The sequence below is a fragment of the Drosophila bipectinata genome, chromosome 3R (genome assembly GCF_030179905.1).
Source record: "Drosophila bipectinata strain 14024-0381.07 chromosome 3R, DbipHiC1v2, whole genome shotgun sequence".
In the NCBI taxonomy this organism is placed as follows: Eukaryota; Metazoa; Arthropoda; class Insecta; order Diptera; family Drosophilidae; genus Drosophila; species Drosophila bipectinata.
The window spans coordinates 11,018,050-11,080,775 of NC_091739.1; the positions used below are offsets into that span (position 1 = coordinate 11,018,050).

The 62,726-nt window shown below is 42.4% G+C and overlaps 2 protein-coding genes and 1 long non-coding RNA gene across 4 annotated transcripts; 2 read left to right on the plus strand and 1 right to left on the minus strand.

Moving 5' to 3' along the window:
• Window positions 1–6,567: 6,567 nt before the first annotated feature.
• Window positions 6,568–28,769, plus strand: Delta (neurogenic locus protein delta). 2 transcript variants are annotated; one of them, XM_017247894.3, is made up of 6 exons: window positions 6,568–7,290; window positions 12,683–12,994; window positions 16,213–16,279; window positions 19,997–20,245; window positions 23,020–23,074; window positions 24,955–28,767. In XM_017247894.3, exons 1-6 carry the CDS (start codon window positions 7,234–7,236, stop codon window positions 26,705–26,707), a joined length of 2,493 nt encoding a protein of 830 aa, XP_017103383.2. In that variant the 5' UTR covers window positions 6,568–7,233; the 3' UTR covers window positions 26,708–28,767. The 2 variants fall into 2 exon arrangements, with proteins under 2 accessions (XP_017103383.2, XP_070137142.1); XM_070281041.1 differs by lacking the exons at window positions 6,568–7,290; window positions 12,683–12,994; window positions 16,213–16,279 and having other exon boundaries at window positions 20,105–20,245; window positions 23,020–23,072; window positions 24,955–28,769.
• LOC138926544 (uncharacterized) lies at window positions 8,719–20,535 on the minus strand. The gene is made up of 2 exons (XR_011443097.1): window positions 20,336–20,535; window positions 8,719–9,185 (listed from the first exon to the last, which is right to left on the minus strand). It is a non-coding gene; the product is annotated as an uncharacterized lncRNA (long non-coding RNA).
• Window positions 28,770–33,038: 4,269 nt separating the features above from the next.
• LOC122321524 (uncharacterized) lies at window positions 33,039–34,009 on the plus strand. The gene is made up of 2 exons (XM_043211609.1): window positions 33,039–33,062; window positions 33,845–34,009. The coding sequence occupies exons 1-2, from the start codon at window positions 33,039–33,041 to the stop codon at window positions 34,007–34,009; spliced, it is 189 nt and encodes a 62-aa protein (XP_043067544.1).
• Window positions 34,010–62,726: the final 28,717 nt, after the last annotated feature.

The following is a 62,726-nucleotide window of genomic DNA, read 5'->3' on the forward strand; positions in this document are numbered from 1 at the left end:
AAAGTAAAGCTAGTGGGCTGTACATAAAAAAACACGACTTCTACATATCCTGTGAAAATGAGAATTTAAATTTAAATAAAACACATACATACTGTTCTCCTTTAAAATATATAAACCGGAAGCTTAAGATTTTATTTCAAAAATATTAAAAATACAATACTTTATCAATGTTATTACTTTTCGAAAAGTAAATCTATCTTTTAAAAACATTTGAATAAAGCAAACTAACTAAGAGGTATTAGCCACTTCCATTATAGCCATTAAAGCCCCCATATAACCCCACATGCCCTGTTCCTGATCCTAGGGCACTGCTTCCCAAGTTTTTGGCTTTTATTTATTTTTTCTGCTTTTTCGTCAGTTTTCTGCTTTTGCCAGTATCTTCTGATGTTTTTGTACGTCTTGCTTTTCGGCTTGGCAACTTTTTCATTGCCATAATTACCATGATTAGCAACGAATGCTGGGGCCAGCTACCCAGCTACCTTGGCTGGTCCCTTCCCCACCAAGTGCCCCAAGTTCCCCTGTCACCTGGATCTCCGCCCCTGAAAGGGGGTTCCGGCAGAAGGGAGACAGAAACAGCAGGCGACCAAACACGCGACAAATTTAATTTTTATGCTATTTCTTTCTCATTTTATTTAACTTACTGTTGTTGATGTGGCCGATGCTGATGTTGGTCGTCGGTGTAGTTGTTGGCTGTCGACTGTTGGTGTTGCATATATTAACCGTAAGTTGGCTGCACTTTAATTTGTATTTATGCGGGCTGATTATCTGGCTTCAGACCAAGAGCCAGCCAGCCACGTGAAGGAGAAAAAACCTGACACGATCACGTTGATTCGGATGATGATGTTGTTGACTTCTTTCCTTCTACTCTTTATTGGCTTTGACATTCGTTGTTCATTATTATTATTATTTTTATTATTACTACTAGTATGTTACTGCTGTTGATGTAGTTATACTCATGGAGCTGGCGTAACGAAACTGTACCTGCTCGAGTGCGTATTCTAAAGATACTTTTGTGCTCAAGTCGGTTCTGATTCAGAACTTTTGAATGGTTCAGTTAATACGTCAGCCCTTTTTCTATTTGAATAATGGAGGTACTAACTATGAGTAAGTGAAACTGTCATTAAGATTAAGATCTTCTACCTTGAAATCTCCCTTCAAGATTCATACAACTATCCTAAGAGGGTTTCAAGGACATTCGGTTATAGCTAGACATACTAATCGATTTCACAACTAAACCAACTCAAACTGTACCTTCGGCCCTTGGTTCAAGGATCACTTTTGCGTTATTCAAATATCTTATCGCCAGGATAAGTGCGTGCCGGTCCTGTGTCCAACACATGTTAGTCCCACCCAGGGAACTACTCACACCAAGAGGGAAAACCTTTCCAACTGTACCGAACCCATGCAGAGCATTTCCCTCTTCACGAAAAAGGACACGTAGCGGTGTAGTCTAGTCTACAAAGGGAAATCGGGACTCTTTTATTTTCCTTTCGCCAACCTGCTGAGCACTGGATAATTCCAATTTCAAAGGCCGACGAAGGATATGCCGAAAGATTTTCTTTTTATTTTTTGCGCAATCATTTCGGGTTTCAGATAATTATTTTTGCCGTTCGGATTCCTTGGGCGTTGAATTTGGTAACTCCCACCAACGCTATAGTTCCTCCCACTCTGCATGGATTTGTTGATTAATTCAGCTACCTGAGCAGGTGTATCCGAGCACCCAGGCTTTAGTCCTGCCCTGTCTAGACATTTGTTTGGTGGTCATATCAGCAAATTGCCGTTTTGCTAATGTTGTTTACACAGTCCTTCCCGGTCCTGGCCATGGCAATGAAAATTTTAGCTTGTTATGGTAACTGCTCCTTTTGTCAATTAACCGAAAAAACAACAAAGGAGCAGGTTTTTTTTAAATTACTAAGCAAATAAATGGAGAGACTGAGGAGAAGGGGAAGAAGTGAGTCTAAAACTAGCCTAAAACAAAATCCTTTTAATATAAACTAAGCACAAAATCTGTTCCTGAAAAATATCCTTGGACACTTAAAGTTCGCTGTTTCTGAATCAATCGATGGCGACAACATCCGGCCCGCTGCTCTCAAGCCAACCACTTGATGCTGGCTGGCATGTATTTGCCCTGAAAACGCATGTCCTGCTGCCTGCGATGGCGACATCCTTATTTGCATGCCCAGTGGCCCGCAGGAAATGTCCAGAAGCGGCGGCGGGGATGCACTAACCGGCATCAGAACAACAACTATGTGTACCTGCTGTGTGTAGTCGTCGTCCTTCGCGCATCAAACCGGAAGTAGTCAAGGCTCAAGGTGCAAAACAACAAACAGCCAGAGACAGAGCCAAAGCCAGAGACAGCATGTGGATGATGGAAGGATGGGCTTGTGAGGATCTTCGGCGAGAGGACTCCACTCAACGGCAGACTGATTCGATTCGCAGCCACGCGTAATTTGATTCGCGCTCATAGAAAGGACTGGGAAAGGAGTCGAGTCGGGACCCGGGTCTGAGAACGCCCGCACTCGGAAGGAAGTGACCCACGAAATTCCCACGAATTGCTCAAGTTGGAAGTTTCTCGTTTCCGGTTTCTGTTTACGCGAAACTTTTACGCATTCGCCTTGAATGCTGATGGCGATCTTGGCGATCGTCATGAATGGAAAACGAGTTGGCCGGCAGTTCCATAACAGGATGTTTTGCTGCCACTGGTCCAGCTGATGGGCAAGGACATGCGGCACAAATTCTACGAATTGGAGCGCGTGTGGGAGATGAGATCCTGACCCGATTCCAGGAACCAAAGCTGCAAAGCTTCCTACTTTTTGTTAGGTCAGGGTCAATGGGAATATAATAGGCCCTTGTTAACGGATGAAACTCAAACTTCCGAGGCATTAATAAGCAAATGAAAAGATACTAAAGATCATATTATAAATAAGATTTTATTAAAACATGATAAGATGCTCGAAGGGCACCCGGAATTAGATAAATATCACTGGTTTCTTCGCATTGTTTGTTTCCAGGACATCCCACGCTAAGCCACTTCCGTTTGCATAAGGATCCCCCGTTCTACGAGTCTCTCTCTACCCCAAAAACTGGAAGATATTCCCACACAGCAGAGATACGCGAAGAGGTAGACAATGGCGAAGATTATGCAATGCACCTGATCCACCCTCGCATTCGGCGATACCTTGATTTGATTTTGACCCTCCTGTGAAAACTAGGGTGCTGCCGCAAAGGATCCCATTTGGCAGCGTTTCCGTTCTCAGGCCGAAGCAAGATTTCTGATAAATTTCTTGAATTCAATAACAAAGAGATAGCAACTGCTGCGGTTTCTCCCGCTGCTCCAGCCAATCTGTTGCTGCTTCCAATTAAGCAAAAGTCGAGGATTTCTGCGTCTAACAACTGGCAAAGGATTAACTAGCCAGATGCTCTTGTTGTGCGAAATCCCTGCGCAAAATATTCACACGGAAGTGAGTTCGCATCTTCGAGTGGAGGCGACACCTCCACCAGATGAACCTGCAACAGTAAAAACATAAAATACAGTCTCGGCACTAAAAATTTGAGAAATCTCGTAAAAGATTGGAAAGCAGCTGCCCTTTGAGCTGCCTGGGAAGAAGTTTCCTTTCCTTTCCGCAGGATTCTCTAGGCGAGATACACTAGCATGTACCTGCTGCCGAGAGTCCTGTGTGGGAAGCGCACATGTCTTCAGATTCGTCCTTCGTTTTTATCCTCAGGAGATGCAGGAATGCTTGTTTCTGGTTTGGGGATTTTTAGTTTTCCGTTTTCCAGTTTCCCAGTTTTCCCGTTTTTGTTTTGCATGAAAATATCGACTCAAGGTTTCCGATTCGGTTCTGTTACATTTGCATCCTGTGTGGGAAAATTCGGCTGGGAAATTTCTTAAAGCTGTACCTGCACGAGAAAAACTGTTTTCCAGAAGCAAGGATATTTATTGTTTATCATTTTTAAATGATATTTATTTTATTGCACTTTCATTTAATTAAAAAGTTTTTAACTACCTACGTAGATTACTTGTCCGGCAAACAAGTTTAGCATTGGGGAGACACATGCCACACGAGCAGAAGCATTATCGGCAACAGGTTGCAATTGATCGTTGCATCATCCATCTGAACTATAAACAGTTCATGAGCGACACACGATTCACTCCACTCCGATATTAAGACCATGTCCCGCCTCCAGATCGTAACTTGCCGAATGGGTTGTCACAGGCCACGCGCCTCCAGAGGCTAGTCAGTAAAAAAATGTTATATTGGATGTTTCAGTCCCCAACAAAAAAAAAAGAAGAAAACGCAAAAAAATATGCATAAACGGCCGAGGAGGCTGCAAAGTGAAAGATGTTGCCTGTCTGGTGGAGCTGGCCAAGTACATGACCCCAATTTCTTTGTTGCGGCTGCCTTATTATTCAAACTGCACGGCGCCCTTCGACGCAAAAGGCAGGCAGGGGCATGGGGAAGGGGGCATGGACTTTTGGGGTATGGATCCCGACACAAGGATGGATGATGTATGTTGCGCTTTCAATTTGGAGCAGCAGGACATCTGTTTTTCGGCGATGGAGCACCCAGCTCCAGTCAGCTCTCGGTTACCTGCCTTGGGAGCCAGCGAACCCGAAACCGGTTTACAGGTGCTAACTTGGCTCTCAGTATGGTAGAGCCAGCATGGTATGGGGGAGCCACAGCGATCAGCGAGAGGCTGCCGTTCGTCTTTGCCCCACAGCCTGCAGGTTTTTCTCCTCGGCTGGCTCCTTTTTATTATTTCGCCGTTGCCGTTGTTTGATCATAAATTTGTGTTTAATTTAAAAACTTTTCACTCTTCTCCGGCTCTAAGCTCCCGGTGCGAGTATTTTACTGTCAAATTTATGGCGAGAAATATATTTTTTGTTTAAATATTGCATTGCAGTTGAACATCCATAAACCGTACTACTTTATTGTTAAAATTTAACAGTCATATAGGTGTCTTATTTTATTAAATATTAACTAAAAATATAATCAAATAACCATCATTATCTGCGTCTTTGTTAGCCATGTTTTACTGTATTCCCAAAGGATCGGTGGCGGACACTTGAAAGTTCAATGGGAGAAATTTTAACTCTGGATACGAATTTTCTTGTAAAATTGGGTGTTGACTTGATTGGTTTCGTTTTCTGGCGTTTTCGAACTCCTCCTGCCCTCATGAATATGTAAATGTCCCTCGGTTCGATGCAAATTAATGAAGACCGATTTTTATTGTACAAATTTCAACAACTTTATTTCGCGCCGGGAGAGTTCTGGTTCTCAGCCCTTTTGCACTTTCGGTCCATTTATCAGGGCCCTGCGATGGGACTCCCGTTGCCAAGTGATTTACAATGTTTGACCAAAGAAACGGAGTTAAATTAATCTTTTTCTTCGATAGTGATTGGCTTAAGAATTATTTAAAAAGAAGGTAGAAGGCAAAGACCACCAATGGGGTAACATTTATTGAAAAGCTAAAGGGATGTACATTCTTGAATCAAATACTATCTCCATGAATCTTTAGAATGTTAGGTTATAACTAGCTTCTGTGCCTTTTTCACAATAAAAGAATTCTACTCACTTTGAAAATGCCAGAGCATATCTCGCGCTACAAAAAAAAAAAAACAAAAACAATAAATTTAATCCTTTTCATATGCAAATTCAGGATCATAAAAAACGGTAGGAAGTCCCCACGGGCAGGAACTTTGAGGTGCTATTTTGCTACTTGCTATACGACTTCAACCCCTATTTGATTATACAATTTTTTTAAAGCGAATAGCTTACAAAAATTGTTTGAAATTCGAGACTAGAATCTGGAAACTAGGAAATTAAAAACATTTATTTGCAACCATATTTTACGTTGGCAACATGTTATTGCAACAATGTTTCTACAACATTTCCACATCTGTCCTTTTGTTGCAAACAGAAATGTACTAATTTTTGCCGCGAAACATGTCTAAAGAGCCGCAAGAGAGCGAGACGCCTTGCGAGAGAGCGAAAAACGACGAGAATCGAACGAAAACCGAGCGTTTACAAGAAGTACACTTAAAAAAACATTTTTAGAATCATAATACAGATATGATACTATGTATTATAATACATTAAAGGCAAGCCGTTTCTAACTTGGGAATATATAAAAGTATACCTCAGGAAGGAAACTTAATTAAAAAATGTGTATGCAATTAGATAAAAAATGTCTGAGGTCTAGGGAAATTTTAATTACTAAGTTATTCTACCTCAAATACTCCAATTTTCATAATAATTTCCATATTTGTTCAGGATGTACTTTATATCTTTACTATTTTCTTAGCTAAGGGATTTCTTAAGATTTCTTTCTTCTTAAGTTTCTTACGTTATGATTTTTAATATAATATACAATATTTGAAACATAAGTTAAAACATTTAATTCTTTGTGGTACACCATATAAGTATTCTATTATTAATTTTGAATATTTTTTGCCGTGCCACAAGGCTCTCTCTCCCCTCTCAGCAATCAGCTGTTGAACCACTCTCTCTGGTGCTGTGCTAGACGATATAACTCGATACTGCGATACTTCATCCGCGTCCGGAGGTGCCGCTCATTTCGAATTCCGCTTTTGATCTGCTCGGTTGTGTTTCTGGCCTTTTCGAAAAATAGCCTTTGCTGTCGTCGGAAAAGCGGCTAGCCGGGTACCGTCGTCGGAGTGCGGAAAAACACACAAGTCAATAAATACAACATATAGTGCCAGTGAACTGCCAAACACAAATCACCGATTTCCACGAATCGAATTTTTGGCAGTTTTTGAAAATAAATGGAATAGTGCTAGAACCAAGGAATACATCATCCAAGATCACAGTGTTTTGAAATCGAGAAACGCCAACCGTTAGTTCTTGTCCATTGGCTTCTTGGCGCGAGACGGGGCACAGTAACACGAAATAAAATAAAATAAAGTTTTAAGATCCGCGTACTTAAAAATAAACACCGAAATGTGGCGCGTGCACGTGTAGCTTGCAAAAAAAAAAATACAAAAAAGAAATAGAAAGAAAACACAACAAAAAGCTCAAGATGCGAAAAGCGAGTAGCCAAACCATGTGCGACAAAAAATAATCGCGGCCAGCAAGTTACCAAAAATAAAATACAATAAACAATTTGAGTAGTTGCTGCACACCCACACACACACACACACGTGGATTACTACACTTACAAGCGACACTCATCTAAATTCCCAACTTCATCCACCTCCAGAAATCAATAAACATGCATTGGATTAAATGTTTATTAACAGCATTCATTTGCTTCACAGTCATCGTGCAGGTGAGTGTCTTGAGAGCCAAAGTGCCTCCGTCCCCCCTGAAGATTGTATTTTTGGCACTTTTCTTACCATGCGCCGGTGAGCGGTGGTGAGCTTGCAGCTGTCGCTGTGTGCGAGCTGCGCATGCGTGCGTGTCCGTGTTAGTGCAAAGGAAACGGCGCTTCCTAGCGTTGCCAGACCATCAGTTTATTTTGAGAATTTGGCTAGAAATGTGGGTGGTTTTGATGGGGGTTTTGATCATTATCGAGGAAATCCATTCAAAATCGCGTCGAAAATGCGCATTTTTCCCTCCCAAATGCTAGTAATATGAGAACTTTCCGAGGGAGAAACAGCTGAGCCAACCGTCATAATTTCAAGCCAGCTAAGGGTGGAAACTGTGATCACCCTTTTCGAATACGTGTTTAGAAAAAAAACTAGTTTTTAAACAGGCATAGCGAATGGAAAACAGGTCCATCCCCGAAAAAATATTACACACATGGCGGAGTTTTTCATGAAATTGAAATTATCATTAAAACATCTTAAAGTTAATTAATTTTTTTCGCTGAGCAAGTTCTTTTTATTGTTTTTAAATTGACGTCTCCCTCTTGAGATGCACTTTTTTTTTAAAGTCTGTGGCCAAAAAAAGATAATCAAAGTCTGGCCCAACATAAAAATTTACCTCCAACGGCGTATGCCGTCTCAAGTATGCTTATGGTTGATACAACCCGATGCTAAAGCTGACGATGATGCTGGGCAACATCTGCCGTTGTCGCTGTCATCTCCCCGCAGCTCCCTGGTTTTTTTTGCATGCGCTTTTTACATGCGATTTTTTTTATATATGTATATAGTGTTTTTTTTTTGGGCTTACTTTACTCTGCGTAGGTCAACGGCGACACATGCGCAGCTTCACTTGCTCCACTGCTACTCCCTGCTTTTGTCGTTTCTTTGTGCCATGCTTTCATTGATCTTTAACGCCAGCATCCCCTGGCTACACGTGGAGAAAAATAGCTAAATTTTAAACGATAATGCCCTAAAAAATATTTAAAGAATCTAGAAATCTTTAACAAAAAATTCTTTATTTGAAGAATATTAAATATTTAACTTCCTCTAATTAGACAACCAAGATTAAAGCCTCTATATTTTCTGTGCACATTGCATGTGCTCTGTCTCTGGCCTCTGGTTTTTGTCTCCCTCGTTTCTGACTCTTGACTCGAGCACGCAATGGCCTTTTTTTTTATATGCCAGACTCTTATTTAGTCGCTAATTTTAACAACGTTCCAAAAAAGTGTATCGATGGCAACCTCCTGGGGTCTTGAAACGGCGACCAGCTGAAACTTCTCATAGAGTAACATCTGCCCTGGTTGGCTCCCTCAACTCTGACTCACAACTCTGTGGCCAGAAAATGGCCACATTTAGTTTAATTTGCCATTTAAAATAATATCACAGGTTAATTGCCGGCCATTAGCTAGGCAATATTATTCAATTTTCTCTTTATTCTTATGAATAATTTCTCACAATTTAATTTTCAATTTAACTATCCAATAACCGTAGTCTCCATGTCTGTCTTGTGTTGTCCCCTCCTGTAAGCAATTTTCATATTAACATTGGGCACCCACCCAAGGAATATGGATATGAATGAATGAACCAAACCGTACCGACTTGAGGGGAGCTCTTCGTGTTCTCTTTCCGATTCTCCTGCTCCGTATAGCATAATTAATTGCAATTTAGAATCTCCCACACAGACACTGACTACTGAAATACATCCACTAATGCGATGATTCACTTGCGCTTGTAACTGTTTCCCAAGCCCGTTGTTAACGGTTGATTATGATTATGATGATGAATTTAAATGATTAATAAACAACATCCCAGTCGCCCAGTCCCAGTAGCAGGGAAAAAAGGGCATGAAAACAAACACCTGTAGGAAAAGTCGAGGAAAATTATAATGAAAATGCGTGCCTTCATACATTTTTATGTCTCTTTGTATTTTTTTGTAGTCTTAGACCTCCGCCTGTCAGTCATTCAGTCAAGTTGACGTGGAAATGGCAAAAAATAGAGGGGAAATACCAAGATCTAACTAAAGACAGAGAAAAAATATTTAATATTCAATTATAATTATTAAAAGTAATACTAATATAGGCTATGTTTTAATCTTTAATATCTTCCAAAGAGTATCTTTTAATATTTTAGCCAAGTTCTAAACCAAATACCAAAAAAGTTGAAACTTAGTTAATGTTTTCTCGGTGTAGCGGCTTCAAGCTTGAGTGATCGCTGTAAAAATAGGAGTACCTGGCCAAGAAACAGGGAAAGAAACAGAGACAAAGAACGGCTAAAAAAAGAGCGACTCGAGCTAAAGGTAAACAATGCAACGCACTATTTTCTAACACTTTAACAAGTGTCTGTCTCCCACCTGAGAGCTCGCCATATAACATTCGCTACTAGCTGGCATTTGCTGGCTTTCAAGTTCCACCTGGAGAACCCCCTGGTACTGGTACTGGAAGGAAGGGTCTTCAAGCGTAATGGAGTTCATAGTTGAAGGCAAAGGCAAATAATAAAAAAAAACGGAAAAAGAACAAGTGTACACTATACACAACATGGCCAAGTTATGAGGCCTAGAATTGTGCAAGGTGTAACAGAATTCCAAGATAAAATAACTTAATAAATAAGAGACCGTTTTAATTAAATAATACTTCTACTACTATAAATGTCCTATTTTACGAAGTTTAGGTTTGAGTTACTATGATATCCATGACCAAATTTTAATCATATAGGGAGGGTCTTGAAAAGTGTGAGAAACTGTTTAGTTTCTGGTCAAATGCTGGTGTCAAAATTGGTGTCAAATGCTGGACAAAACTATTGTGGTTTTAACGATTGCACTTTTGTTTTGTTTCTTCCCACCATTGCTAGTGTGTGTGTGTTATGCAAATTGATTTTTGTTTTTTTTTTTTTTTTGTGTACATATTTTGACAACTGCTGCACCTTTGTTTGTGTGCGCTTTTTGTTTGTCTCTTTGTGGAATATCAAAACAGTTTTAGTTTTTTTTTTAGTTTGGCTTTCCATTAGCCACGCCCCCTCCCTCGTCCACCCCACCCAGCCATCCGTCCTTCCGCTCAATGGTTTTTCTAACGTTTTTTGCCCTGTTCTCTCTCTCTTTTCATTTCTTTTATTAATTCAGACGCAGCATCGTTTTCTTGATTGTCTATTAATTCTTTTTTTTTGCCAGCTTCGTTTTTTTTTATTTGCGCATATTTATGCTCTTCTTCAAAGCGCCGTTGAAAACAAGTTTTTGCTTAAAGAGAGCTTCTCTCTCCAGCTCTCCTCAGAGCAGCTGCACTTTTTGTAAGCCCCACACTCACACACACACACACTTGAAGAGGCCGAAGCTCGGCTCCAATTCACTTTTAAGTCACGTTTTGCTCTTTTCCAGCTGACAACCACCAACTGGCTCTCTCTCGCGTGGCCTCCTCTCTGGGCCAAACTGTTATAGCTCGGGGCTGGCTGGCTGACTCTCTCGGCGATCTTTCAATATGGCTGCATGCACTGCTCTTCTTCACCTGGCGTCCATTCGCTTACACCTTTGCTGGTGCTCTCTCGCTCTCGCAGTCGCTATGGCGGTCCTCCCTCTCGCTCCCTCCCCTTTCGGCCGTCAATGTTGACCGGCAAAATCGTATGCCGTGGGAAACAATTCGGTTTTACTTGTACATTTTTTCATCGTTTTTCTTCGCTGCCACTGCCCCTGCCTCAGCCGGCTGCGCAGTCGCTGCCTGTTGCTGCTGCTGCTTCTTTTATTTAATTTTTTGCTTTTTTTGTTGTTTTTTTCTTTGCTGCTCTTTTGCCTTCGTTTTGTTTTTGTTGTTTTCCTGTGCTGCTTATTAATACACATTTTGTTGCTTTTGTTTTGTCTGCGTTCGTTGCTTAAGTCTTTCGTTTTGGCGTCTGAGTTTGTTTGATTTGCGTTTAAAACGCTACTCTAGACGTTCTAAATTTCGTCTCAAGTGATTTATTGATTAGTTTACCAGAAAAGTATACAATTTATAGTATAGATACATTTTTATTTTTTTATGAAAAAAGTTAAAGCTTATGCCGCTCTACTTTTCTTGTCATTTAAGTGATTTAACAATTACATGGGACGTCTATCTCTCTGGACAATGTTAGCGCCAGCTTTGTTACACTTTTTTTTGTAATCTTCTCTGCTACGATTTTTTATTGTCTGCCTACCGACACGCTCTATTCTTTGAGGATTACACCTGTGATTCTCAAAAAGCCCCCGAGACACAGCATCTCTAGACCGCACTTCTGCTTAATTGAGCAATTAAACACCCATGTCCGTACAAAAGCAAAGAGGAAAACCAACAAAACTTCCCAAGCCACATGTGGAGCACTCAACAATAAATAAAGAGAGGTCCAACTGAATGACTGCTGTGCTCATGTCTTGTTAACAATTAAATTGTCGTTTTAACAAGCTTCACTTGTTGTGGCTGAAATGTTAATTGCCGAACAGTTATAGAAAACGGAGCAATAACTCCGCGTCAGTGCACCTATTTTTGGGCATTGGCCGGTTGTCTAGCCCATTTATGGATCCACCTGATGAAGTCATAATTAAATTTTAAGTACCAGCTCCAAAATGAGGTGTAATAAGAATTTCCCTTAAAAAAATAAATAAAAACCCTCCAAAATAAAAAGCTTTTAAAGATGTTTTTATGTTTCTCTTGGTTTAATAACTTGTTTGTGTTCATTAATTAGCAATTTCCTTAGATAGAAAATATTAGAAAATCAATCCAACACATGCTTGACCCATTTAGCTAATTTCCCTCACACCTTCGCATAAAAGTCGCCGTCAAATTAATTGAGAAATTTATGAGATGACGGCTATCAAACAAATTTGCAAAAGCCAAATTTAAAATCCAAATATGCAAATATCGTCGGCGCTTCAAAACGAAAGTCGAGCAGAAAGCCAAGTCCAGGTTGGGCCAGGGAAACGAAGCGGAATTTATTGCAAACCGAATCGGACCGCAACGAAGCGGAGCGGATCGTTATGGGGTGTGGGGTCGAAGAAATCCAAAACGACCGCTTGCTGAGCATTTGTCATGTGGCCGGGGCTTTTTCGTTGATTCTCTTAATATTTCATAAGCCCGTTTTCGTTTTGTCCTTTGCATTGGTCCCTGGGCTCTCGCCTCGACTGCCGGGCTGCCGCTTTTGCTGCAAATTCCTCTGCAATTTCAGTTTTTTGTTCAAATACCAATGTTGAAAGATTTATCGTCTTGTTGGGAGCTGCATTCTTTGTTTTCCGATTTCTTCACCCCCAGCTCCCGGGTGTGGTGTGCCACCATTTTATTCCTTGGCTTTGTCCCCTTTTTAATGAATTGCTTTTTAATTTGATTTGACTAATAAAAAAAATGCATTATCCCTTTGCAGGTTCACAGTTCCGGCAACTTTGAGTTGCGACTGAAGTACTTCGCCAACGAGCATGGGCGCGACCATGAGGGACGCTGCTGCAGCGGGGAGACGGACGCGGCGACGGGCAAGTGCCTCGGAAGCTGCAAGACGCGGTTTCGCGTTTGCCTGAAACACTACCAGGCCACCATCGACACCACCTCGCCGTGCACCTATGGGGACGTGGTGACGCCCATTCTGGGTGAGAACTCGGTCAACCTGACCGACGCCAAGCGTTTGGAGAACAAGGGCTTCTCCAATCCCATCCAGTTCAGCTTCCAGTTTTCCTGGCCGGTAAGTAATCATCACAGAACAGTTTTCTTTATGAGATGCCGGGTGTTTAAATTTAGACTCGCCCTACGCCGCCGCCAGTCACTCATTCAGTCAGTCATTCAATAATAATTTCCAAGTTGTCTTCTGAAAACTGCACAAATGAAAACTTATTCGTGCGGCATCTTTGCTAATTTGTTTGGGCTTTTTATAGACGGGTTGCTGCCCTGCCCTGCCCGGCCCTGCTCTGGTGGAGGAAGAACTCCCCAGGGCCGTCGCCGCCGCGTTTATTTCCGCTGAGCGTCCTTGTCGAGGGTTGTTGGCGCACACGCCGCTCAGCCGAACATCTGTCGGCTATTAAAAATGCGCTGAAAACGCGTGCGCGAACCGCACCACAGAGCACAGAGCCACCATATCGCACCACTCAGTACTGCTGCCACCACTTCCACCACCACCACCAGAGATCTGATCCGAAGCGACAATTTCCAGATCGCTGGCACACAAGGTTATGAGCAGCATATAACCACCCCTAGCTCCTGGAATTGCCGTTACTTTTTTTCCCCATTACTTTCCCTGTTTGACTTTGTTGGATATATGGTATATTGTATTTATAAATACAAACATATATGTATAAACAACCGTAGAGTTATCGATAAGTAGAGTTATTAAAGCCTCTAATAGAAAATGGGAGTTGAGAAGGAATAGTATTCTCTATTCAGAGTTACTGATAGCTAGGCTTTTGGTGATTTATTTATCAACGAAGTTACCCCCTATTTTTCCTCCCTTCAAAGCCCACGTGTGCTTAATAAATGGCTGAAATTTTGAAATACCTCCACGGAGGCTATTCTCTGTTCAGCTCGAGTGGCCAGGAAAAGTATGTATATCGTGGCATGCCGTGCATTTCTTAATTATTATTACAACAAGACGCTTTGCCGTAGAGAATGATGATGGGTCCACCCTAGAAACGAAGAAGTTACTCAAGCTTCAAAGCAATAACTGGAGTTTGTAACGTATTTTTGTGTCAGTGAGCCCGCAGCCTTAGGGGTGTTTCTTTCTTACCTTTCCTAGATATACACGCTAACCCTCTGCGTAGACACTTTACTTCCTAATTGTCGAGTGTTGCGCATGTGCAGCGTCACTATTATTATCATTACACACACACATATTCCTCAAGTGTGCAGAGTCATGGTCCGCCAAGGGGGAGGCGAGTTACGACCAGGAGGGGAACCTACCATGCCGGACCCCAGGTAGCGAAAGATGTTTGGCACGTGAAATGTGTAAGCTGCAATGTACATTTTTAGCGGTTTACTGCGGGGAGGCATAAATAAACAATTAGCCAACTGTGGGTTAGCATAATTAACTAGTGGCGGAGAGCGCTTAAAAAGCACGCGCCAAATGCACGAAAAATTATGGAAATTTTCAGACTACTCGATAAAAATAGTCTAGTGGGCCTAGGCATCTAAAAATAGGGGGAATTAGGGGATTAAGGAGTTCTAAATTGAAGCCTTCTTGTTGCGCACTTTCAACTTCAAAATATTTCTAGGTCAAACTATAAACTTAATTATAGTTGTGTCTGCAACTGCTGGCTGCATCAACTAATTTAATGTTGCACTTAATTAAAACAACGAAAGGCGGAGGGCCACGCATGCCACGCCGACGAGCGACAACACGCCAAAAGATGTTGTTGCTGATGTGGCATGGGGGTTGCCAGCCAGCCCTGCCTCTACCGCCCCCTTGGAGACTAAAAATAGTCAAGCGATGGCAGGCAGCATTCATGCTCCTCTTGTTCGTATTGAACTTTGCTACTTTTGTCCCCCCAGTCTGTCCGAGTGTCTTGTCTTCTGTCTTCTGGGTTGTGTCTTCTGAGAGTTGGTTGGTCCCCCTGTTGCTACGTGTCTGGCTACCACTGCCACTCCTACTACCGAACTTCACCCCATCCGTACTCGAATCCCTATGCAATGTACTGGATATTGACGTTGATATACAGCACCGACGCACGCGATATTCACTAAGCGGCCGCTGATGCATGTTGCCTCATTTATTTTTGGATCTGGCATACGCCGGGGCACGAGTAGTGCTCTCTAGGTACTCGCTTCTTTTTATGCACTTTACTTATCTGCAAAGGAAGCTCATTTAAGGTGAAAAATGCGAGTTTTCCTTTGAAGAAAATTGCAATGGATATCCTCAGATATATGGACTTTAAAAATATGCCATAAAAAGATTTAAATTTCATTGTTTTCTAATTAATATTATAATGCTTGAGGCATTAAAATGCCACACGTAAGCTTGGTGAAGATTTCCCACAATCGGGAATGGGAGGTAAAGTTTATGCAGACGACGATCAGTAATCACGTAGCCACTGTTGAAAAGTTTATTTCTCTGGACAATAAAACCAATAAACCATCGCAGCGCTTCATTTCATTTCATTCGTTTGTTATTACCTTTCCTGCTCATTTCCCATTGTGTTTAGCGGCTATAGCTGATCATCTATGTCTGATTTGCTTCCTGTCGTGCCCATATAAATTTTTAACGTTTATTTGCAACTGCAACTGCAACAGCAACAGCGACAAATAGTAGAAGAGATCCGCCAAAACCACACCATTTCAATGTCTGACACACCAAATGGCAATCGTTATGCAATCAATCGGCAACTCGGGCTTATCAACCAAATTAATTCTACATCTCCATGCTGCCTGCCTGTTCGCCCACGCAAAATCGAAAGTTGGTCGAATCCACAAAAATTAGTCATTTACATGCAATGCAGTGCAGCTTTAAGCTGGGATCTCTACGCAATCCGAGCACTACGCCCATGGAAACCAACCATGGCTATAGCAGACACCTCTGCAAAAGTTGCCATGGGCTGGTTTTTCATTGGATTTGGATTTTGTGTCATCTCTGCCGGTTTTTCCAGCAGCAGTAATACCAGCATTGGCTGCATTCGAAATCAAGTGTGAATTGAGGGCGCTGCCTGCCGGTTGCAGCTATGTATGTGGTATATATGGTAGTTGCCGATTTGCATTTCAAATGCATTGCATTCGACATTCGTGTGGGTGTCTTAAGTTGCCTAGCCGCCTGTCATAATCTCTTTATAATGAGTGCTCGTCGATGTGGGGGCTTGAGAGCTTCCCATTAGCTTCAAAATTAGTTGCAGACGATTCGGTTTGATAACTTATATTGCTAGTCATTTCCTCAACTTTCTTCAAGCCTATCTAATCATTTCCTTTCTTCTTTCCGATTTACAGGGCACCTTCTCGATGATCGTCGAAGCCTGGCACGACACGAATCTGACCGCCAATGCGCGATCCAAAAGTAAGTATATATTTATTCGATATATGTAGTTTTTAGCCTGTTAAATTACTTCCTTGGAGGCTCATCAAATTATGAGCTCATCATCCTGCTTCCTGTGATGATCGAAAACTGTCAAAAAATATATAACCCCTAAGACGGACGATCACCGCCAACCTGCAACTCGATACTCTGGCAGGTTCTAGCCTTCTCTCGCTCAGTGTAAGATTTCCGGGGCATTGAGTGGTTTTAAATAACAAACACACACAGCACAACACACACCGGGGATAAACCGGGGTTATATGGCCCAGACTTTGTCGCCTTTTGTTGTCTTGTCTGGCTGAAGTTCCAACGGAAGTGTGCGCTGAGGTTGAGCTTGAGCTGAGGTTGAGCCCATCCCTCATTTGCTTAAAATGCAATTAAGCTGGAAATCACGATCTAAAAATGCTAGTCCAAGGCGATTCCGATTCGATTGTCTTTCCCCAAGATCGTGCGTAATCCATCTTGGAACAATGCTACATGGATCTGTGTGTAGTAACTGATTGTCTTCCAGCGATAAGGACCACACAAGGATCTTCCTCAAGATGAGGCCTTGGCCGAATCCTTGACAAAGCCAACCGATTTTTCTTTCTTCTTTTTCACTAAATCCCACAAATACTTCGTTTTTAATAAAATCCCATTTTTTTGTTGACGATTTTCCCACAGAATTTGATAAAAAGAGTGAAGGAGAAGCTACCTGCTCGGGGGCTTAGCTACCTGCACTTTCTTCTCTTGGAGATTTATGGAGTTTTCATTGGAATTTCTATCATGTTATGCTCTTTGTTTTTTTGTCTTTAAATTTTTCCTTTTTTCCTGGTTTTCTAAATTTAGCTGCCCTATTCCTTGAAGGAATTTTAATTGTTTCGCCCTCAATGGAGAGTCTGCTGCTCCTTAACAGATTTTCACTTGGCCGGCTTCCCGCTGCGCCAGCCCGGCTACAGGCTAATTTCCGAGGCGGTCCCAGGCTAATAGATCTTTATCGGTACAAGTATCTGTTGGATGCATCCCCACTCCTCCGTCCTCCGTCCTGCAATTGCAATTTCAATTTCTGTGCACACTGAGATTTCCTAGTCTCGCCGCCTGTCAAGGATTAATTTCATTATTTAAAAGTATGCAACATAGTTTTTTCCTCCTTTTTCGAACAGACCTGCCTGCTGAATGACGGTCTCCCGCATACTTCGACTTGCACAGCGAGTTTATGCCAACGAGTTTAGCTCTTTTTTGTTATATTCATTTAACATAAATTACATAAAGGAGAGGGAGACGCACACCGCATCGCCACGCACATGGCGACCTTTAAGCCACAGCCCAGAGCCTGGCCCAGAGCCACAGCAACCGGACCTGTTGGCCACAAAAGAATCTGAATGCGAGAATGCACAAAGAAAATCATAACTAGTCATTTGAAAATAAAGATGTTTTTGGTCCAAATATCCATAAGATAGTTTATGAAAAGTCCTTTACTTTTATGGCTGGAAAGTATATTCTATATATCCTTCCTTCCTAATCTTCAAAAGCCTTCTTCTTCTCACAGTGTATCTGGTATTGCAAGGTGATTCTCGACTTGATGCGTTCCAAAATCTTTCAACTCTTGGCTCTCGAGATTTTCATTGGAGTCCGCAGTGGAGACTCTTCTGGTTCCTCACCTATCCCTACCTACCAATTAATCTCTGCCAATGCCAAAGTTGTTAGTTGCACGTTGTGTTGCCGGGTTGCCTGGTTGCTGCTGCTCTCCTGGTTCGATGTTGTTAAAATGCTTATCTTTTAATTTTAACTCATTGGATCAAGAAGCGGCAGCCCAGCAACAAGCCAACTCTTTTCTGTGGACTTGGACTTGGACTTCGCCTTCGCTTCCTTCGATCTTCTGTATTCTGTCTGCTGTCTCCTCTGTCTGCCACAAAACTTGTCGTTGTTGCTGTTTTCGTTTTTGTTGTGTCGTCGTGTGTCTTGATAAAATGGTATTTTCGAAAAAATTCCTCAACTCCAAGTCAGCGATACTTGGGGAGGCGGATGCTGCTCCCGCCGCTTCAGAAAAACAAAAAAACCAAATTCGAGGGAGGGGTTTGTAAAGGATCTTGAAGTCAAGTTTGGATTTCTTGTTGCAAATTTGTTGGCCACAAATTTCACTCATTTGTATCCTAAATAGGTTGACAAAACGGCTAAAAAGACAGAGTATGTGGCTCTCTAGTGAAATTCCATCATTGCACAAGCAATCACCTTTCGAAGCCATTCCAAACTTTTCCAAGATAATTATGAGGTGGCCAGCTTTGCGTAAATATTTTCACAAAATTTGCCTGATACATTTATTTTCCGACGCTTTTCCAAACTGGCCTGACCGGGCCAGAAACTGTGCGTCTCTGTGCCGGCTTGTCTAATAACCTGTCATGCCACAAATCCCATGGGCTTTATCGCATTAGTGTGTGCCTCTGTGGCGAATGTAAATAAAACCATGGACTTTGGCGGAGTACAATTCAATTTTTTGCGTTTGCTTTGGGGAATGTTGTTGGCTGGTGCGAGTTTTGCATTGAAGGCTTTTCCATGTTGCCGGCAGGTGAAGCACACGAGCCTGCAATGGCCAAAAATGCAATTGCCAACTAGCTGTTGGCCGGGCCAACTGGCCAAGAATTCTTGTGCATATTTTTTGGTAATTAATTAGCGAGTTTTTGGAGTTGGAGTTTTTATTTAATATTTTTATTGGCCAACCAGTTGGGCTGCTTGTCAATAAACTCGCTCCATATGTGTAATATATAGCTTGGCCAAATGCGCTCCGATATATTTGGCCAGCAAACATTTTGGCCAATTACCCAATCGCATTCGAGGAAAATGGCCTAAGGCCATTAGGAGTGAGTTCCCTCTCATCGGTGCTCTGGTTTTCACTTTCACCTGGAGGCTACTGTGTGCGCCACTGCCTAGAGCCAGACTCTATTGGCTGTTTTGTTTTGTTCTTGGCTTTTAGCCAAATATTTTAGTGGTTTGGCATTGCGGGAGATTTATGTTGGCTTTTCTCGACTCGATCCCAACTCGACTTGAGCTCAGCTTTTGCTTTGGCTTTAGCTCTTCGGCTTTAGCAATTCGAATAGTCATGCACCTGCAATTTACTTTATAGACCATGGCATAATGCGGCTGCACATGTATCTGCATCTGCATCGGTATCCGTATCCGTATCTGTATCTGTGGCCGTGCAAATGTGCCTGTAGATACCCGACGCACACAAACGAGTTGCAGTTGCCAGCCATCCCAAAGTTGAGACCGGTCGTGGCGAACAGCTGAAAAATACTTTGCCGAGCTTGGCTGGCGGTCTGCCTGTTGCCTGTTTTGCAGTTTTCTGTTTTATTATATTTTTTTTTTGTGTTTTAGCCATGCCCCGTGTCTGCCAGTCTGCCAGCTTGCCTCTCTCATCGCCAAATACCAAGTAGTACTCCGTACCCTAACCAAACTGCATACCTCAGCTTTGAGCACTTGACTCTGTGACAAGCAATTGCATTTCGGGGGTACGACGGGCTGCTATTCAAGTTTCTTCGTTTGATTTTCGGTTTTTGGGTTTTCAGTTCTATTGCTCATTTGCTGCATTCCGATGGGGCATGGGTTTCTGCCTTGAGCGCCAGCGCCATCTCATCGGATCATCTTTAACCCAATTAATCTTCATTAGTCTATCGTCGAGCCCAACTTGTTCTCACACACTTATCGTGGTCTTGATCTTTACAGGCAAACTCATCCACCGGCTGTTGGTGCAGCAGGTACTGGAGGTGTCCTCCGACTGGAAGTCCAACAAATCGGAATCGCAGTTCACCTCAATGGAGTACGATTTCCGTGTCACCTGCGACTCAAACTACTACGGATCCGGCTGTGCCAAGTTCTGCCGGCCCCGCGACGACTCATTCGGTCACTCCACCTGCTCGGAGACGGGCGAAATTATCTGTCTGACCGGATGGCAGGGCGATTACTGTCACATACGTAAGTATATAGCTTAAGATATTAGTAATCTAATAGAATGTTCCTCTGATGGAATGATGAAATATTTAGGAAACGAAAGTAGTATCTCACGGATCAATAGCCTCGATCAGCACTCAACGCATTCTTTAGGCCGAAAACCACTTGTCCCGGTGTTTGTTGTTGCTTCTGCCGATCTCCCTCGAGTCAAGTGGCTCCAAACCTTAGTTATTTTTTGCTGGCAGCTCTCGTTATTATTGAAAATCACTTGCTTGTCAAATCAAATGAGATGATTGTACACAATACCCCGAAAACAGTCAGTCAGTCAGCCAGTCAGTCAGAGAAACGAATTAAAGTATAATTATTGTCGAATGCGTACGGCGATGAGTTGACACAAAATCGAGATACAAAATTTGAATACAGAAAATGGCTCTGAAGTGGAAAAAATCAAAGTCAAATAAATAAATTAAAAATCAATGAAGTTCGGGAAGCGATTTCTGAAGCACAAAAAAATATAAACAAAATGCACAAGATATCGGGGAAAAGTCATTTGTCATTCAAAAAGAACAAAACGTCTAACGAACTCTACTAGGGCCCGAAGCGAACCCGAAATTCGGGCAGCCCTTTGTAGTTGGCTGCCATTGGTAGCGCTACCTTTACCAACATTTTCAACTGTGAATCAGAGCAGACACAAAACTGATGATGCAGAGTCCGGACTGCGGAGATTGGGCGGAGAACACAAAAATCTTCCCACGCCAAGTGCAAGGGCCCTGGGTTTTCGGACCAAAAAGGTGTGGTGGCGTGGCTCTTCTGCCCGTGTACCTGTAAATGTATCTGTGTATCTGTACCATACGCAGACACAGATACACAGCAGCTTGGTTCGGTTCGGATCGTCTGCATGCCGAACATATCTGAGGACCAGGAGACGAAGAAGACTCCGAACCCGAATCCGAACCCAAGAACAAACTTCCTTTAGGGCTGTGGCAACGTCTGATTACACCTTAAATGTCGTAGTCTGCTGAAGACTGGCCTCGGCTTCCTCCTCAACTCCTGTCTTCCCTTTTCCATGGTTGGGTCTTGTGTTTTTTTTTTTTTTTTTGGTTTTTGCTGCCTTTTTTCGGGGCAAATAATTTTTGTGTCCTGCTGCCGGTTTAGCAAGTTGCCAGCGGAAGAGGCAGCTGCTGTTGCTGCTTCCACTGCCTCCTATATTTTATTTTCAACTTAAATGCGCAAAAATGAGCTTAAATTAAGGCACACACACATGTGCGAAAATTATTTTCCAGCAGCAGGAGCAGGAGCAGGAACAAATAAAAAGCCCAAACGTGCAGGCTGCAGAGAGGAGGCCTGTTCAAGTGGAAGTGGTCAAGTAAATTGGCCCAAAAGGTCTCGAACGTTTTTTTTTCCCAATTCTTTTTTTTTGTTTTTGGCCAAGATGCGTATGAATGAAGTTCGGAGCTCGGAGTTAATTTCAAGGAAATGAGCTATTTCGGCAGCTGGACGGCCTGTGGGTGCTAAAAAGATACATCTGCGAGATACTTCATAAAAGTACATATGGGGGGGAAATGGAAGCCTTGAGAATTATAACTAAAAGTGAAAGTATCAGTATATCAACCGATTAAGTAGATTATCTCTATCAATTTGCTGCCTTCGGGCGTGTGAACCCGCCGCCAGTCTGGGAGTCCACTTCACTTTCTGGCCGGGAAAATCTATTTCCAGCGATTGGTAATAAAAATCATTGGCCATTGCCAATATTACGCTTTTTTGTTCCCCTCTCCTGTAGACAATATTAAAAGAGGGCAGCGGCAGAACAGAACACGTTTTTGTGATTTTCTAGCAATTTTCCTGCCGCCGATGCCTGCTTCTGAATGAAACTCCTCGGCTTGGTTTAAAGAGGAGCAGGCTGGTTGGCAGGCTCCTTCCATAGCCACCTCCACCACCAAGGGGTTCTGTGGATTCCTTTTGGCATTGCCTTTTTTAGTTTTGTTCACGACTTTTACCCCACTCCCTCTCTCAGCTCCCCGTCACTCTCTAGGCCCTTGTGGCAACTCCCCAACTTCCTGCCTTCTTATTTCTTCTCTCGACGGCGGCAGAAGAAACATGTTTGCCACATTCTTCAGAGATCCGAACTTGAAGCTCTCCAGCTCCAGCTTCAGCTCCATCTCCAGCTCCGGCTTCAGCTTCCAATCGAAGTTTTCGTCGAACCTTTTGAGCTTGGGAATCTGTTTTGGGCCATGGCCTCCGCCTCAGCTGCTTCAGCCGCGACTGCTGCTACTTCTTCTCCTGGCCATGGGATTATTTCATTTTGTGTGTTTCCTTTTTGGCCTTAGAAACAAGTTATTCCTGCTTGGCTCAAAAACCCTCACCACCGACCCAGCCAGCCAGCACTCGCCAGAAAGTTTGAAAGCCACTGGCCATGATTCATTTTTATAGTTTTTTGTGTTTCTTCTTCATTTATTTTTTTTTTTTAGTTAGTGCTAAAACATTTTAAACGTTTTTCTATTGTTTGCTTCGCGCCGCTTTGTTTTATTTCCCAAAGACATCTTTTAGGTTTTTCATTGCCAGACGCGTGAAAAAGAAAGTTTTTTCGGCACTTCTGCCTTCGGAATTGCCTCGATTTGATGGATCTGAATGGCTGTGAGTGGGCCGAGTCGCTCGAGAGTGGGTGTCCCTCACTAGTAGGCAGGTGGGGAGGCCATTTAAGCTTTTTGGAAAGTGTTTTTTCCCCCAAACACCACACCCGTATTGTTTACATTTCAATTAATTTATATTTAAATGTTTCTCTATTCTTCTATTTGCAGCGAAATGCGCCAAGGGCTGTGAGCATGGACACTGCGAGAAACCCAACCAATGCGTGTAAGTATCTTATTTGATTTTAAATATTTGATTGGGCCTTTTGTGACGTACCAGAGACATACCCATCTTGAGATATCCTAAAGTATGGCATTTATTCAGCCAACTGTGTTGCTAATTAGGCCTCAACTAACTTGGCTTCAATTTAATGATGATTCTTGTCCTCCTTGTGGTTGGCACGTTTTATTTGTTTGTGTTTGTTGTTGAAGAAACAGCAAAGCCAACAAACAGACACCCAAATAGCAACACAACAGCCATCATGATGGGACTGGGACACACCTTTTCAATGTAATGCTCAATGTTTGACTGCTACCGAGAGTATTCGCTGGAATACTTTGCCAAAAGGGCAAAAAACACTTTGCAGCTCTTTTATTTTATTTTTATTTTTTATTATCGTTTTTTTTTTTTTTTATATATATTTGCACGTTTTTGTTTTTGTTTGGCGACCGCAAGAAATTCTTTCGGTTCGACGGCGCGATGTCATTTGATTTGGCCGGGGTTTTGCATTACAATTTCAGCCCAGGCCAGGCCAGGCCAGGCCGGGACGGGCCAGGCGTCCAAATTGAATTACAAGTACCGAAGTTTTCCCACATTTCTGCCCATCAAGGTGTAAGCGTACACTTTTGACAACGCTGGCAAATATTTTCATTTATTTGAGGCATAATGTTTCAACAAAGTACTACCATCCAGCTGTGTACAAAAGGATTATTGCCAACTCAATGTTTTAGTAAAGTGACTGTTGGGGTCTCTGATGCTATCACCTAGCGATCTGGCAAATTGATTTTCAAACGCCGAGAGGATGTTGGTCATTATTTATGCATTATGTTGGCCAATAAACACATCTCTAGAGCCAGGCGGAAATGAAACATTTTGTGGTCCAGCATGCCGATAATTGTGCCAAATAAAAAATAGCTCCAAAATCCACACATCATTGTGTGAAGCACACACCAGTAGTGAGTGGTGATTGGTTTGTTTTGTGAATCGAATTGGAAGTTAGCTGGAAACCGCAGCTACGCCCGAGTATGCGTGCCACTCTTGGCCAAGTTGTTTGATGGTGGGAATATTTTAATAATTCTAAGCGCATACACCATACAGCTAACAGAAAGCAACAATAACACTAAACACAATACCAACAAACAAACACATGTTGCGGATAGTTGGCACATTGCTTTTTTGACATTTCTTTGTGGCATACACTGGCTGACGCATATCAATTACTACTTGTCTGTCTCACCTGCCTGCTGCCACCCCCTCTGTTCCACCTGGCCTTCCACTATTCAACAGGTTAACCGTCTGTCTGTCTGTCTGTCGGTTAGTTTGAATTATTAACTATTGAAATTTTTGTGGGTGAAGGCTTTTTTGCATTGCATCTGTTTGGGGCAAGCGTGCGTGCGTGCGTCTGTTGCGTGCCTCCGCTATGCGTTGCAGAGGAAGCAGTCCTCTTTTTCTTTTATTTTGTTTTGGTATGAAATCAATTTATGATCGTGAGAAATGCAAAAATATTTCGACTCTCCAACTGGCTTTCGAGTGTGCGGATGTGACTTCTTGCGGAGAGAGAGAGGCATTCGCTTTATTTTCATTTCAATTGCGAATGCGACTTTTTCAAGTTGACAAGCCATCTTCCTCTTTCTTTTCTGCCTCCAGTCAAGCGTGGCAGGCAAACAAGTCTGCGACGGAGGCGGGGGAAAGGTACATACAGTGCGTGGAGCAGGTGGTGGAGATTCAAAAATAAGCCACCGCTCGAGGCGCATCACTAAGCAGAGTCGAAGATCTTTTAGTATTTTGTATTATATTTTTTTGACGAAATAAGGTCACACTGTTTCTGATTCAAACCCAACAAAGACCACACTAACCACTTGCTTTATTTTCTCTTATTTTTACAGTTGCCAGCTGGGATGGAAGGGAGCTCTGTGCAACGAATGCGTCATTGAACCCAACTGCATCCATGGAACTTGCAACAAGCCCTGGACCTGCATCTGCAACGAGGGCTGGGGCGGTCTCTACTGCAACCAGGATCTCAACTACTGCACGAATCACAGGCCCTGCAAGAACGGCGGCACCTGCTTCAACACCGGCGAAGGACTCTACACTTGCAAGTGCGCCCCCGGATTCGTGGGCGATGACTGCGAACGGGAGATCTACTCGTGCGACGCCGAAGTTAATCCCTGCCAGAATGGCGGCACCTGCGTGGATGAGCCCCCGACGAAAAACGGCTACAAGTGCCACTGCCCCAACGGCTGGAGCGGCAGGATGTGCGAAGAGAAAGTACTGACCTGCGCGGACAAACCCTGCCACAAGGGAATCTGCCGCAACGTGCGACCCGGTCTGGGAGGCAAGGGTCAGGGCTACCAGTGCGAGTGTCCCATCGGCTACAGCGGACCCACCTGTGAGCTCCAGCTAGACAACTGCAGTCCGAATCCCTGCCAGAACGGAGGAACCTGCCAGGCGAATGGAAACTGCGTGTGTCCGGTCGGATTTTCGGGTCCCAAGTGCGAAACCAACATCGACGATTGCCTGGGACACGAGTGCGAAAACGGCGGCACCTGCATCGACATGGTCAACCAGTACCGCTGCCAGTGCGTACCCGGATTCCATGGCACTCACTGCAGCAGCAAAGTAGACCTCTGCCTGATCAGACCCTGTGCCAACGGAGGAACCTGCACGAACCTGAACAACGACTACCAGTGCACTTGCAGGGCAGGTTTCACCGGCAAGGACTGCTCGGTGGACATTGATGAGTGCAGCAGCTCTCCCTGCCACAACGGCGGCACCTGCATGAACCGGGTCAACTCCTTCGAGTGCGTCTGCGCCAACGGTTTCCGCGGCGAACAGTGTGACGAGGAGTCCTACGCCTCCGTCCCCTTCGGCGCCCACCAATACGGAGCTGCCACCCACCAAGCCAGAGCTGACGGCCTGACCAACGCCCAGGTGGTCCTGATAGCCGTCTTCTCGGTGGCCATGCCCCTAGTGGCCGTCATCGCCGCCTGCGTGGTGTTCTGCATGAAGCGCAAGCGCAAGCGTGCCCAGGAGAAGGACGACGCCGAAGCCAGGAAGCAGAACGAACAGAACGCAGTGGCCACCCTCCATCACAATGGCAGCGGAGTGGGTGTAGCTCTGGCCTCGTCCTCTCTGGGCGGCAAGACGGGCAGCAGCAACGGACTCACCTTCGATTCGGGCAATCCCAACATCATCAAGAACACATGGGACAAGTCGGTGAACAACATCTGCGCCTCGGCTGCTGCGGCAGCGGCGGCGGCAGCTGCGGCGGACGAATGCCTGATGTACGGTGGCTACGTGGCCAATCCGGCGGACAACAACAATGCCAACTCGGATTTTTGTGTGGCTCCCCTGCAGCGGGCTAAGTCCCAGAAGCAGCTCAACACAGATCCCACGCTGATGCACCGCGGCTCACCCGCCGGCAGCTCCTCGAAGGGCGCTCCGGGAGCGGCGGAGGGCAAGCGGATCTCCGTGCTCGGCGAGGGATCCTACTGCAGCCAGCGCTGGCCATCCCTGGCGGCGGCGGGAGTGGCGGGTGCCTGCTCCTCCCAACTGATGGCCGCCGCCTCGGCGACGGGCAGCGGAGCGGGGACGGCGCAACAACAGCGGTCCGTCGTCTGCGGAACTCCGCACATGTAACTCCCCAAAGCCGGAAGAGATCTCGAGGATCTGTTGGAGCCAACAGCACAAACACAAAGAAAAGACTGGGTTGGGTTCGAAATGTAAGAGAGACGCCAAAATATTGTTGTTGATTGAAGCAGTTTTAGTCGTCAAAAGCAAAAGATATATCTGTAACAGGCATAACTCGTGAAACTCCCTGCACACTCTACAATAACTACCAAATCTGTAACCAAAGCCGTTTCGACAATATTGAAAGTATTTTTTAAAGATTTTATTATTGCATTGGCATTTTTTAAACCAAACCTATATATGTCCCAACTGGCCAATGGTAACAGATTTCGTAACCTTGGACATAATCAAAGGACTGACGCAAGCACAAAGTAATACACCATAAAGTCTGCCGTATTGAAAAAATTGAAATTCGGGCCTCTAAAATACCCCTCTAAAAAACTACTACTTGACCAATTGCTAGATAGAATTTAGATCAAGACCAAGAACCACACTGGACGACAGAGTCAGAGGGATGACTCTGCACACGTTTTGACGTTTTGCATGTTACTGAAAAATCTGCTTCAATTTAATCTATTTTTTTCACCTAGTTCGATATGAATTGTAAATAGTAATTGTAGCCTACATTAGCCTACGTTCGACTAAATGTAATCTAATGCTAAATGATTGAAAAGAAACCTCCTCATTGACGCCGCACCACACCGGGACTGCTTTTCTATGCAAGGCAGTTGACCGGATCGGGCGATTTGTATATAGTACTTATAGGTCACATCGATATACGAAAAGGATAAGAGAAAAAACATGAAAAGCCACACAAAAAAACTACATAAATTGACTATCTCGACTATTTAGTTCTAACTATGTATTTGTAAATGTAGCGAATCGAAGAAACCCTAAACTTAACTCGACCCTAGCTTAATGTTAATTTAAAAAGACCCAAAACAAACAAACGAAGACAAGCAAAAAATTTAGTGATTCTATTTTAAGTACTTCTAGTTTACCACCCTATCCAAAATTATTTTTTTTCCTCCCGATTTTTAATCTTTTTATTTTTATTATAATTTTTTATTATTGTCAATCTTAAACCTCTATAATATTATTTTTGGCCTATTCCAATTGGAGCATTTATTAGCGATGAAGTCAATAATACTTGTAGTTAGCAGCTAAATGTAAACGAAATGTATTGAATTTATAAATTGTAAGAAAGAAAGAAAAAAAATTATGAAAATCTGAATATTCATTGAAAAAAAAAAAATTATACAAAAAATGAAATATACAAGCGACTTATACAAACAAAAACCTATGAAATTTCGTGTTCTTTCCAAGTCTCCAATAGTCTTCTAATTATTATTTTTGTTATTACGCAAAATGGTTTATACAATTTAATTTTGATCTCAAAGCCGAAGACAACCAGACAATGTGCAGCACGAAAAACGCAAAAACTCAAAAACTGTTTGCGGAATTCCAGAATGTCAAAATTAAATCCACAAAAAAACTACATTTAAATTGCAAATGGTTCCTCGTTAGTGTAAAGAAGTGAAAACTAGTTGTAAAAGTGCTAAAACCACACTGTGCAGCAAATAATCTGATAACTCGAACACAGTATATATATTTTTATACATTTGCTATCACAGTACTCTCATCCAACTTGTACATAAAGTTCTCCGATCCTGTGAACCGTTCTCATACAGGACTTAAGCTATAGCCACTCACATATATTTTTTATAAATATTTAATTTTTAAATAGTCGTTTTTAGTAATTTATATTTTTATTGCAAACGAAAACCCCGAAAAAAAATGAAACAAAAAAATTAGAAAGCACTCGCAAGGAAATTGTAAAAAGTAAAGAACCCTACAAAATATTTATATGAAAGAAAAGAAAAATGAAACACAAAAAAAAATTATAAAATAGTAGTTACATGCATACAATTGTAATTTAGTGTTGTACTTACAATTTAGTCTAAACAATTTTATGAAATTTTTTAGTAATTAAAAAATGAATTCAAAACACAAAGCAAACAAAAAAGCCACAAAAAAAACGAACAAGCAACAAATGCAAAGAAAAAACTCAAAAAAAAACAATAAAAAATTTTTATGAATGAATTATAAATGAATATGTTTTCTAATTGGTTGGGAATGATATGGGGATTATTGATAATTTCAGATAATCGTTAAAGTTGGCTATAAGAAGGACTTTCTCGATATTAGCCTACTAAATATTGGTTCAAGTAAAATGCTATATGTAGGATTTTTTTCTGTCTGCAAAATGGGATTTTAATTGCATTTTTAAGCTGAACAAAAAAGAAAAGCTAACTTCGGGCGGAGCCGAAGTTGATATACCCTTGCAATTAAAACCGGATATATATCGCAAACATCGGATGCAGTTGGCCAATCCTTATGATTAGATCATAATAAACGCAATAAAGGATATAGTCGGCCGATCCGGGCCGTTCTGACTGAAAGGAAAGAAGGATGTGTACAAAGTTTCAAGACGATAGCTTTAAAACTGAGAGACTAGTTCGCGTAGAAACAGACAGACAGACGGACCGACGGACAGACGGACATGCTCATATCAACTCAGGAGGTGATCCTGATCAAGAATATATATACTTTATAGGGTCGGAGATGTCTCCTTCACTGCGTTGCACACTTTTGGACAAAATTATAATACCCTCTGCAAGGGTATAAAAACTGCCAATGTATAGACAAACAACGAAAGCTAAGTATATATTTATGGCTGTAGTGCCAAAACAGCCACAAAAATAAAGTCTTACAGGCAGAAAAAATCTATTAAAAATATTGGTGTCAGAGTTGTCTTTGTTTTTAGACTTTATATAACTTTGGAAGTGGGTAATGTGGAAACTTTTTATAAAGTCCTAGTTTTAGGTCTTTTTTGTCTCCCTGATAACAACATAATTTGACCTTATCACGACAGATGAAATACCGGCTACTTTACTTCCATAAATCCCAATCAGAAAATGTGTTACTTTGTAACAAAAACATAACTTGCATAAAATGCAGCACAACCACTGTGCTGCATCCAAAGATTACAACAAATCAACCTCTCTCACAACACACCGCCGAATCGGTGAGGAGGGCAGCAGAGCATTAACAATAAATTCTTGCATGCCATTGTGAAATTCTCACAATAATCATAAATAATAGTTTATTTCTACTTTTTAAACGGCCGGACCGAGAGGCTGTTAATGAAGTTGCCTGCCTGCCCCAGCCCGAGTCGAGTGCGTATCTGTCTGATTTACTAACTGAGCGGCGGTACTAAAGGAGAAATAGGCGACGAGACGGCGTCCACCTCGAGATTTTGCCGCTGATGCTGCCTAATTAAGCAAGCCTTACACTGGAAGAAAATAGCATTTTTCAAATAAATGTATCTCATAGATATTTTATTTAAGATCAGCCATCTCCCTCTTGGTCCACCAAAATTTCACCTCAGTGTAAGCTTTGCATTACAAACTGACTAGTCATTAAGCCAGCGGGAGGGACAATAGAAGACAAAGGTGTGCTGCAATTGGATATGGCCAGCATATCGCTTACCACACAATTGCGGCAAAGATGCATCGGCCCGTTCTCAAGGGGTTAAACCATTAAAATGCACTAAGACAATATTTTGTTAGGTCGCCCCGCACACACTTGAGCCCCAAACGGACCATCATCAATGATCATCAACAGTGTTTGTTTATCAAGTTGGTTTACTCTAGATTTTGTCATTTCATCTTGGCCCGTGTGGAGATTTCCCCAAGTGGGGATCTCTTCTCTTTTTTAACATTTTTCTGTTTTTTTTTTTGGCACCTAATTGTGTTTACGTTTGCCCCTTGCTCCACACCAAATTAACCCATTGAGGACGCATTTCAATTATGTTTAGATAAACAACGGCAATGGGAATATACGTTGACAGTAATATTGCCCCAAGAAGTCTGTCAGAAATGGAGAATAAAAGACCAAAAAATGAAGTATCCCAGACCAGACCCATTCCGCATTTATGCCTTTGTCTGAGCGCGTTGAAAATTGTTTGGCTCAATTCTCATAACACGAGAATGAAAAAAAAAAATCTTAAAAAAAAAGATCAAAAAACCATTCAGTGTTCTTGTTCTCGTTCTTGTTGTTTTACCTTCTGTCTCTGTCACTCTTGTTTAAAAAACATTTTTTTTTACTATTTTTCTGTTCCTAAAAATTCTCCAATTTTTTTTCTGTTTTTATGTTGTTGGGGTTTTTTTTGGATCCATCGTGCATTCATTGTCTTGCACTAATCGCCACAAAAGATCTCGCTTTTCATCTCTTCTCGTGACGCTGCGTTGTTGATCTTGAAAATCTTGTGTAAAAAAAAGCCAAAACAACACCGAACAAATCTCCGCTCGAATTCGAAAACCAAAATAGTAAGCCGAGGCTGGTTAGGGTTTACGAATGAGTTAAGGTTACTTTGTCAGCTATATACAGTAATTGCTTGAAAAGTGTTTTTTATGCTGGACTATATATTTTTACAGTAAGAAAAAAAATTATACCTTAGAAATATTAGAAGAAAATACCCAGGACTTATAGCCCCTATTTTGCATACTTTCAGATATAAAATGTATCTTTTATCAATCCTTGTTAATGAGGATAAAAACTAAAATTTATAAGATATTCCTCTAAGTGTCTACTTCTCATATTTCAATATATTTCCCTGGCAGATTCCCAGCCCCTCGTATAAGTGATCCATAATTTAATGAGCTTCATTCATCCATTCATTCATGCAGCCAGACCGAGTGAGAACTAGAGAAACAAGACTCCTTTTCTCGGGACGTCCCAAAAAAAAAAATATATAAAAATAAAATTGGAAAAAAAAGATGACGAAGCCAGGGGAAAAAAGGAGAAAAAAAGGTCATCTTATCATAAATAAACTGACATAAAATCAAGAATCAAATTCAAAAGCAAAGACCAGAAATCCGTGGCAACCAAAAGTACATTGTAGGGAATTACACAATAAATGAAATGCAGACCCGAGGAGGAGGATCGTATCGGAGCTCCCAGTCGCCTCAGCTTGGGCCCGAGAGGGCCAAGTATCTGGGGGATGCGGCGGCCACAATGATTCACAGTGGTATTTTATGAGCTGAGAACATTTTGAGTTGGAGTTTGGAGTTTGAGTTGAGGCTTAGCAACTGAAGTAGCGGAGTGCATAAGCTTCAATCTGCGTTTTGGGGGCTTTATCGGCTTTGGGAGATACATATGCAAATGAAATCGATAAAATACTTGTGTAAGCGTTTACAGATGCAACCGATCGATAGAAGCTCAGCTGCAGCTAATAGAGTGTGAAGCCGCCGAGAGGGACGGGAGCAGGAGGAGCCTAATCTGGCCATAGATCAACGGTTCCCGGGTTCAGGTAGCTGCCGGGTTCGGGGATTCCGGGCCAATAAATTTCCACTAAACGGACAGCGGACAAAACGTTCGACTTAATTTTCAACTGCTTATAATTTATTTTCACCAAAAAGCCGAGACAAACCAAAGCAGTCTAAAAAGAACAAGCCGGCCAGATAAGGAGGAATCGCCAGCGATGCGCTCGCTGGCCGCTGCATAATTTGTCGACTTGTAGATACATTTGTAACTTTGTATCTGCTGCTCGAGTTCTTTTGAATTTCTGTTGGGGTAGCGCCAACTCCTCGACATCGTCGTGTGTGTCGCTGCTTTTTCTCTGCCACTCTGTCGCTTTTTTTTCTGTTTTTTGGATTTTATTTTTTATTAATGATGTGGGAACTTCTGTTCGGACGCTCGGATTTTTGGGGTCTGCATTAAATTTCATTAATTATGAAAAATCATTTCATTAATATCGGTTTCGTTCTTGTCTGTTCGTTTTCGTGTGGGGCACTCATTAATTGCCCTTTCTGCGGTAATTATCGTCTCATTGAAATCAATTAAAGGGGAAATGCTAAAAAACGAAACCATTAGGGGAAAGCCCACCAAATCTATTGACATTCTCAATTAGACCCGAAACACTCTTCTCCTCATCATAATTAGCATCTCGTTGAGACACTCCTGATGATGATAAATAACTGGAGATGCAATCTAAGGTCTTTTGAGTGCAAATAATTAGACAAGAGTTAGATTTGGTTGCCGTCTCACCGCAGTTCTCACAATTTAATTAGTATGCATTTCCATTATTTATCTGCCGGCTAAGACATTCTTGGCCCGTTCCCCAGCTCATTTGGCTCGTTGTGCGCGTTCTCAGCCATGTTTTTCTAGGGTTTACGATCGCTTTTTACAGCCCCAACAATTCAGTTGAGTTGTGTTGGTCGACGATGGTTGGAGACCTCAGACTTCAGAGTTCCACAAACTATCGTAATACATCAATATGATTATGAGCCCTGCAGCCGGGGTCGAGTTTCCTTCACATCTTATATACATTTGTGGCATGTGTTGATTTATTTGAAATTCGTTTCTGTTCTCCCTTTTGCCTTTCTGTTTGTCAAAGGCAAACAAACCGATTCGAAGCCAACAGAGCCTCCCAAAATCAAGAAAGAAACACCGTTTTGTTTGCCCGATCATTCTGCCCAAGTGCCAGAGATCGCTGCTTAATTTCTGTGTTCTTCCAAAAAGTGTTAAGTTATGGCTTGTACTGGGACTGGGTCTCTTCTCTTTAACCATAACTCATCAATATTTGATTTCTGTTGATGGCCTCCGACCGTCACTGTTCCTTTTTCTAAGAGCTCATCTTAGCCAAGTACTTGAGGGCTTCGTTTGTAGGTCAGGCAGATGCATCTGTAGATTTTTAAAGAACTTTGAAGCTACAGAAAATAGTTGCATCTTTTAATTGATCCAAAAACTAGCTAAACAAGCCCCTAGCTACCAGTCCAAGAAATCCCCATGCTCGACTTCCATTAGAAGGCACTTTCCTTCGCTCTAATTGCCTTTCCCACACCCATTTGCCATTTCCCATTACCAAGTCACCGTGCAACATTTTCACATTCACAAAGAAAACCGATCAGCACAAAAAATTTGAGCTCCAATTGACAAAATCACGATTCATCGAACAACAATCGAGCGACGACAACTTAACTTTACACACATTCGCATTTCAAAGCCAGCCAAAGCCAACTCCTCCTGCAGTTGCCCAAATCCCTACGAAACCAACAAAAAAACAAAAAATCAGGAGATTAGAAACGGGCGGGCAATTGGAAGTTGGCGGCAAATTTTGGGCCTTTGGGGCGTCTGCGCTGGCTGATGGAAGGAAGCCGGTACGGCTACCTAGGAGTTGCATTGTCAGCCAAACGATCTGCAATGGGTCTGCACTGGAAACTACTTTGTTATATCTTGTTAAGCTAGAAAGCAATCTATTCCTTGGCCTGTTTGGACTTTCTTCCAGTGCACTAACATCCTAGCTATCTCCCACACTCCTGGCTCTGGATTTCTACTGTTCTTTCTCCATTTAACTGACAACTTTGAATGCGGCCAAAAGAACCCGAAAGAGCCACAATTACGGTACTCGGCGTCATTGGCTGTTGTTGCCGTTTTGTTCTGTATGTTGTTTTGGCCGGGCCGGGCTGGGCTTTGGCTTTTTGCAAAACTGTCCAAACATTGTCGGAAATTTGTTAACTTTAATTTCTATTGCTAGCCGGACAGGAAAACTTGGCCAATACGAGAATGGTACCAAGCACCGGTAGTGGCCGAAAAGGTGCGGGTGTTGGTTACTTTTTGCTTGCAGCTTCCATTTTCCCATTGTTGGCCTGTCGAAATTATGACAGCCATGGCAATAGGCTTTAACGGTTCTTCTTGTCCAATGGCTGCCAATTTTCGGATTGTCGTAGATTTGTTACTCAATTGGCTGGACCCCAAGGAGATTATTTTCTGTGTATTAGCCACTTGTTTTCCCATAAATGATGATTTATGCCTGCGGCTCATTAGCATTCACAGAATTGTCGGCACGCAGCATTCTTTACAACTCTCTTATGACAGTGATAAGACTCCCTGCTCCCAACTGGCCATAAACGGAAGCGTCTGGCCATTTAGTTGGCATTTTCGAAATGTTCAAACAAATATTGAAATAGAAACTATTTTGTTTTTCTCGCCGCCAGAACGCAGTGTGCAACGGGCTTTCTCAGGCAACGATGGAAACTAGTTGTACGGATCGAAGATCACACACAAATCAATTTAACGACGCGCTAGCCCAGTTCCAGTTTGTGTCCGACTTTGAGTTCTGGTTCCCTCGGAGTGCGAAGCTCCCCAGCAATGTACATCTGGGGCTTTCATTCAATGCGAGGGAATCAGAATCAGAATCGGGCATCGAGCTGGCTGTCGACTTGTCGTCGGCATTGCAGCGACGACTTGGACTTCCTGTTGTCGCGTCATTATTGTCCATCATCATTTCCATTCGTAATGAGGCTAAGGCTACTAAAACGAAGTTGATCTTTAGTTCATTTAGATGCCGCCGCATACTCAAAGAAAAAAGGGTATAAAAACACCACACAATCCAATGGCGGGGGCTCGTTTCACGACTCCTGCGATCAGCTGTGGATCACCTAACCACTTGTGACAATTCCCCGTGTAGTGAGTGCTACGTCGTGTTCAACTACGTATAAATATCAGTCGAGAGAAGCCCGAGGACCATCTAAAAGGCCTACCAACCAGCCTTAATGTATGCGACCCTCTGGCCAGATCGGGATCCACTGCCAACCGGCTGGGCCATATGTACAACATTTACTATGTTCCCTGACATTCTTCGCGTAATTCTTCAATTTCAATTGCATACTCCGCTAGTTTCTTCGGCTTTAGAGTGGGAGCTTCAACCTCTGCCACGATGTTGGCACTTGGAAATGGCTAGAAATGGTCAAAGATTAAGTCCAAAACATTGTTTACATAATAGGAGCTGGTAATATTTATTTTGTTAAAAATAATAAAACTATTTTTGGCTTGGAGGACCTATCAAGAAAGTCAATCTATTCCCAGACATTCTAAAAATATTTATATTCGAGCTTTCACAGACCAGCCAAGTACTCATCTCTAATTGGCTTCTGACGTCGGTGTGTCTTATTTTTTTTCTTGTTGCTTAGTTTTCCTTTTTGCAGGCACAATTGTCGCGACATATTTCTAGGTAAACCTCACGAACAATTGGCGACACGCTTCTTCGAGGCTGCCTCAGCCTTAGTCTCAGCTTCAGGTCCAAGGAACCTGCTGCTGCCCCTCTAGTGGTTGATGCTGCGTGAATTGTGACCAGACTGGTCCTGGCCAAGTTCAGACCCGGACTAGCATTGGATTTCTGCAAAGAGTGAACAGCATCTGCAGCAGCAGCAGCAGCAAAAGATAAAAGTGTTTATCATGTTTGCAATTATATGCTAAAATTGTAATTGCAAATGTTTGCCTAAGCTGTTGAGGGCTTTTCCATTTGGCGCAGATACTAGACGTTCAGCAGCTTCGCTTTGAAGTGTCTCGTTGGCTAAATGGATTGCTTAAACGGTTCTACCGAAGATATTCCCCTCGCTGAGAACCGGATGCGAGAGAGTAAGAGTTGGCTTTTCTTTTCTTGCAACAAGTTGCAACAAGGAAGTTGGAAGTGCTTCAAGATGAGTCTTAGGAATTGTTGGATAATTGATTGTGAATCTTTATTATGGCGCATGTCGAAAGCATAAACGAATCTTGGAATTTAAAGTCTTTAAAGTATTTTGGAAAGTATTACTCATAGTCACTAAAAATACTTCTTTTTTTATTACCAAACTTGCTAAAATAATTATGGTGTACATTACAACCTACGAGCTCATTTTTATCTTCCCCTCTTTTTCTGAAACTAATAAATCTTCATGTTGATTAATTTGTTTACCTTTCTAACAACAAAAAAAGAGGAAATTCTTATTCAATCAACGGCTTAGGTGGATCTTGTCAGAAAGCCATGTAGTTATGACACGGCTCTTGTAATTTCTCTTTTGTGGCATTTTATGATCCAACTCAATTGCGCCCACCTGAATGCTGGAGCAATGGATATGAGCATCATGCATCATGCAAACATCGCTCTGGCCATAAATTTCTTACCAACTGACCTCGGCTGGCATCAACACTCCATCAGAGAGCCCGGCACTTAATGCCCACCCAAAAATGGCCACGATGATGGTCATGACGAAGATGAAGGCAACAACAACGGCAACAACGACAGCGACACCGCATCAAGTGCCTGGGCGAGCGGCATAATGGTGCATCCAAAGTGCAGCTAATTTAAGGAAACGCTCACTCAACGCGACACCAAAACGCATGCACCGCCGAGATTGAAGCAGCAACTCTGGATGCCATCATCACCACGGACTCTTCACTGGACACCCCTGGAGCTCCTTCCCGATCCCAGCTCTTTCTTTCTCTTGGCCAAAAGCCCACACCAATATGGAGGCGTTTGCTGCACCGGCGCGTGACGTTTCAGTGTCCACTTTTGGTTGTCAAGCAAATTACATATATGATTTTTATGTGACAAATGAGCTTAAGATGTTGTAGCTGATGGGGCAGTTCGGTATGGATCGGTTGGCTGTTCGTTTAGGGTTTTTGATGCTGCCAGGTCCAGGTCTGCGTGTTTAGCGATGACATCGTGATCAGGAACAAAATCTATGATGAAAACAAAAGACTTAAGAATCGAACTCGACATCATAATTTAATTTAGAATTTTTCGGGAGAAAAAAAACAAAACACTTAGGAAACGAACTTTAATTGCAAAGTTCTAAAAGAAAAGTAGTAAACCTAAGCTTCTTTTAGTAAACTCTAATATAAATGCACTCCTCTCTAGTTGGCTTCTTGAAACCCGGAACTGGCTCTATACCATTTTGTTTGTCGTTTGTTGCACAGTCGCCGGACACACTCACGCACATTGACACAGTGACACATATCGAAGATGTTTTTGTGTGTTTTCCATTTCGTTTTATGACTGCTCCATTGATTTGCATATTAATGCCGAACATGTTTAGATACGCCCGCGCTTCTTGTCTCCGCCTTCTTGCGCTGGGATGGAAATCGGGGAGATGGCCAAGATCAGCGATGGGGAGGGAGAAAAGTGAGAGTAAAGGTCTTGTCTTGGGGTCATCGGTTGTGGCTTGATTTATGTTCCGTCTAGTTTCACGGCAGATTGTTTACGATGTGTTAACTTTTCGGTCGCAAAGGTGTTTGGCCATTCGAGTGGCATGTTTGTGTTCGAATACCGCCGGCAGAAATTCCATCAAACGCTTTCCACTGCATTAAAATCGCTGGCCGGGCTGCGTGAGTGTATTTAAAGCATTTCGAAAAAACAAGACATTGTCATAAGAGCTTCTGTAACGAAAAGTGTAACAAGCAAGCGGAGTGAGCGCAAAAATGTTGATGCAATCGTTAAGTTTGGCAAATATGGTTAGAGCTCTGATTTGCGGATTCTTGTGGCTGGTTTTGAGTTGTGAGTTGGGTGCCATGCCGAGGAGTTTTATTTTCCAAACATGATCCACTGGCTGAACTCCAGCTGAGTCTGTTTAGGAATGACCAGAATTTTGTTTGCCTTAATTAGAACATTGTTTTTCGGCCTCACTAAGCTGGGGGTCATTTCTTTATCTAACTCGTGGTTCACATGACTTTTAGTATTAAACACTTGAACAAATTACTTTCTTTTAACATTTAAAAATGTATGAAGTGAAGTTATTCTGAAAAAGATAACATAAACTTGTGAACTTTTGTATATTACCTATTATGGCCAGGTATTAATATAGTATATTATTTTTTAAAAGTGTACCCATTTTTGTTTTAATTGGCGACTCACGCATAGTTGACCCCTGTAACTTGGGGCATAAATCGTACAAGATATGGCTTATTTCTGAGCTGCCATCAAACGGAAAATTCTAACATGCCTAACATGTTCAATGTCAGCTCATTACCCGGACCTGCACTTACTCGCAGTTGGCTTTTGGCCATTTAGCTGATGGCTTTTGCCTTTGGGCCATAAAAGAGCGTTGACTGTATCAACAGAGCTTGTGGCAGTTATGCTGAAATTCCATAAGCGACATCATCGCATTCTCTCATAACCCGCCAGCAGCACCTACGGCACCGCCGTCATTTCCATCGGGATCGCCATCAGAATCTCCGCCAGAGGTTTCTCCTTAGCGCCTATTAGCTTAGCCAATACTTCAAAGTGCAGACTCTGGCTGCAGCGCCAGAGCCTTCCTTTCGGATTCTTCGTTTGGGCCAGCTTGGCCTCGGCTGGACCATAAATCACTTGGACGAGGATGCGACTAATTAAAAAATCGACACGCTTAACTGGCAAAAGACAAAACATTTGGCCAGGCAACGGGGGAGCAGACCAGGAACTTGTGGAGCCGAGAAGGATTCAAGACCTAAGCCGGCCGACTGATAGGCTTTGTCTCGTCTCCGACTTGTGTTTGTCTTTCATTTGTTTATAGGATTTACAAGCCCTGCCATTGCCGTTCTCGATGGCCGGCTTTGCAGTTAAAATTAACGACAATAATGTCAACAAGTTTTTGTTCCTTAACAGCCCAACTGGAATAGTTATATACCCTATATGGCAGACAAAAGATTATTTATAGGCCTCGTAAATTACAGAAATACATTTCAAAAATACATTTGTCATTAGAACAGTATTTATTAAATATTTGCCTAATTATTTCTTAAGACCCAGATTTCAACCTCATAAAGTAGTTCATGCTTTGTGAACTGAAAGAAACCCCAACTGGCGTGCAAATGATCAATGCTTGCGATCAGCTCTTGGCGGCAACCGGAAAGAGGGTCTCAACCAAAGTCAACTCAAGCAATTTAAGCGCCTGAGAGCTGGCCCTTCTGAGATTTTCTGGCAGTGCACACCCTCAACCTCCCTGATGGCATTAAGTCGATAATGCATAAAAATAAGGAATACGCTTCATTGGACTCTAATTGCTAAACGCAAAGAAAGAGGGACAACAACTTGACTCTGCTCCGAGATGGGACAACACGGCACTCGAGGAGGAGATGACAACGACAGTTGGAGGAACGCTTCTCCGCCGCGTCAAGTGCAAGTGCATCGATGGGGGATCTGGGATCTGGGCCTGGTAGAGAACCAGAGGAGCCCCTGGCCGATGGATGGTCTCGGCCCGGCAACAACGTTGCGTGTAATTAAAACGCAAACTTGTCCAGGAGAGAGAGAGACACAAGTGGAGGCGAGGAAGTACACTGAAAGATTATTCTTCCCACACTATATATGTACTATGGTATCAGATAGTAAGACCAATTTAAAGACAAAACTATTCTCTCTGTGTGGCATATCCCGATCCCAGTTTTTCTTACCTCAAGTAGGTGAAAGACTAAACCATTGGAGAGAAGCCAGAGCTTCTCTGGCTGATTTCTTGAAAGATTTGTAAACGTTGAACTTTCGAAAAGCGGCGCAGAAGTTAACCAGAAGTAAATATCGACAATCGTTGTGCGTTCGGTGGTTGGCTGGCCGGCTTCGTCGGGGAGAAAAATTAAGAAAAACTTAAATGAGTCAAGGCAAAAAAAATTCCACACAACTGCGTGAGAAGTTGCCGCTGCCAAGACCAAGACGACGACGACGACGATTCACAGATACAGATACATATGGAGAAGGAGCTTGCAGTTTGGGGTTTGAAGATGAAGAGCCATCCGTGGCTTGCTGCATTTATTGATCGCCGCTTACCGATTATTGTTTAAACTGTTTTCAATGCGTTTACTTTGTGCAAATATTATTTTTTCAATTTATGAGCCGCGCGTCTGGGCCTGAGAGATTCTCCGCGATTTCTCCCCCTTCCATACTGCTTCCTTTGGCAGACAAATATCAATTGGAAATCCCATGGCTCGAAATTGGAAATCTCAAAGATACAAACATGAAGCGCTCGTCATTATAATGTCTTGTCCTCTTTTTTTCCGGGCTTGATGCTTGGCATCCTCCGCCTCCACCGCCTCGACTGCCTCCTTTTGCTTACTCCGTTTGATATAAACCGAAATATTTTAATGTTATTAACCGATTTTCATTTAATGACAACTGCTGCTGAATAATTGGCATTTTGTTTGCTGTAATGAGACATGTAATGGTAGTGGAAATGTAAAGGAGTTGTGCAATTATTTTAAGCATGGAAATGACTGTGTAATGAAGCAATAAATCCATAATAATATCGATTGTTGACTAGATTTAAGTTTCAGTTGTTTTAAATAAAAGATAAAGGAAATAATTAACACGATTTTATATTCTTAACATCTCATTACAGACCACTTTACTTGTTAACTATAAATCTTAAGGCCGTTAAATTTTGTTTCGGGAATTGAGCTCTAAAATGTAAAATAAAGTTAATGTATTGTTTTTGCTTTAAAGATTGGCCCCCCACCGCATGAGAAGGTCAATTAAATTATTTTACAATCGGAGCACATGTCGAACGGACTTTATTCCTTTTTAAAGGAGGTACTATTAAATATAATACAACGCTCAGGAAAATATTGCCTAAATATCTCTCAATTACTGTTTCCAATTCAGAGTTTGTTTTGAGTTTGTGTTTTTTTTTTGGCCCAAACAGGCGCCATCTAACGCCATCGTTTCGGCCGTCTCCAGCCAGGCGCCACATGGTGCAAGTGGTTGCTCGGGATCTGGGTTTGGTGGCTCTATCTTTGGACCGGGGCTGGAGGCTGGTGGCTGGGACCGCTGGCTAAGATCAAACAGTGTCCGGCGGGGAGGTGGCAGCACGATCTCAGTGGTCATGACGACGATGACGATGATGATGCGGGTTCCGTTTTTGTGTGGCGCTCTTGTAGTTAGCGTTATGAACAAGATATATGGCAGAGGTATGCCCATAAAGCCGCTGATCTAATTAATAGGCTCACATAGTTTTTTGCACCTTCATTTGGTGCGTGCAAATTTGCTGGCTTCACAATACTTTCTGTTTTCCTGGCAGTTGCCATTGCCAAACATGATCGAGAGCGGTACGTGTCCATTCGACTCCAGTCGTACTCGCTTATTAATTTGTATGATATAATCGGCATCCTTCGAATGGGTAAGGCGGGCTTCAAATGTGTGCTCCTGTCCGAAACTCCCAGTCCCACTGGCTGGGTGATTGATCGAATCCCATATTGAACTCAAGCAGAGCCGTTTTGATTGCCACTAATAAGCGTAATTTTGACTTAAACTGCTCCTAGTTGCTGGGCATAAATTGTAAAATTTAGCTAAGATATGGATGGGAAAAGACCTAACACTTTGTAGTTTTACTTCATAGTTTTTTCTTTTGAATGGGAAAAAATATCCCTCACCCTGCACAAAAAAGAAATTCGTCAGGATAGACATGGAAAGATGACTTTTTAAACAAATTATATACAAAACCATCTGGGTTTTGAATCCAATTAAGAATCAGAAGTATAGTTTATGAATTTGGGCTTCAAAAGCCATCGTTGGTGAAATCATGGGATTTTGGTTTTGAAAATAGACTTTAGCGCTCAAGGCACAAGAAAAATTTAACTGATGGATTAAAAGCCCTGGCCTAAGGTTCCGAGTACTTCCGAGCTTTATAAAGTCTCTTATCATAATTAGTGAACTCAGAGGGCTGTTTTGGAAATTTGTACTTTTTGGACACATTTTGAAAATGTAAAAAAAAAAAACAAATAATAAAAAAAATAGCATATTGGAAAGCATTGGGTAGTATTTTTTAAAATTAAAAATAAAAGAATTATAAATCTAAATAATAGTCAAAATGCGAGTTGATCTTATGATCTGTAGATTCTTAATAAGCTGAAGGTTTTCTTATCGGAATCTGGGAACTTGCGGGTACTTAGCTTGCAATTGACTACATAGGCACACTTTGGCAAGAAATGGAACTAATTTTAGAGATAGAAACTAACACATGCCGATGCTTAATTCGGAGGTCAACAAACAATTGATAAGCGAGAAAATTTAGTTGACAATCTCTGTTGCTTGAATTTCCCAATATTCAGGGCCATAGAACTTAACAAAGCCACTTTATTTTTTTTAATCTCAAAAACTTCTGGTTCCGAACCCGAAAACTTCCCACCATTTACCGTTTAAAATGTAAACATTTTTACTTTAATAAATATTCAATCATGTTTAATTATCAACAAGAGGGACCCTTTTTTAACAATAATATTTCGGATTCAATTACCAAATATCTTTTCATCCTTTTTGAATTTTTCAGATGCCATTTTGAAGAGAAATCCTTTGGCATCCTTCACTCTTTAATTCGAATCAGCATTACCAAGTATGATTCTTCCAAATGTCCCATTCTATCAAATGAAAAAAAATATTAGAATCAATTATGTAAATAAGACCTATTAGGAGCCCATTAGGGGTAAAATAGACCTTACGAAAATTCTGAAACATACCCAGAACTAAACCACCATCCAAAGCCAGTTTCCTCCGCCCAATTATGTTCCGGATTTCCGTCCTCATCACGATCGATGGTTGAGAATTTTGTTCCCTGAACCAGGTCAATCTCCAATGTGTTTTCAGTGCACCCGTCAACCTTTTTCAGCATGTAGTCTTCGTTCTCATCTCCCACAACCAAATTGTCACATCTTACTTTACTTATTCCGGTATTCCGATTCCAAGAGTTTATAAACACCTCATGAGGTTTCCAACTGGTTAAAATATGTAATTTTTGGAGTCCAATGAAAGTCGAATCCCAGGTCGAATCTCCAAATCCGTTGATGTACTGCTCATAGGTAACATTAAATTTCCTGGATTCAATATGTTTAAAAAAAACCTGGATCCACCCATATCCAATATTTACATCTGAGATACAGTTCACATTAAAAGGTTCCAATCCTGGGAGTTGGATTTCTGAGTAGACAACTGCTTCTTCTTGGGTTGATTGACATCGATCTGGAAGGACTAAGACATTTGTAATAATGTATTTCACATTATTTTCCAACTTACCTTTAATTGGTGTTGTTGAGTTTTTCACATCTTGGCTGCTCTTTGTTATCCCTCGAAACTTGTCAAGTTCTTCACTAAACAAGAAAGGAAAGCTAACTTCGGGCGGAGCCGAAGTTTATATACCCTTGCAGTTAAAACCGGATATATATCGCAAACATCGGATATAGTTGGCCGATCCTTATGGGAATAGGAAAATATAATCCAATTTATTACAATACAAAATCTAAAAAGAGTCCCAAACTTCTATCTTCAAAAATACGAAAGTTGATATTTCTACCAAATACCATTTCCGATCGTTCAGTTATATGGCAGCTATGGGATATAGTCGGCCGATCCTAATGAAATTTGGTAGGTTGGGTCAACTGACCAAAAATAGAATCTGTATTAAATTCCAGCTTTCTATCTTCAAAAACACGAAAGTTGGGTCATTTCCGATCGTTCAGTTATATGGCAGCTATAGGATATAGTCGTCCGATCCTTATGAAATTTGGCATGTCGTAATGTTTTGCTAAAAATAGCTCTCGTGTCAAATTTGAACTCTCTAACTCTAAAAACACCAAAGTTATACCATTTCCGATCAATCAGTTATATGGCAGCTATAGGATATAGTCGGCCGATCCCGGTCGTTCCGACTTATATACTGCGTGCAAAGGAAAGAAAGGTGTGTGCAAAGTTTCAAGTCGATAGCTTTAAAACTGAGAGACTAGTTCGCGTAGAAACAGACAGACAGACAGACGGACAGACGGACAGACGGACATGCTCATATCAACTCAGGAGGTGATCCTGATCAAGAATATATATACTTTATAGGGTCGGAGATGTCTCCTTCACTGCGTTGCACACTTTTGGACAAAATTATAATACCCTCTGCAAGGGTATAAAAAGATGATCGTAAAGTAAATATGTGATTTAGTTGTCCGATCGTTATAATTATTTAATTTATAAGAACGATTTATTAAAAAGTGTCTCTAGAGTAGCCATTTTGGCCACACAGTCATAACTTAGCCAGAAAAGTGGCCGTAACTTAGCGAATAGTTGTCGGATCCACGAGTTTTATGCATTCCCGAACTTATATCTTCGAAAAGCAAAACTTTTAATCAAAACATGGCCAACTAAAATGTGACTCGATTTTCGCATTTTTTTAAAGGGGTAACATCATGATTTTGATTTAAAAATCGATTTAAAATTTTATTTCTTGGCTTTAACCTTGGTGCAGATCAAAGCTACTGAGCTCCTTAACTCGTAAATGGTATTCCGTTCGCAAATCTGATTAAAAATTTATAAAATATAGGCTAAATAAAATACTACTAACTTAGTAGCAGTACTATTTGCTTTAATTGTACTCATAATTGGTATTTCATTTATAAGAAACGACATAAAAAGAGGACTGTATTGAGATACTGCAGGGGTATACAAATACGGATGCAAATTTAGCCGGTATGGCTACAAGTCTTGTCAATTTTGGCCTCGCTCGAATGCCACCCACCTGGGGGACGGCTTACCAATTTTGGAGGAGCCTCGCTAATTGGATATTCACACTTGGTCACATTTTGGGGCGGCGTAAATGAGAGCTGCATGTGGAAAAAGGCGCCACTCCCAAAATAGGCAGCCTGTAAGCGCCAACCCGAGATGCACATGGTAAAATGGTAACAAAAGATCGTCAAGCAGCCAGCGAGCGGCAGAAACTGTGGCACTACCAGGATGGATGTGGTTACAAGATGGTAGAAAGACGGAGTCTCAACTGGAGAAAGGGAAAGAGAACGGGGAGAGATCCCAAAAATAGGCATACCAATGTGTGCGCATGCACGGAATTTATGGTGACATTTGAGTGATTCGAGCGACGTGCTGCTCCTGCTGCAGAAGCGTTTGGTGTAAAGGCCAATTAAATTGGAGGAAAATTGGAGCAGCACAGTCCGGTGATCTCGGTCTCGTCCCGGGTCCATGTAATTGCCTTTTCAACTCTGCCGATTATCCCAGATGATTTCGCAGATCCCAGATCTCAGATCACGGGCAATGGCATTCAATACCCCGAGTGCTTGCAAGATCGCAAAATTAGCGTAATTTCGCTCGCCGATCACCGCCGACGCAGCTGAATCGGACAAGTGTCAAAGTGAAAGAGCTGGGGATTGGGGTCAGTTTGAAGTCCCTTGTCTTGTGTTTTGCTGGCTTATTGCACAGGTTGACCGGCAAAAGAAATTCCCGGGAAATGCAAAGCAGTCGCACATGTGTTGGATTTAGCCTGGGCCGAGTTCGGTCACACACTTTCTGATTTTTTCTGGGCGATAAGGTGTAAGCTCTCGCCCTCTTTTTTGGATTCAGTAATCGCAAATATTAAGGTAGAGTATATAAGTTATGCCAGGTTATAGACTTGAAAAAAAAATCTTTGAAAATCTATAAATTTATATTTCAACCAAATCTTTCAATCACTAACATTTAATCAAATATCTGACCTTTTATTAATGGGGTTTTAGGGTATTTTTTATGCATACTTAAACATACTCTCTTCATATTTTTTTACTGGACATACTGCATATGAAACACACTTAACGATTATTCCATATTTACTTATTTTTACACGCCGCTCGAAAGCAAACTCCGGCTGTGGCCAAGGTATATTATTTGTGCGATTAAATTGATCGCGAATGGTATAATCTAAGGGGCTGGGTGGAGTGCATCCATGGAGTAGGTGAAGGGGCATTGCAGGGAGAGGGAGCGGCAAAATAAGACTCCTTTGTGTTTCTGTCTGGTTTTTGGCGGGGGCTTCTGCGGCAGTCAACTTCACGCTTCGCTCAAGCATCACCAAATAAATTTCATTGAGCATCCACGCATAGTGGGTTGAAAAAAAAAGTATCTACAGATAATGAAATAATAAATATAGAAATAGAAAATATATTAATTTATGCAATTAAACCAATTATTTAAAGTTTTAAAACTCACTCATCGGCTATGACATTTATTGCTTGAAGATGGCCCTTTTATAACCTCTATTGGAAGGCATATTATATGTGTAGTACAAGCCTTGTGTCTCTATGGAAAGCATGTCTTTAAAGAAATAAATATTTAACCCACTGTGCTTATTGTTCCACGACGCAGTTCACTCTCTGTGTGATCCAAGGCGACGTGCCGCGTCTGGTGCGGCTTCTGCTCCTTGCTGCCGATGCCGATGCCTTGGCCACATTCCAAGTACTTTACCTTTTGCCTTTGCATTTGGGCTTACCTTTTTACCTTCACCTTGGCGGCTGCCTCTTACCTCAACTTGGCTTTTTGCTTTTCTGACCAGGTTGCTGATGCTGCATGCCCCAGCGCATGCTTCATCTGTTGCATGTAGTTACCGCTTTCATGGCTAAGTGGTTGACTGGACATGGTCGTCTCTCTTTTTGTGCGGCTCTTGGCTCTTGGCTTTTGGGTCTCGGGCCTGGAGTTTGGAGTCTGGGGTCTTGGGTGCCTGCTCCGCATCCAGAATCCAATCCCGACCGCGAATCATCTTCCACTCCTTGCCCTGTGAGTTGTGTGTTGTTCCTTTTTCTGTTGCGTGTCACGTACAAGCAATTCGCATGTTTCAAAAATGCCTATTCTTCTGGCGGTTCATCTCTCCGCAAAAAGGAGCTGGCGTTGTGGCCGGAGGAGTGCCAGGAGCAGGAGGAGGTGGCCGCATACTTGTGTGCGTACTTAAAAATAAATGTTAATTCTTTTATTTATTTCCTTTGTCAGATTAAACGGTTTAAAGGTTACATAGCCAGGCAGTACTTCCAGTACGAGGATCCCACATATTTAATATGGGGTTTGTGTGGCCTGGCAGTCTAAAATATGGTTTCCTAGAGCACAAGGCCAAAGAAGGTGTACTTGATTTTCAATAAAAATAGTGGATTGAAAAAAAACTATTTCAAGTAGATCAGAGATAGCCTGCAACTAGTACGTAACCAATTAGTTAGTCAACTGGAAACATTCATAATCTTCTAATTCCATCAAGTGCAGGATTTTCTGGGCAACTCCCTTGGGCCCACACCCATCTGGTTCCATCACAGTTCTCACGCTGCACTCACCTTTGGGCTTGACCAGTTGGCCGGCTAGCCAGTGGACTTGGGGGATACCAGCACACATCAATCTGCTTGTGTCAACACTACCACGACCACAGCAACAGCGACATCATCCAGAGCCTGCCCAGTAGCCCCCAAGTCACATTCAAACATCGAAACATCCACTCTGCTCCCGACTTGCTGACGTGCAATGCCCTAAAAGGATGTTGCACTCCTATTGACTTGTTAATGTGATCACTTTAACTGACCCAAATATAGTCAAACGTTTCAATTTGTGCAACGTTTTTGGGCAATTGATAGCCGCGAGCAGAGCAAACAGCCAAAAGAGTTAGCCTCAAACAGAAGCAGAAGTCAGCCCAACACCAAACCCAATCCCACTTTTTTCGGATTTCATCGTCACCAGGCAAGGAGGTTACATTACAGAGAAATAAAAATAAGTGGTTTTAAATGATGATTAATTATTGAAGAAATATACAAGACTAAGGGTAAAGTTAGTAGACTTCCAAAGGGTCAGACCTCAAGCTAAGAAGTCTGGGTCTCAGTAATTCTACAAACTTTGTTGACTTTTTTTTCACTGCACCATCCAAGCCTTTTTCCAACGCGTAACGCGGTGTAAATCGCCTCGGGCTCAGACTTATTCCCGCTCTCTAGTTGCCCAGTTAAGTTGTAGTTGGGAGCTTCTCTTTTGGCCCGGCCAATGTTGTCTAAGATCGTCTGACGCCGGTTGACAGATTGCCCGCAGGCCGCGATTCGCGATTCGCGGCAGTGTGAGTTTTAGCTTATTTGGGCCTGTATTTGGACTGGCTCGGTGCTGATGAGTCACAGATAGGAGGAGGATTGGATGTTGAGCATGGAGTGGCAGCTCCGGCAGCCGAAAGGCAATCGCTTCCAGGAATCAGTCCAGGGCTGGTATTTTGGGGGAGGGAACACCGTTTAAAAACTTCAAAGAAAAGGGTTCGCAAGTGGTTATTCATTAGGATTTCCTGTAAATAAATAAAATCGGGAATATCTACTATGATAGCCTCAATTAGTTACCTTTAGCTCTTTGGACATGTGAAGGTAAATGTCCTGTCATTTTAGCTTATTGCGACCTCTGCAAGACCTCTCACGTTGCTTTCATTTTTGGCCACATGCTCTCGTACCTCTGGAATCGACCGTAACCTGTTCGATCCAAAACAATTTGTTTCCTAAGCATGACCGCAGAAATATTACCTTTGCGCTGACTTTAACTTATTACCCGTGCATGGCCACACGCTAAGCTAACAATCATTGATCATCATCCTTCGGTCCGGCTTTCGACAATATTGAAACATTAAGCCAGCAAAGAGCCAAAAAAAAACCAAATGCAATAAAGCCAAAGGACGGCAACAGCCCAAGAACAACATCATTGAAAACTTTGGCCATAACGCATTTCATTAACCTGCTGCTGATTCTTCTTTTGGGAAGGGAGCGCCTCCGTCTGGGACCTGGGTGTATGGAATCCCACATCTGAGGACTAGGGTAGCTGAGGTTATGGGGAGAACCTGTGCCACACAGCATGGATCGTGGTTCGATCTTAATACCAGTGTCAGTATTTGCACAGGGAAATAATATGAAAATAACATTTTTCCAAAAGAGTTTCTTATTAATTTTTAGTCTAAACATATAATTAATATTTCACATTTATTTCTTTCTTATTAATTATAAGTACCTCTCTATTTTCCCTTTTTCTCTCAGTGTCTGTGTGTGCCCCCAACTCACGTGCAATTTTTAGCAACTTGCTGGGACCGAACCAGGGCCATTTCTAAGATTATGAAAAGTGCCTTGCCCGGAACGGTGTGTATTTTGTGTGTGTGGTGCATGGTATATGGTATATGGTGTTCGCCTCTTCAAAGGTCGTCACTGAAATCAGCCGGCGACGATCAGCGAGAAAGCCTTAACTAAGTACAAACTCGGATCTCTCAGCGTGAGCAGGTTCCTGTCCAGTCTGGGTCTGGGCTTTTGTTTGAGCCTTGGTCCCAGTACGAGGCAATGTTGCAGGTTGAGTCCCAGCAAGCCCTTTCCCAATCTCTGGTTGGGATGCCTCATTCGCCCGTCTGTCCCCCCATCGGTGGTATGCTGCGTGTGCTCTATAGGTGGTCATTATCGCGGCTCTGTCCTCCTGGATGCAGTTTGCTGCCCGGGAAGGGGGTGGCGGTCGGAGTGGGAGGGAGAAAGCCGGCGAGAGAGTGGCGGTGATCGTCCATTCCCTGTTTAGTATATGGATGCTGGGGGTATTGTAAAAATGTTAAATAAAGTATTATCATATTTGTATCATTTTTTTATTTTATGAATAACGTTTTTACGAGAATAGGAATATATTTTTAATAAATATAACGCTACGCATGCAGATAAAATAATGTATTTATTAAATCCAAAAATTTAGAAGTATTTAGTGTCCCATATATTCTATAATTGCTGTTATAAACTATGCATTTATTTCAGAGTTCTAAAGAACTCTCTAGAATTACAGGGTATTCCACTCATATGAAAAACTTCCCTGTTTTGTTGTTAGTTTTTTTAGGAATCTCGGTCTGAGAACAGCAGCCTCATCCTCAAATGCAACCAACTGCTGTTCTACTTAATTTGCCGCTGCGTGCGTTGCCGATTTCTGATGACGATCCCGATCTCAATCCCGATCCCCATAGCGATCCAGCGCCAACCTCAGATATAGCCACAAACACCGGCATCACTAGCACCACCCTCACCACCTCCTCCACCGCCATCTCTGCTGCGTTGGGTCCTCTTGGCCAACAACTCATCGCGAAGGCAGCAACAATTACCGCATTACCAACGCGTTGTTGACTGACGGACGAAACCTGTGGGCAAGGGCACTGAAAGAAAAATGAAACTACTTTTAATGGGAGATAATATAATTAAATTAAATTATACCGAAATATTTAAAAAGGTTTTCTAATAAGATCTCAACTTATTTTTGTACTTTTTCTATAAACAAATATTAAAATAAATAAAACCTTTAAAAAACCTTACACACTTCTTTCAATACTGTTTCCCTTTAAAAGACTAATTATAATTAAATGTATTTAATTTTCTTTCAGCGTGTTTTTAGGATGATCTGGGCAACTGGCCAGGAGTCCGAGAAAAGTCCGAGTTAACTTCTGAGGCCGAGGCAGAGGCTGCGCCACTTTTGCGAGCCGGGTTTTACTTTATTTGATTTGTTTATGCAGATTAAATGCAAACGATCTTGATAATGACATTAACCGACAGAAGAAGCGGCGACGCAGCGGCAAACTGGAACTGCAAACTGGGGTTGAGTAGTATCTGGAACCTGGGGACTCGGGCCTTGCGAGTTGGCCTGCAACTTGACTGCAACTGGGACTGTGTTGTGGGGATTGTTAACTTGACAGCTTTTGAAGGCGGCTTCGTGAGGATCGCACCGCAATCGTCATGGGCTCCCTTACCCCTTGGCTGACCTGGCGCTGTTTTTGGTCAATGTGCTTAAAATTAATGCTCCTTAAAGCCAAAAAAAAGAACCTTTAAGCTAAAAAATACTCTGAAACACAGTGAAACGCATCTGAACTTTGGCTGGCCCGTTTTATCTTCGTTCTCCGCTCTCATTCGCTTGTAGCCTAATTAGTTCGGAAACAGATTAGGCCAGGCCAAGTAGAAGGAGTCAATGAGACGAACGTCGCAGCTCATTAAGATCCCGAAACGTGGCAATCGAATTCCCAGATTCTCAGAGTCATAAAATATCCAGCCAGTTGTAAACAAAAAATGTTGACCAGCTTTACGCCTCGCCATATAAAATAAAGCGTTCAATTTAAAGCACTTGACTTTATTGTTTCATAAAATCGCCATAAAAATGTGGCTCATCAAAGAACACGATTGAGAGCAAAAAGTATGAATTTAATGATGCCTAAATTCATAATTTAAGCTTCGGTCCGAGCACTGCACATTGTTGGCAAAATTTTTATGTTCCAACCGTTTTTTGTGTTTGCCGCAGACTGATTCTATTACCCTGATCGAAGACGATCCTCGATCTCCGATACAGACTGCCGGCTGCATTAACATTTAGCAACTTTTTTCTGCTCGGCGCTTACATTTCCGGTAAGGGAATCAGTATCAAAATTAATCAACAGCTTCACGGCGATGGATCCCTCATCACAAAATCGCAAGGGTTCAGCGACCGATCAGGAGTGTTGGAAATAAACAGCAGCCCCGCCACCAGACTCATCATAATTATCGACGATTCGTTCCCTTTTTTGTTTGGAGTCCGGCCGGGATTTATTTTTGAGTAGGACGTCATTAAGTTTAACTCAATTATGCCGAGGGAAGTGGTAGACCCATTGATACGGGCACATTAAGGAAATTTCTGAAATTTCAACATGAACAGATTGCAGGATGGCGGAATATTATGCGTATTTGAGGCTCTACCGAAAGTTGCATATCTGGCATATCAATTACCCGGCGGATGCTCAGGTGTTGCCTAATTAATGAGATTACGTGAGCGAAAAGTTTCAAGGTAATTTTGCATTAAGAGAGGCTCTTTATTTCCCTATACAGAACCATTGTGATTCAAAGCTGGACTTTCCTCTTAATCCTCCACTGAGTCACAACATAATTAGCGTCCGATCACCAAAGTCGGATGGCTCTTTGAAGTCCGTTCAAATAATTAAATAAATAAACTGTCATAATTAATTTTGTGGGGCATCGTGAACCTTTGAAGACGATCTTCGACACTGAAAGGAGGCAAGAAGCGAAACTAAAACAGAGGTCTGGAAACCACACAGACGAATGGTGACCCAAATACCTTAATAGCTCCAGTCGCAGTTTCCCTCCAGTGGGATCCCAAACACGCCAAGACAAAAGAGTCTTTACAGAAAATGTCTTAAAAATAAAAAATAAAACTCGAATAAATGTCGAAGATGTCGCCTCAACTGAGTCACAAATTTACAACGAAATGAAAATAAAACAAAACGGTGGGACACAATATCTGAAAACAAAAAAAATATAATCCGAATAGGTAGCCTGAAAAGCCACAAAATATTTATCGCTTCCGGATTGTTGGATTGTTGGGACTGTTGAATTGGGGAGCTGTCGTTAAAAGATCTAAGACTATTTCATATGCATAAATGGCCATAAATGTTGCTTTATTGATTCCACGATCTTCCAGGCGACTGCCCACGGTTGTCAACGTGGTTTATCTTACGGGTTTGATTGATATTCGTATCGATTGCGTTTTGCGTTTGACAAGTTTTGCAATTCGCCTGTATCGTGCAACTGTGCAACCTGTTGCACTATACCAGGCCGGCTCAAAAAAAAGCCCCAAACTCTTGAAAGTTTCATTTCGTTTAGTTTCGCTACGGTTTCGTTTCTTTCAAACCGATTTGCTTTTTTTCATTTTGGATTTTTTTCGGCTCGAATTAAATGCATTTATCAGAGTACATGTGTGTGTGAATAAAATGCATTTGCCAAATGTCGATGTGAATGACGATGAAGCTGACAATGCCTTTACACAAAAAAATGTTTAAAAATTAAATCTTGAAATTAATTCTATGAAAAGTTTGTTACTTTAATTATGCTTCAATGTTGGTTATTTTTGATGACTATAACTTGTACGTTTTTTTTTAAATAAATAATTAATAAATATTGTTTTCTGTGTCTATTTGGTATATGTTACCTTTCGCTTCGTTTTTTTGTGTTTTTGTGAGAGAGCACCTGAGTCGCAGGTAAATCCAACGTCTTGAACCTGTCGGCGCATTTTCTACGCCTGTATGACATATCGCGATAGATTTACATTGAATTTCAATAACTGTTGCTTGTCGACCAAGTTGGCAAACATTGCCAGATGAAGATGAAAAGCAGGCATTATAAGTCTGACTTCCAATGAGCTTTCACTTTTTTGGATTTCCCAATCGACTTGTTAGAGAAGCCTCTGCCGAGAATCATCTGTGGCTTGAAATCTCCTTATAATAGACAGTCTCTAGAGTCTAGACCTTTGACAGTACCGCCCATCTATGATTGGATTGTCCCAGCCCTATTCAAAAATGCATCTATAATTGGGGGTTCTTCGCATGGCTGCAAAAAAAAAAGCTTTCGGTTTCGCCTTAAATCCATTAACTTTTGACTAACCAGTAACCCAAAACCCAAATCTGCACAAACTTTCACCTTTAGGCAAACATTTTCCATCATTTTGCAGTGCATTTCGAGTGTTCGTCAAACAAAACGGCAACAAATGTCATATTTAAGCATAAGCCCCGGCCCATGCCCAGGCCCAGGCCCTGCAACACACAACCTACAACTTGCAACCCATAAGCAGCAACCAACCTGTTGCCGCTCTGCCTCGGGGGTACTAATTACCCCAAAGACCCAAAACAAATTTTCAGCCACATATTTACATGGTGCTCCAAAAGGGGGGTTGGGCTCCTAAAATGCGGTATGCCTCCACCGCATTGTTGCAGATAATTTGTAGCTAGAAACACGAAGATAAAATTAAGCATCAATAGGTTGTGAGTACGAAACGACAATGCCCTCATATCAAGGGCCAAATATTTAAGTCCCTAGTAGTATAAAGTACGAAGCCAACAAGTCGATGGACCTCTTGTCAGGGAATCAAGCCCGAAAAATACTAAACACTTTATGCACGATAAACAAAGACCTGGTCCCTGATGGTTGTCGTCAGGCCTTCAGTTCGGGCTATCAACGATGGCTCATCAACAATAACAATATCAGCGCTGCAGACCGACTAGATTGAGCGGAGTCGGAGGAGTCGGTGGATGGATGGGCTGGAGTGGGGGCTTCATTAGCAACCACGACAACAACAGGAACAACAACTCTGCCAACGAGTGAAACCTTTTTAAAGAGTGAAACCGAGACGGGGAATGCAGCTTGTGACCTCCTCCGCTTTTGTGGAATGACCCGAGATTGTAACGCCCGCCCAGGTAAATAGCTGACTGGCTGAGTGGTGCCTCCTCCACCTCCTCCTTGTTTGGCCAACTATGTATGGCAAATCAAGCCAACAACACTCGACAGATACAGATAGTGTGCACTTGCCAGAGGAAGGGGCATCCTCCCATGCCCAGCCCAGCCCCCAAATGCAATCTGGGCTCATCTCTGGTTAGTTAAATTAGCCAGCCCCGAGAGGAATAGAGTGGAGTGCTGGCAACTATCTCTGGTAGTCATCTTTTAGTTACACATTTTGTTGATTTAATTTCCATGTTCCAACAGGGCCCAACACTTCCATCAACTGACCACGAAAGTGCCGACCTGCCGACCAAGGAAACTTTTTTCCATTCAATGTTGCGGCAAAGTGCATAATTGGTTTATTATTTTTATTTTATTTGCTCGATGCCCGACACGATGACTGCGGCAGCTTCCTGCCATATCGTTCGCATCGCTGAGCAGAGATTTTCCTCGGGAGTTTTTCTTTTTATATATATGGATTTGCTTTTTTTCGGGCCCTACCCAGGTTTTTGTGCCTTGTGTCCCCCCTGCCTCGTGGCACTTGATTTTCATTCAGATTCAGGTTTTTGTCATCTTTTGAAGTGTGTCTCCGGCGTTGACTCTCCTCAACTTCAGCTTTGGTTTGCCAGGCATGATTTAAATTTTTTTGCAGCTTACTTTTTCTCTCTGACTTGATAAAATATTTGCCTCCACTTTCGGTCGGTTGGACGGTTGGTCGTCTTTTTTTTTTTTTTTTGCACTGACTGAGTTTTCCTTTTTATCGTGCCAAGGTGTGCCATCAATTGTGTCTTCCTCCGACTCAAAGCCAGACTTTGTGGCTTGGCTTTGGTTTTCCGGCTTGCTGACTGACTGGGCTTGCATCTGGTGGGCTGGCTAACTGGAAATGGCAAAGAAATGCAAAACACTCGCCAATAACCCAGATACAAGTTGTCGCTGGTTTCGAGCAGGCATTTCTTACAGAGCTTCAAAGCCGAGCCACACACAGGCTACCTTCAAGGCGAAAACAAAACTTATGGCTCACATTCACAGGAGAGCTGGAGATAACGAATAACGAATTAGCTTAAGATTTATTCCATGAAATGTAAATACCAATCTTTTGAGTACTTGAAGTAGGCATACTTTTCATGTTCTCCACCTCGATTCTTGGCCAAATTCCCACATGCTAATTAGAAGGCTGAAAACGATCAATTACAGGCGATTCAATATTCAATTCACTGGCTGGCAAATAAATCAAAAAAACATGTGCAGCCAGTCAACAGAAATATATATCTTCTGACCATTCAGCGGTCCATTGTTAGCAGATGGCGGCCTCCTAAGCTGCCGGCTCGAACAATTGGCCAATTTATTGCATGATTAGATTTTCTGAAAAAGCAACACCGCAACAAGCGAAACCGAACTTCAAAAATCAATAAAACAAAAAGTTCTCGGGCTCCGTGAAGCAGAATTGAGCAAGAAATCAAAACTTTTCAATAAAACCCCGAGATGCGATGCCACTGCGATGCCGATGGAGATGGAGATGAGATGAGGATGGGAAGGCGACTAGTTAGCGTACACGAACCGATATTTGTTTTATGAAGCCGCTGATGTCTGGGGCTGAGAATTCCTCCCTCACCTTGCCTACTATAACCCAAAAAAAAAAAAAGAGGAGAAAAAAAACCATACCCCTTGTGTTCGATGTGTTGATCTTGAGATTAACAGGCAGCAGAGCCAGCAGGCAACTGCCAACTGGCAACTGGCAGAAGTTAGCCAACCGACAGCAGCCGCTCATGGAGATTCAAATGAGCACGACTTTAATCATGGGTATAGCATACCCCCATATCGGTGTATACATACAATACACGTATATTTTGGAGTGGTCAGCCTATCTCCTCCCCCGAAGACGCCTCCTCCTCCTCCTCTTGGCGCTGGCGTTGGCGTTGGCCTTTTGTGAGAAAAACGCCAAACTGCTTATTAGACGCAATTAACAGGCCCAGACGAGGGTGAACCGATCCGATCCGATCCGAGCTGACCGGATCAGAGCGGACCGGTAAGGAGGTGTCCAGGCGGTGGCCGGGTGTCAGAATCAGAACTATCGGGCGGGGGGTATTCGTTTTTGTCGGCTTTCGGCATTAGACGGGTGTTAATTTTTTCCATTCGCTGGTTTTCGAAGCTAAACGCCGCCACTGCTGATTAATAGGATTTCGGACCGAAACTCGGATTTGATTTATTTCGGCTCCTGAAGAGCTTTTTCCCTTCTGGGCCGATCACTTTCATTCATGGCTCTGCGGTCTGAGTCTGCAATTAAAGGCTTATGCGGGGTTAATGCAATAATTTAGCAGGCTTCCGGCTTTTAATTGGAAATGCTCCTCATAATCGTACAACTGGGTGGTCTCCGACTCTAGTAATTATGGGTTGTAGTTGGTCTAGGTTCAAAGGTTCAAGGCTAACAATTGATTAAAACATTGAAAAATCAGCTGTTGTTTAAGTATTTGCCTTTTAAAACATATTTTCCTGGAATTTTAATACCAACTTTCAACAGGGCGGGGTGCAACTAGACCTCATTAAATTCTCCGCAAATAAATTAGTTAGAGGGGCACTACGAAAAACCTACACAGGCTTCAGGGAACGGACCCAACCCGTTATGCCATCTACTGCAGTGGCATAATCTGAAAAAGTTGTCTGCACTTGTTGCAGGCTTTGCTGCAACCTGCAACCTGCAACTGGTGCTGCCCCACTAAACGGAGTCGGTCGCACTGAAAAACTATTTCTACTTATATTTTATTGAAGCCGAAATGCTGCAAATGTCAACAAGTTGGTCCGATGACGATGCCGCGATGCCGATGAGTGTTGAATGGCTCAGTGAGCATTGGACTTTGGGACTCTGTATTTTGTGTTTTGTATTTCGGATGCCGCTTATTTCTATTTCGGCCGCCGTTGTGCTGTTATGCGAAAATCGATTGGCAACAATTTTTCCCATTTTTTTCTCCATTTGCCACAAAAGTTGGATTCAAAGTTTTCAGTTTTTTTTGGAGCCAGCGCCAACACGTATAAAGATTATTTTTAAGGTGCGCACTTTTGAGGTTGGTCCTCTCCTGATTTCCCAAATGCAACGCCTGTTAGTTTACCGTTTTCGTTTTGGTTTTTTGGTATTCGGGTTTCGGTTTGGTTGCAGAGATGCTGCCAGATGAGGTTGCATGCAACGAGCGGGCGATGTCTCGCTTTGAGTCATGACTGCCAACAATCGAATATCCAGCAGCAGTTAGATCAGCGGTGCCCAGTACATTGGTATAAATATTATTAAACTCTCTTGAATTTATAATGGATTCTCGGTTTCCACAGACTCTGCCCCAGTGTCTGCCACTATGCGGCGCGTTCTTTGACAATTTTCAACGCCTTCGTGGCTCGGATCTCTGCATGAGATGGCAACTGTTGCTCCTACTGCCAGGGATGCTGGTGATGCTGCTGTTTGATGGCTGGATGGTTGAATGGTTGGATGGCTGGGGGATTTTCTATTTGTTGCATTATGATTTGAACGGATTTTTTGGGTTTGTTTTGGCTCGGGGCTGGTGCTGGTGCTGATGCTGATGCTCCGGCTGTTTGTTATTGCGACTGATGATTTTATTATTTTTCCGAATGCATTTCCTATTGGGTAATATTTCGATTTGAATTCCAGGTGATGCTCATCATGCTGCCAGCCATCCAACCAACCCGCAATGAATTGCATTTTAATTAGATTCATGATGGTTTCTAGGTGGGTCCCCGAGAACAAACCCTTCTCGCTCTCGGCCTGACCTTTTGGCGGCTCGGCAAGTGATGCCAAAATAAAAGAGATATTCAGCATTCCATAAAGTCAAACAATTGTTTATTGTGCCCATTCCGCCTCAGAAATACCCGGCTGTTGTGTCAACAAGAGTCTAAAACAAAAATGCCTTCGGGCTGTTCATTAACACCTTTTTAAGCCAAACTCAAAAAAAAAAGAAGCAAAGAAATCTAACCAAGTATTTCACAGTTTTCACAAATAGAAATTGGGATGCCTTGTGAGCGCGGTTTCATTAATTGTGTTTGCTCACCTGGTGTCCGAGTAATGAGACGAGTAGGCGGCCACTCTCAGACCTGCTACAGGTTGCTCGACAGGTATCCCCCCCTCGGATGCTGCCTCGGATGGTGTGTAATGTTGTGGGTGTTGTCCGGTAATTGGCCTGACAGGTTTCCCCTGCCATTTCAATAATTGTTAATTGTCTTTTGTTGTTGCTGGCAGGTTCTATTATTAGCTTAGATATATCATAGATATATTATCTCTAAAAATATTCAAAAAGACATCATAAGCTACACATGAAAAACCTACACGGGCTTCACCTCACATCTTCATTGAATGTGAAGTATTTTAGTTAGTGTCCTCGTTAGACCCTGGATTTCCCTTTTACTATCTCTGTGTCCTATTACTTTTGTTTAACCCCAATCGAAAGTTTGTTAAATAAACTATATTTGACTGCAACCAAGCAAAACCCAAATCCATAGCCATAACCATAACCTTATCAACTCGCAAAGTACAAACAAAAACGGTTTTAATTTCCAAAATATGAATGGCAATCAATAATCAAATCAACTTTCTACCTGGCACCTCAATCACTGCCTGGCAAGGTTAGTCCTTTGCATATCCTTTCGCCTGGCACCACCGAAAAGCGCAGTCTGAAAGGACCAAGGAAAAGCTACCAAAAAAGGCAACCAGTAACGTGACAAAACAAAAGGCAACAGAAGGTAAAGTTTTTGTTTGGCGTGCCGATTTACAAGGATATGTCTACATATAGGCAGCTAAACTGCAAGAAAAGGATGCAGTCAGTCTTCAAGAATCCATCCATTTAGAGAAATTTTTGGTATAAAATATCCTCAGTGTGGACACAGCCTTGCACGACATGCAAAGGAAATCATATTGATGATGGGCGCTGGTGCAGCCCATCGAGGATACGGAATGGGGGTGGCCTGCCACTTTGTTATGTGCCGACACTTCCGACTTGGAAATTCGTGCCACGACACCGATTCCCTGGACAGCCGACACATTATGGTCGCACCTCGATCCCAGTCGAGTTGCATTGACTCCCCGACGACTCGCCCGGAATGCATGTCAAGCCGGGGTTCAAGTGGACTGCCAACTAGAGCAGGTTAATGGTGATGGGAGGAGGCCCAAGGAAGTGGATTCGCAATCAATAAGTTCAGCTACTTTGTAGCTTAAAGGCGGGAACTTGCATTACTTCTTAGGTTTTTATGAAGGCAGAGCTCTAAGGCTAACGAGTCTGATTCAAAAAACAAAAGGTGATGACCGTACACCTTTTAGTGTCTTCTAATACTCATGGCTTTTGACTTTCGCTTTGATCTTTCATTGGGCATGTCTCAAGAGCACTTCATGACGAATTCCTTCTATAGACGTCATCATCGTCATCATCGCCGTTTCGGCCTCATGCCAAAAACTCAATTACCTGACGTGTCAAGTGCCGAGTGTGTTTCATTTGTTTCTGCTGCAAGTGTTTGGCTTTTTTTCTTAAAATTGTATTTTTTTTGTGTGTTTTTCCGCCGGCAACGTGTTGCGCAATGAAAACTCGACTTGTCTTGGGCTTCTTCTGGCCTTACAATATTGATTTACAATATTTGCAAAAAAAAACAGAAGATATACAACCTAAAATTTTTGGTTTAGCATCGCTTTGCGAGGCATTTGAATGATTTACTCAGCTGAGGGCACTGCTCATCTTTTAAGTGGTCGTCTTGACAGCCAGAAATGAGTTTTGGCCAACTTTAAGTAATTGTATGTATTTCTAGTCATTTTGAGGCTTTAAAAGGGGGCTTTTTGCCAAACAAAAATGTGCTGTAAGTTTTTGTTTTTATAGGTGTTGTGCAGTATTTGCATTTCGCTTCTTAAAGACTTCCATTTTCCTCACTCTCCCAGGCTTTTTTCACTTGTTTACACTCTCCAATCTTGGCGAATTCTCAACAATTAGCGAATTAATAATTTACAGTTTTCTAATCATCATTATAATGACACTTCTGTTGACGTAATTGCAGCTCCAAGTCATCAGAAAGTTACACACAACACTCGCACGCCGATCAACTTTTACAGCTTCCGTCATTGTATGTGGCAGCATCTGGGTTTTGTTTTTGCTTTCCACCGTCAAGAGGAAAATTTTTGCAACTTAATTTTTATGACCCGAAGACTGGGGGCAGACTATAGGGGGGCAGCAATGTTTGCCTGTGGTTTCTGTCTGCAACCGCTTGATTATTATTTTCCTCGAAACAAAACGGAAAGCCTGCGACCCGGTCGGGCGGTGCGGCATCCGAGATTTACGATGCGGCCACGTCGAAAAGGGAAAAGGGCGCCATTGGGTAATAAAATCTAGTGGAGAAATGTCAAGTGCAACGTCCCCCGACGTCTCGGTAGCTACGGGGAGCGGTAAATTGGATGCATCTGCAGCGTCATTCGATTCGATGATGCATTGCTGTTATTTTTAATTACGCCCCGGCTATGGCAACAATGTATCTGCAAGATACACACTCTCACACCCATCGAGACATTTGCATATGACGTCACTGCCAGGGCATTGTTGGTGCTGACATTTAAGGCTACCGGGTCAGTATTAGATATTTCATTATGCTTCCAGACTTCTCACACAGGTCTCCTTCTGGCCTCTCCCTCGGTCCCTGTCGTCGCTTTGTGTGGCGCCCCATTGTTGGTGGCTCGTCGTTACTGCTGGTGGTGGTGGTAGTGCCTCAAGTAGCTACCTCATATGTACAAATAAATGTCAAGGAGCTGGGTGCTGTGGGAACACTGCGCTTTGATCTCGTTTCTGGCCAGGCCATAAATTTCAATTAGAAGTGCCTTCGATCGCTTTGAACTTGAATTGGTTATTTTCCGCCACTAATTTCACCTCTCGTACTGTTTTTTCCCCTCCGTTGTTTTTTTTTCGGCCAAAATAAACCATCCACGTCAAGGGCTTGAGGAATTTCCACGGTCTTCGGGGTATATCCAGGAATATCACTTTTAATTACTAGGTGCGAGGTGGGCCAGGCGGCGGTCTGTTCATCCCTGGGAGTGGGGAAACATAAAAATTCATTTTCATATTTAATTGCTGAAAAGCCAGCCAATGAGCTAGGAGCTAGGCTATGGCCCCGGGCAGGGTGCTGGGAGCTGGCTCTCTGGCGGTGGCCGGTCATAAATGAGTCAGCGACTGGCTTGCTTGGGAGGCGACTGCCGTTCGTCGTCCTCCGTCCTCCATCGGCCATCCGCCACATCAAACCAAAACCGAAGCGAGCCAAAAAACGAAGAAATGTGTGAAGAATTAGGGTTTTTCGAAAGCCAAGATTAAAATACTCTTGGAAGTTTACAAAATTATCCAAAGATATCATGTAAGTCTAGGGCCTTATAAACTAAAAGGTGAACAAGTCCTTACTTACTACAGAACTTAAAGGTAAGCCCAACGATAAAAAATATTTATTATGGAAACTTTTATTAAACTTAAAAACATGTTAAGAAAAACACTAAATATTTCTTATATCTGTTAGCGAAAATTTTCCAACAACGACTAGAATATCTATCAAATGAACACTTTAAAAGTGTCATTTAAAAGGGAAATTTTAGTGAAATTTTAAGGATTACTAAAATTATAAATATGATTCTGGCCTTAAAAAGGAAGTACCCTTCGGCAAGAGTATAGAAAAGAAATGCCTAGGTAGAACGCCGTGAAACGAGTTAGCGATGCCAAAGATTCTGTGGAAATGTTTATTAAACTTGGGGATTTTATGATTATGCCGCCTGGCAGTAGCCAAAGCCAAAGCAAAAGCCTGGCCAAATTCGAGGCCGAAACCGAGGCCTCCTTCTTCGGCTGCTTCTCCAACTGACTTTGCTGCGTTGGCAATTAAACTGCCCGCTCTGTCGGCCGTCGATGAAATGCCATTCATTTCGCTGGCCAACTCCACTGGCTAGATGGCCGGCTGCTTATGGCCAGGTCCTCGTCTGCTGCCTACCTGCTGCCTATCTGGTTGGCATGGCTATTCAAATTTCAGCTCTGCCTAGCCGGGGCTCATTTGGTAATTATGTGAAAAGTGCATTTGGGTGCTGCCAAAAGCGTTTTTCCGAGCCGGGCCGAAGTCATTTGGCACAGCTAGCAGACTACCAGTTTTTCCCAATAGCCTGGGACTTGGGCTCAATAGCTTTTTTTGCTGCCATCGTGCC

What these genes read in the sequence shown, in the direction of transcription:
- Delta (XM_017247894.3), top strand. Translation starts at nt 7,234, where the DNA reads ATGCATTGGATTAAATGTTTATTAACAGCATTCATTTGCTTCACAGTC. An exon ending in CGCCAATGCGCGATCCAAAA is followed by an intron (nt 16,280 to 19,996) that starts GTAAGTATATAT and finishes TGATCTTTACAG; the next exon opens with GCAAACTCATCCACCGGCTG. An exon ending in GGGCGATTACTGTCACATAC is followed by an intron (nt 20,246 to 23,019) that starts GTAAGTATATAG and finishes TTCTATTTGCAG; the next exon opens with CGAAATGCGCCAAGGGCTGT.
- LOC122321524 (XM_043211609.1), top strand. Translation starts at nt 33,039, where the DNA reads ATGATTATGAGCCCTGCAGCCGGG. An exon ending in TTATGAGCCCTGCAGCCGGG is followed by an intron (nt 33,063 to 33,844) that starts GTCGAGTTTCCT and finishes TCAGGAGATTAG; the next exon opens with AAACGGGCGGGCAATTGGAA.